This window comes from Euprymna scolopes, chromosome 22 (assembly GCF_053919585.1).
Source record: "Euprymna scolopes isolate OS-2025 chromosome 22, ASM5391958v1, whole genome shotgun sequence".
Taxonomy (NCBI): Eukaryota; Metazoa; Mollusca; class Cephalopoda; order Sepiida; family Sepiolidae; genus Euprymna; species Euprymna scolopes.
The window spans coordinates 38,904,317-38,963,770 of NC_136503.1; the positions used below are offsets into that span (position 1 = coordinate 38,904,317).

The 59,454-nt window shown below is 35.9% G+C and overlaps 2 protein-coding genes across 2 annotated transcripts in view; both read right to left on the reverse strand.

The window, feature by feature from the left end:
- The window catches only part of LOC145243994 (uncharacterized), an 11,443-nt gene extending 3,914 nt beyond the window's left edge, over nucleotides 1–7,529 (reverse strand). Inside the window, exon 1 of the mRNA XM_080107141.1 lies at nucleotides 7,445–7,529. The gene's annotated coding sequence lies outside the window, so the exon portion shown is untranslated. The remainder of the gene's footprint in view (nucleotides 1–7,444) is intronic.
- A 23,432-nt stretch (nucleotides 7,530–30,961) lies between these two features.
- Nucleotides 30,962–38,204, reverse strand: LOC145243995 (uncharacterized). The gene is made up of 2 exons (XM_080107142.1): nucleotides 38,067–38,204; nucleotides 30,962–31,850 (listed from the first exon to the last, which is right to left on the reverse strand). The coding sequence occupies exons 1-2, from the start codon at nucleotides 38,138–38,140 to the stop codon at nucleotides 31,442–31,444; spliced, it is 483 nt and encodes a 160-aa protein (XP_079963268.1). The 5' UTR covers nucleotides 38,141–38,204; the 3' UTR covers nucleotides 30,962–31,441.
- Between the last annotated feature and the right edge of the window lie 21,250 nt (nucleotides 38,205–59,454).

Consider the following 59,454-nt stretch of genomic DNA (forward strand, 5'->3'; position numbering starts at 1 on the left):
TTTTCCTAATATGTTAAGTATACCCCTGTTTTGTCTTACTATCTTGCAAGACAGCAACAATTATAAAAATCTCATCAGATTTTACAAAAAATTTTTATTCTAGACATATTTTATACAGAAAAAAAGTTTAGAAATTTTACTTTCTTACGCCGAGAGACATATTTTCAGACTTTATAAACTAGCGGGGAGTACCTGGCATTGCCTGGGTGGAGGATATTGGCACAAGGACGAAGAATGGCTTCCACATGGTTAAAATAAAATAGGTGGGTAATTATTTTTCCACGCTAACCATTAGGTCAAAGAGGATCTTGAATTCAACGAGTTGGTAATTAACTTTTGCCCAGGTGGAGGATATTGGCACAAGGACGAAATAAAGAGGTGGGATCAAACTCGAAAACAGGGTAATTAGTCTTCCTTGCTAACTATTATGCCAAAGAGAATAGTGAATTCAATGAGTTGGTAATTAACTTAAGAATCATAGGAGTCGCCACATGCACAAAAATGAACGTTGCTTTTAAACTTGGCCGGGGGCCAGGTAAGCTTCCTGCTTTGTCGTTTTATTTATTTGCTTCCCACAAAAGCAAATTAGATAAGGTCGTTTTTAATGTGGAGCCCCCCCCCTCTCCAAAAAAAAGGGGGCACTCTGACAATATAAAAAAAAAAAAAATTATCTCAGTATGAAGGATTTCTCCTACATTGATCGAGGACCAATTAACTTAAGTGAAGTGCAACATCAGCCTGGCCCGAAGTCGTTTGCATTCGAATAGTTTTGTTTTATACGAAAAAGACAAATACTGGAGACGACGGTACGGTGGGATTTTTTTTTTTTACTATCGAAAAGAAAGAAACAGTGTCCGTTTGCAAATCTGAGATATTATGATCTCGGAAGTATAGGAAAACTTCTTGCAGAAATTAACCGACAGCGAAACCTCTATCTGTCTTTCACGAAATACACAAATTCTTGCGCCCATTTTGCCTTAATATATATATATATATATATATATATATATATATATATATATATATATATATATATGGAAGAGTTCATGATTATCCATAAGGTGGACACACCATATCAATTACTATCAGTGTTGGTTCAGAAAACTACCGCCAATCCTTACATCCAGGCAGGTTTCCTCCAAGATTTAGGACAAAGGCTTTTCATCCAGTGTTCACTCTTCCATCTTGTATGTTATATTGACTAACATCAAGCATGCCACCTCTTGCATTGATTCCATAACACACCTGGATACCAAAGGCTCTAGGGAGCGTAGTAAAACAAGGATGATCTGGCTTTCATTGCATGTAGCATGACTGATATCAACCCTTTCTTATTGGACTGTGTGAAGAGCAGGTGTGAAGCGTTGCCTGGTGTTGCTCAGTTCAGAACCCGGGACACTTGCAGTACCTTAAATATCAAAATCTGATGACAGATTTTTAGTTTTTATAATATTGGAAAATTATATCTGAAATCGACCACAGATACGAGTCAGTTCAGTGCAAACCATTTATGACATAAAAACTTTTCTAAACAATGAGCCTAAAAACATTAAAAAACTATTTTGTCAACGAGTAAATAATTTTCTGATCTAGAATTTTTCCCAGTATAATTCTGTGCAGCGGTAACATGGTCTTGGGCGAATTTCTTTTTGTTTCTCTATAGTCCACTCGTTTTGAAAATATGGGTAGCAATTTTCTTTTAGGAGAGCAATTCTTTGATTTTATACAGAGAATGTGGTTGGAGAGAACTCTCTTCTCTTTAGGGAGAAGAAATTTTGTGACGTACACCCAATTTTTATGCTTTTAGAATTACTTTGTAGCGGTCTAGGGTATAGAAGGAAATGCGTGTTCCTCTCGCGTTCGGGTGTCACCATTTTGTGGTGGTGGTGCAAAATAGGGAAAATGAATTGTCTCGAGGAAGAAACGAACAACGTGTTAAATTGAATTAAACGAACTAGTATTTATTTTGTGAAGAAACAAGTGAAAGAAAAGGGTACTACACCTGTTTAGTTTGGCGTGCGTCTCTCGCTGTTTATTGGTGTGACCGAAAGTCTATTGTAGTATAGAAAGAGAGAGAGAAAATGAGAAAAAGTCAATCCAGTTTGGTGTGCGTCTCTCACTATTAGCTGGTGAGAAGAAAAGTCTATTGTTGTAGAGAGAGAAAGTCAATCCAGCTTGGTGTGCGTCTCTTGCTGTTAGCTGGTGAAAAGAAAAGTCTATTGTAGTATAGCGAGAGAGAGAGAGAAAATGAGAAAAAGTCAATCCAGGTCATGGAGATAGAAAACATGTAAGGTGTACGTACTGTCTGTTAGCTCATGCCCCATACATAGTAGCAGGGGATGTGATGCGCACGAGCGCGCGCCTGCCAAAAGGGAGGCAGCTGGTTAGCCGAACCTCTCAGCTCGAGAGCTGATCCGAAAAGGAAGATGCTGCTTATTGCTCTTGCTTTTATAATTGTTTCCGGTGGTCTTTTGCGCATGTGTGGGTTTCCTTTGAAAGGGGAAGTGAGGTTGTCCTTGTGTACGTATGTGTGCGCGTATGTGAGTACATGTGTGTACGTTAGCGTGTGTGTGTATACACGTGAATGTGAGCATATGTACGCGAACGTGAATATATGTAAATGTGTGGACATGCACGCGTATGTTTGTGTGCGTTTATGTATATGACAAGTAATATAGCTTGAGATGTGAATGCATATTTTTGTGTGAGACTATGAAAGGCTCCCAAAATACTCTCCTTCCTAGGAAAAAAAATATGCAGTGTATATATATATATATATATATATATATATATATATATATATATATATATATATATATATATATATTTTCTTTTTAAGTAATGTTTTTGGCAATTGACTTTTCGTCTGTTTTTTTGCTGTTGGTGTGGTTGTTTAACAAAAATGTCAAAAACGGAGTGTGTTCGTATAAAAAAGCATTTATTATGCGTGGAAAAGGTGCTTACTCTTTTTTTTAGGCTGACATTTGTTTTGTTTGTTATGTGCTGACATGTGCAATGAGTTGCTTGGATAGTGAAGTGAATTGTTCGTTTGGAGGGAAAATTTTTGTTTCGTGTTGACGTCATGTGTCAAGTTGACAGTGTCTTCGCAAATGACTCCATGGTAGTGTGTGTACATTGTCTGTACGGGTGTTTGTTGTGCATTCGTTCGTGTTGAATGGGTTTCCAGTTGCCGTTGTCTTCGCATGTGAGTCTGTTGTAGTGTGTGTACATTGTCTGTACGGGTGTTTGTTGTGCATTCGTTCGTGTTGAATGAGTTTCCAGTTGCCGGTGTCAACAAAACTTCCAGTTGTGAGTTTATCTGTGTGCGTGGTGCATCTCAACTCATTGTTAATTCAGCTTCTTCCTATGTGTTGATAGGGATGTTCTGTAATTGTTTCTTTGTTGTTGTGTCTGCTGTGCGGGACAGAATTGCATAGGCCTATGTGATTTAGCTCCTCGCGTTTGAACAGGGTAATGTCAGGAAACCGTGAAAAATGTTTGTCGAGCTCGAATTTTTTAAAAATTTGGTATTAAGTCGACAGCTCCGTGTTTATTTTTTTGCCGAGTCTGACGAGGGGTTTCGTCATTGTTATTTGTAGTAGTTATTTCTGTCGGTAGTGGTTCACTTGTTTTTCTTTATTGAAATGTTCGTTTTTTTCTTTATCAAATAAAATGCGCGACTTGCTCAAAACAATTAATTTCAAAAAGCTAGGGTCACCATGCTTGTTCGTTTCACGTCAGTCGGGTGCCAGTTTGTTGCGGGACTTGTGGTTTAGAAGGAAATGCGTGTTCGTCTCACGTTCGGGTGTCACCATTTTGTGGTGGTGGTGCAAAATAGGGAAAATGAATTGTCTCGAGGAAGAAACGAACAACGTGTTAAATTGAATTAAACGAACTAGTATTTATTTTGTGAAGAAACAAGTGAAAGAAAAGGGTACTACACCTGTTTAGTTTGGCGTGCGTCTCTCGCTGTTTACTGGTGAGACGGAAAGTCTATTGTAGTATAGAGAGAGAGAGAGAGAGAAAGAGAAAAAGTCAATCCAATTTGGTCTGCGTCTCTCGCTATTAGCTGGCGAGAAGAAAAGTCTATTGCAGTATAGCGAGAGAGAGAGAAAATGAGAAAAAGTCAATCCAGGTCATGGAGATAGAAAACGTATAAGGTGTACGTACTGTCTGTTAGCTTGTGCCCCATACATAGTAGCAGGGGACATGACGCGTGCGAGCGCACGCCTGCCGAAAGGGAGGCAGCTGGTTAGCCGAACCTCTCAGCTCGAGAGCTGGTCCGAAAAGGAAGATGCTGCTTATTGCTCTTGCTTTTATAATTGTTTCCGGTGGTCTTTTGCGCATGTGTGGGTTTCCTTTGAAAGGGGAATTGATGTTGCTCTTGTGTGCATACGTGTGCGCGTATGTGTGCGTACATGTGTGTACATTAGCGTGTGTGTGTATACACGTGAATGTGAGTGTAGGTACGCGAACGTGAATGTATGTACGTGTATGGACGTGTATGTTTGTGTGCGCGTATGTATATGACAAGTAATATAGCTTGAGATGTGAACGCGTGTTTTTGTGTGAGACTAGGAAAGGCTCCCACAACTTCTTATGCTCATAACCCTTCGGCAATCCCCTGCAAATTTTTGTAGAGTGAGATTGGGTTTGCTTTTGAGTTTCGCTGGTATTATTCGTCTAATCAATATTTTTTAACTATCCATTGGGTAAAAATGAAGCATTTAAAAAAAAAAAAAAGAAAATTGCCGATAATTTTGCTCGTGTAAAGTTATAGCGCTTGTTTACGACTAACACGAACGTTTAATAATCTTCGTTTCAATTCCCTTTAATTTTAAGTGAATTTCTCACTGTAACTGTAACCAAACGCAATAGCAATACTTTTCTATGTATTTGTTTTAGTTTTTAATGATTTCAGCTATTTCTAAGTCTTTTATATTGCAGGAAATTCCATAATTGGCAGTTTAAAGACGTTAAAATTACTTGCGGATGTTTAATACTTTGAAGATTATGCCTACAATAAAACTGTCAAAAAAGTAAATCTAAAGTGCTTAAATTATTAAATTTCCACCAGTAAAGGAAATTCTATAGTAATATAAATCTACTTTGGGTGGTAAATAATATGAATTATTTACCATAAATAAATCATCTTAAAAAAAAAAAAATCTGAAAATAAAAAGCAAAATCCATGGCAACAGGACTTTAGTACCTTATACAAAAATAGCACACAACTTAATACTGTAGATCTAATTTTTGCAGGCAATAGAAGGCAAATACTTAGCCTGGTTTTACTAAATATATACGACTACACTATACGCATTCCTATGGATTTAGATCCTGCATGTTTTGGGACAAATCTGTATTTACAGAGACTAGAATGTAAATATATATTTTAGAACCCCGGGATATGGTGGCCCTAAGATGTACCCCTGGTTACGATTTTTTTTTTCTTCCTGCTTACGGTATTTGCCTCCTCTTACGGTGACATTTATGTTATTTGATGATGTGCTCTACTGTATTTTGTTACTAATTTTTAATGCCGTAACTTGGGGTTCAATTGTATAATATAATTTATAATATATATATAGTTAGATGGGTATTTAGGCAGCATTTTTTTCTCTATTGCATATTTCATTAAATAAAATAGACGTTTTGTCTATTCTATTTTTGATTCTTTCCAACTACCGAATAAGTTTTCACTTCTGTGTTTATCATAAATCTAGGTACTTTCCAATCCTTCAGGATTCATCGTCAGGGATAAATTAACCTAACTGGTTTTGAACAATTTGACTAACCAACATTCCTGTCCCGTCCCAATTTAGGAAAAATTTTAGTTAACACATCTATACTTGAACAAATCAATAATTAACTTGAAATACTAGAAACATTATTACTAATAAAATTGAAAAAAAAAAAAAAAAAAAAACTATTAATAAAATAAACTTTAGTGTTAAGAGTTATTTATTTTAATAGATTTGCAAACAATTAATTTTAACCAATGGAAAAAAGCATAAATAATTAAATAAAAAAAAATTATAAATTGCTCAAAACCAGTTAGATTAATTCATCCCTGACGATGAATCCTGAAGGATTGGAAAGTACTCGGACTTATGATAAACATGGTGATTACATCAGCCAGTTCTCGCCAGAAGTGAAGTTGGAAAGGACCGAAAATAAAATTAATAGCCAAAAAACGTCTATTTTATTTAATGAAATGTATTTTTTAATAACTACAGGGACTAGTGTTTCATCCTTTCGAGAATCATCAGTCAGGGAATCACGATTACAGCCGGGCGGGAGATTCAAACCCGGTCACGAAGCCATTAGCTAGGAACAAACCGCAGTGTCACCGTTTGTTGAAATTAACATTAATATAAAGCGTACATTTCATATCATCATTAATTTGTATATATATATATATATATATATATATATATATATATATATATATATATTACATAATTATCATGGTTGACAGATTTATTGACGACCTTATGTATAAATAATGAGGAATTTGAAAGAAAAAATTCCTAAATAAAATAAACATTTGATGTATCCAAAGGAACCAGAATTAAGTTGGGAACAGAAACGTTAATGGTGCATAAAACGAGACTTTAAGTTTCAAAGATGGTGGCAGGTTTGTCAATGGTGGTATGGAAGCACAAAATTGATACACCACTTCCGCTATTCTCCGAAACTGCTTAATTATATATTTGGACAAAATATTAAGATTTTTTTGTTAATATTTTTAACATTTAGTTTTTTTTTTTAATGTTTTATGTTTAAATATACATTATTTAAACCTGCGCAGTCTATTACGATGGTCGTCGATTAAAAAATATTTTTTTAGTTTAACTAGATTTTACGTTTATTTTTTCACCCCGCCCTATAAAAATATAAAAATACGTAAACTTTATCAATCGATTGTGTTTTTCTAATCGCATAGAAATATCTAAACAATGACAGAACATAAACAGTTATTTGAAAAAGATATGCGATTAAAAAAAACCCAAAAACCCAATCCATTGATAAAAATTTACGTATTTATATATTTTTTATTTTAAAGGGAGTGAAAAAAATAAACCTAAATTATAGTTAGCTCTAAAAAAAATAAAGTATATTTAAATACAGTACATTAAAAAACGTAATTATGTTAGAAAAAATATATTAAAACAATCTTAATATTGTGTCCATTATTTGATGAGTGAGCATGTGAAAATTAAATTGACATAAATGTACGATGTATTTGAATACTTTAGTAATATATCTGGATAAATTTTATTTAATGAAATGTGTGCATGTTATTTTTAATAACTACAGGCACTAGCATTCATCTTTTCAGGAATCGTAAACACTGGAGAAGCATATTTTCCTCATTAATTTTGAGTGTGCACTATCATATATGAAATGCAAGTCTTTACAAAGAAAATGTGTTACTTACGTTTCAGAGTAGCGTACTAGAGATATGATGTTGCTTGCTGCCAACAGATGTTGTGTTTCACGTCGCAGATGTTTCACTATATATATCCTAGCAGGCCGCCCGGCATTGCCTAGTCATATAATACTCTTAAATATGATATTTTAATTTATGCAGATTACACCTTTATTTATTTATTTATTTATTTGTTTGTTTGTTTATTGCCAAGGGCCCCTCATTTTTTATACAATACTTTATTAAAATATCTTATAAAGAATGAGAGGGGGTCCTTTGAACAATGTGGCATGAGGCCAAAAGGGAATGGGAGGGGGAGAAATAAGAGTCGGGGATCATCCACTTTGTCTCTTCCCTAAGCTAGTTTATTACTCACCATAATACCTCATTCCACGCATGTATGAATGTTTTTCAAAATTTTATTTAAAATAACATAAACTTTTTTATTTACAAAAACCGGAAAAGATTTTCTGTTTAAAGCAAAGCAAAAGAAAACATAAGGCAAAAGCAAAAAGAAATCAAAGCATTTTATGCACAAACATAAAAGAAAAACAAAAAGTTGTACATGTAACTAAAAAAAAAAATGTCGAATGATGGGCGATGGGATATGTCTACGCCTTAAATACACCCCAAAGTAAAAAATAACAATAAGAAAAATAAATGAACTAAACAAAATGCTAGCTATGTTGTGTTAGTGAGGGCCCTCCCAACCTACTCTAGTTGCTGAAGCGCTCGCTGTTTTCGTCAATTGCCGGAAAACAAGAGAGACACTTCCTAAATGAGAGTGGGCAATCTACGGGCAAAAGAAAAGTGGGTGGGGGTCCTTGGGGTATGCAGTGACCTTCAGAAAATTACCATGGGAATGGGTCAAGGGATAAAATGCTGGGAAAGGGCATTCTGGAGATATTCTAACACCTAAAATAAATGGGGGATGTGACTCCTTCACACAACTAACTAAGGGATAGTTCTTTTGGTCTTTGCTATATCCGGACCTAAGGGCAGTGTGTGCCATGCTTAGGCAAGGAACACATACTCAAATTTGTTTTGAATAAATACAACTACGCTAGCGGTGTGAATCCACCTACATTTAAATACCACGAGAAGCAACCTCCTTCTATCACATCTGATTTTGATTTTAAGCTGATGCTTAAAATATGAAATCAGATCATAATGAGAAGGCGGCGACCAACCCCCACGCCCTATCTCTATGCATAAAACCCACACTATCAGTCTAGCTATGCCTAAGATCGTTAGGAACACCATTCGTTCCTCCCTGAGCCACAACAGATCATTGTTGTAGACCACTGACTCCAAATCCAGGCACGTCACCCGCTCGGGGACGATGCGAGCTGTTACCCCACTGACATACGTCCAGAATTCATGCAGACTAAAGAAGTTAAAGAATGCATGTTCTACTCTTTCCACCTCATCATCCAGGCAATGTGGGCAAAAGGAGTCGATAATCCGACCAATCCTGAAGTGCATGCCATTGAGGCATAGTGCATCATGAACCACACGCCAGGTCAGAGAATATTCCGAATTATTTAGGTAACTCCGGCCTGGCGCCCAATTCCACCGAGAGCAGATCCTCTTCTCTGACAACTGTAGCCCTCCCTTAGTGGGTCCGAAGCACTCCCCACCACTAAATCTCGATATAGTGCTTTCCTAGACCAGGCGAGGTCACTAAACCCCGGCAACACTCTAAGCACAGCCCGGCATTCGTTATAGGACTGTGGTTGACCCCATCAGCCTTTGAAGGCATTCGGCCAAGTGTTTGGGGGTGAGGTCAGGAAAAGTGTTACCAACCGCAGGGCCCCATGCAGAGTCCTCCGTCAGAGTTCTACTTAGGAATGCCAATCTCTCAGCATGTTTGTAGCTAGCCAAGTCCGGCATTCCTAAGCCCCCATCGAGCAGTCTTTCAGTGCAAACCTGTCTATGAACCATAGGCTTTCCTTTGTTCCAAAGAGTGAAAAGAGGGAACGCGTTAATGCCTTTAACCGATCCATAGGCAAGGATAATACAGACGGTTGGTAAAGGATTAGTGGAAAGACGTAAGTGGAGCATGCCTCCGCCCTACCTACGAAGCCAAATCCTTACAGACACTTTGACCTTTGACTGTACTTCTGACCAATTCTTGTCCAACTGGAGACCCAGTCCATACCAAACGCAAAGGATCCAAACCGGGCCATCGGTCCAATTGAATCGACCTGGAAGCAAAGGAGCACCTCTCCAGGCAGCCAACCTTAGGCCATTGGATTTGCTAAGGTTGACTACGGCCCTGTAACTTCTTCATACTGCCTAAGAGCCTTAATGACGGTGCAGATGTCTCTCACACTCAAGACACATGCCATCACATCATCAGCATATGCGGACACCCTGGCACACACACTACCAGGAAGAGCAATTCCACACAGGGCCAGTCTAGTTTCCCTCATCCTCAATTTGCGTAGGAGCGGTTCAAGGGTGAGGACATAAAGCAGGGGAGAAAACCTTGCCATATCAACTGAGAGATAATGAAAGTTTCTGACCCCATCCCATTCACCTCAACAACTACCATCGGCCAAGTATACAAAATGGAGATTCATCTGCAAAAGCCCAGATTAAAACCTGCAGCCTCTAGAACAGATCTCAGGAACCCATGGTCGACCCTATCGAACGCCTTAGACTGATTTACATTGATCAGCGTGGCTTTAGTGTCGTCTTCTAATTCATCTATAATTGTACGGACCAGATGCAAATTGTTTTAAATTGATCTCCCCTTCACAGCGTAGTTCTGATCAGGTTCGACCAAGGCAGTAATAACGACCTGCAACCGGTATGCAAGAACACATGCCAAAATCTTTAACTCTGTGTTTAACAGAGTTATGGGCCTAAAATCGTCTAGTCCCCCAACATATGCGCTCTTCTTCTTCAGAAGTGACCAATCCCTTGGTAACCTGACTCATGATGAATTCCGTGTGAAACCAGTGGTTAAACACACCCGTCAGAATCGAAACGAATATGTGCGACAGCCTCAAGTACAGTTCATAGAGTAAACCATCGAGTCTCGGAGATTTGTTGCAGCCAGCCTGCTTTAGCACAGCAACTACCTCACACACTCTAACCTGACCATCACAACTAACTGCTCAGGCCGCCTCCAGGCAGGGGCGAGCCAGCCAAATAGTCGCCAAACTCCTGGCCACGGAGTCTGGACAGCTGAGAGAAGCAATCAGCGAGATGCTTTTGGAACCCCTCTGGGCCCTGAATTTTCCGAATGTAATTACCCGATCTATGCCAGAGTGAAGATCTACGCTCTAATATGTCAACATTCATGGCTTCGTTGGGCACTCTTTCTACCCTAGCCCTAACTACCTGACCTTCATACCACTCGCTAGCCGAGTATTTCAGGTCCTCCTTAGCTAGTGCTATCACTAGGGAGTTCCCCCCCCCCAGACACCATCTGGGCCAACCTATATTCTAAATGCTTTTCTGCCTTAGCATTATTTAAGGCGAGGTGCTGGCTATATTGGACAGAAAAGTGCCTAATATTAGACTTAGTGTTTACCCATCACTTACTCCGTGTGACCGCCCCTACTAAGCCCTTTACTATGTGTCCTTCTAGCTTTTCACGGAAGTCAGATAACTCCAGTAAGGAGGTATTTAACTTCCAGTACCCAGCTAGGCTAGTGTTCCTATCTAACTCTAATCTGGCCATAAGTAGCTTATGGTCAGAGTGCCCTAACCAGTGGAACATTGGATAGGATACGTAATCTATGTTGCCTCTTCTAACTAACGATCGGTCCAAGTATAAACTTGCACCGATGGCTGACGAGGTCCACATCCACATCTCCTGCCTGGGGTGATCAACGTGAAATCTGTCGACCAGCTGGCACAAGGCCATCAGGTCAGACAGACTGCTATCACACCTTCCCGTCCCGCTAGCACCCCCTCTATCAATTCGGGGATCAAGGACGGCATTCCAGTCCCCGACTACAATTAAACTGCTCCGAACCACCGAGAAACACCTCCAACTGCCAAAAAAAGAGGACCCTCTCCTGAATTGATTTGGGCGCATAAACTGCGATGATCCGAAACTTACTATTGTTCATGGCAGCATTGGCCATGACCAATCTGCCATCGGCATCAGTGTGTACAACGTTCACTGTTGCAGGCAGGGTGCATCTAACTAACAGAGAAACCCTCCTAGCATGCTGATTACTGAATGCTGAAAAAACATCAAAATGTCCCGACAGCACTCGATGATCGCCAATTGAATCATAGTGGGTTTTCTGTAATGCAGCCACATCTATGTCTAAGGACATGAGGTCCCTCAGCATGCCAGAAGTCTTGCTTCGGCACCTCATGCCCGCCGTATTTAAACTGCACAAATAAGTAAGTGGCCATTACACCTAATTAGTGTCAATTACCAACCTGAAATCCCTAGGGGTCAGGATGTCGCAGGCTTGACCGAGGTTGCCCAAAAGCAGTTTGGATGAAACTCGTCTGTTCTAGGCAATTCCTCTGACATCCAGAAGAAAAGTTAATTTGAGGGGTATATAAAATGAAGGGCGGATGTAAATGGGAACCCTCCCTTCGCAATGGGACTCTAGCTGGGCCAGGGAGCCATGCCCCTCTTCCACCAGTCTTAGGCCCGGGATCGCCCCCCCCCTGGCTTCTTCAATCATTCTCCAGAGAGCCTTCGTGTGGCCCTCTTTTCTTTTCTGCACGAAGGTTGTTAATAGGGGGGGGGGGTCAGCAAAGTTTTTGAGATTGGTGATGTCTTGTCCCCGGACCTGAGTGAGGAGCTGCAATGGTTTTATAATTGCATGCTGTCAGGCTGTTATATTGGCAGTGGCGTGATGCAGGTCGACTTTGCAGATTTGGTCCCCTGGTAAGAAGGAGAGCTTACGGGTTTTCTCAGTCCTTAATGGAGATGGAGAAGTGGATTGTTGGGAGCTTTCCGGCTCCTAAGTGTTGCTGGGGGAAGTAAGTAGGGAGGGAGTATTCTGCTCAGAAATAGGGTTAAGGGGTTCAGGTGTGGGGGCCTGAGCAGGGACGATGGATGCATCTTTATTGGGGTGAGGAGGGGAATGGGGCCCAGCCTCCTTGATCTTTTTGTTAGCCTTTCCTGCTTCTTTCTCCATCTCCGTTTTCATTTGTTGCTCCCCTTCTGAATCTGTTTCTGAGGGGACCGACAGTTTTCTTTTTGGATTTTGCAGCTCCTCAGTGGGCACTTTGGTGGAATTGGAAGGCCGTGGGGGTTGCTCCTTTTTGGAGGAGGAATTCTTCAAAGGGGACTTGGCCGGAGCTGAAGGCAATGGTGCTGTTTTCTTTCCAGTCTTCACCACTTTGCTCCAGCCGTCCTTGTTGGTTGCTGCTGTTGATGTTGCTGGAGATGGTGTCCCCTCCGTTTTTTGAGGGGGAGCTGCAGATATGATTTTTCTGCTCGGGTTGGAGCAGCAGGGGCATTAGGGGGGGTTTCTTGGTCTTCTTAGACATATGCCCCTGCTGCTGGCAGTGCCAGCAATGGGGCTTTCTGCCCTCAACTATCATACTAATTGTCCAGGTGTCGCACCTGAGCAACGGCAGTATTTTGTTGAAACCAACTGGTCCAGTCTCATCTTTAGCTGGTAGTCCCCTACCATAAGGTTACGGGGACCACGGACCAGGGTGACTGCCTCAATGTCCCCATACTGACTGAAAACAGCCCCTATTTGCTTTGCATCTATATAATAGGGGACACTGACGACTGTAACTGTTGTGCATCGCTGGCTCAGGTACTCCAGCTTGAGATGGATATTTTTCCATTTTAAATCGGACTTGGACAATTTCTCTGTTAACTCTGGGTGGGGGAGAAGAACATCCCACATTGCGTAACTCCCGCGGCAAATGTATTGCGCTGGAATTTGAGATCAGTAGTTAGTGAGACGATTTGCTTGCCAGCTCTTCTACGGCTCTTGGAGGGGGTTTAATGATATTCCCCTCTGTCAGATCTTTGTAGGTGGAGTCGAAGAGCTGGCGATATTCTTCTGGCTGTAGTTGAGACTGGAGTCCCCACGCTGTTTTGGGGGATGTCTCTCTCCTAGGGCTTGTCTGTTCCTCAGTGGTTACTGGCACTGCGGGTGTCTTCTATCCAGGCAGAATGGTTCCAGAGTCTGGCGTTGATGAGGTGAGAGTTGACCACTCTCCTGGTGCATTCTCAGGTGTGTTGGGTGGTGCCGGAACTTTGGCAGCTCCCCTCCTGGCAAACCCCTTCCTTTTGGTTGGGGGACCTGGACTTGCGTGCTTGTGTCTTGATGGATTTCTGCTGTTGCTGCTGCTTCTGATACTGCCACTGCTGCTTACATTCGGAAAGAACTCGTCGTCCAGATCTATAATCCTCTCTATGGCAGTTAAAGGGGTCTTCGGTTGTAGTCTGATCAGGGTCAGTGGCTACCTTTTTGCTGCACAAGGTGACTAACTCTCGTCTATTAACGGTGTGGGGGACAGCACCAAGAGGCTTGACATCCGGCAAGCTTGACATCCGGCAAGCTTGACAAATCATATCTGCTATGCCTTTTGCCTTTCCTCCACCGCACTGGAACTGGGGGTGCCACCGGGTGTGACACCCTCCCACCGAACTTCCCTTCGCCGCCAGGGGAACTGAACGTTGGGGGGAGCCTCTCATGCCGCTCCTCCCCGAACTGACCAGACCGACCGAACCAGTGCAATATTTTTAATCGACTTTATCTAGCGATAAAATAGCTGGCAAGAGCCATATAAATATAAGACTTAATATTAAAAAATAAAATAAAATAAAAATAAACACAATTAAAAATCTATGTAACGGAACATTTTGAAACATTGAAATTTTAATCGTTTTAATCTAAAAGTTTTAGGAAGATTCTTTTTCTTAGCAAATCAACTGATAATAGCATATTTAGAAAACGCTATTAAAAAAAAACAATATTAAATTTATAAGTTTTAATTCAAGGTAAGTATTTAAACAATTTTCTTTTTTTACTTATTTGAACTCTTATGTTTCATAAATAGAAACTTCGATCGATGTAAATATATTTTCTCAAATTTCGAAAAAATCGGGGCGAGGGGCACGCACTAAAAAAATATTTCCCCTCATTTTATGGAAACTGCATTTTATATGTAATTTCATTCTAAAATCGATAAGTATCGAACATTTCACGAAAATCTGACCATTAGTTGATTTTTGCTAGATTTATTAAACACGGGTATTTTTTCACATTCGGAATACTTACTACATGGGAACGTTATCTTAAAGCGCTAATTACGTAAACCCGATGTTTGTCTTGCAATTTCATTTTCGTACAATGAAAAGTTTTTAAAATTATTACTAGATTATTTTGCCCTTTTAAATGGTACAAAAGTTATAATATTAACTTATAAAGTTACATCGTTTTACATATGGGGGAGGGGAGTAATCCTGTAGTGAATTTGAGATGCCTAGTTGTCGCTGTGAAAAGAACTTAAAATGCGATTCGGACGACTTGTATGTATTAAAAAGTGGCTGTTTTTAACCGAGGAATTTAAAATGTAATCCCGTTGTGCTAGCTGAGTATCGTGGGTTTGCTGTGTCTAACTGAGCGGGGATATCTGCATGGGCTAGGAAGCGAGACTAGGAGGGTTGTAAGTTTATGAGGTCATCTTTAAAGATCGGGGGAGGGGGGGGGTTGATATGATTTGCATATCAATGGGGCTAGACATTGGAACGAGGGAATATAAGTCTGGCAATCAAGATGGCGGCAGTTGAGTTCTGGAGAACCTGACTGAACGGGTTGGAGCTGAGAATGTTTAAATGCTGCCAAAAATCCAATCCACGTTTTTTTTTTATTAGACTAATATATAGTAGTACCCCACCCCACCTCTCGACATGGCCCAGTCGTAAAATATGCTTTAATATTTTAATTTGTGCAGATTTCCTATTATTCTAGATCCAATGTTGTTCTATTGCTTATATTGTTATCTATCTGTAGTAGTTATTTCAAAAGTTTAAAAAAAAACATGCCTCGAGTGCATCAAACATATAGCAATCTAGCCTTAATCATGACTGTTTGAGCTATCGTCAGTTGGCAAGAAAACGTTAAAATTTTACCGACTTTGACAGATAAGTGTATATTTCTGCATTTGTACAAAAACAAGTCGACTTAACATCTGCCAAATTCCTATATTTTTCAATTTTGACCCTTCAGCTATTATTGGTTAAAAACCAAATCGAATTTATTCCATGAGTCCAAATCCCCTATATATCAAGTTTCAAGTCTGTAGACCAAAAATTGACAGTGGAGTTTAGTAAAGACTGTTCCTTAAACAGATACAAGGTAATATATATATATATATATATATATATATATATATATATATATATATATGTATGTATGTGTGTGTGTGTGTGTGTGTGTGTGTGTGTGTGTGGCGAGTCACAGAAACGGATGTTTTTAATTCATCATTTCTCACGTAAATGTCATAAGCAAACACACAATGTTTATGATTCGACGGTAACATGAGGCCAGTAAGCCGAGAAAAAGCAATTCAAAATCAATAACCAAAAGATAAGCAAAAAACAAAGTAAACGGCATTTTAAGCAAGTTTAAAGACTCCCCTCCTCACTCCCTATCCCTTTTTTAAGGAGAGCAAGGAGCGTTCTAAAAACATCCGTTTCCCGTGACCCACCATATATATTTTTTTGGAAATAAGGATTCCAGCAGTGCTCTATTATAAGGAAAATTCAGAAAGTTTAGATGAAATAAGTCATCAGTACCGTCGGTTTCAAGCCTGATAATGGGGAACTGTTTTAGATCCCCCATATCAAGCTCTTTTCGACCGATACTCATCTGTTTTATAACCCGAATTGGAAACATACACGTACATTACAAGATCTTGTGCAAATATCCTTTTTATAAAACCTTAAATTCAAATGATAAAATTTTAAAAATTGTCTGTTTTTAATATGTTGGGCGCTAAATAAAACAAAAGAAAAAGGAGAAATTGTATGTACTAAAATGTTTATGTTATTCAAATATATGGTAGTTATTTATCATGTTATCTATGAAAAAAAATCTTTAATATGTCAAGAGCAAATACCGTAGCTGGAAATCTTGTGAAGTAGACCTTTATGCCATACCTTGTCGAAGGCCTTTGATATGTCAAGAGCAATTGCCCTGGAAAGGAAGCGTTTGTCAAGAGATTCACTAATCCTAGGAGATATAACCGTTAGCACATCTGCGGTAGATCTTGCAGAATGGAAACCATATTGTGTGTCACTAAGAAGGTTATTTCTGCTGGGGGGGTTGACTACTTCTTTATTCAATATGGATTCCAACAACTTACTCATGACACACAGGAGACTTATTGGTCTGTGCTGGGAGTGAGATGACTTATCACCTGAGTTCTTAAATACAGGGCATAATGATGAGGTTTTCCAGGGTGTTGGAAAGCACTTCTCCTTAAGGCAATGCTTAAACAGTTTGGTAACTATGGGGGCAAGTTCTGGTTGGAGCTTTTTCAGCACTATAACTGGAATGCCATCAAGGCCAGTTGCTTTACTGGAATCAAGGTTCTTGATTAGCTTGGCGACCTCATGCACAGATATATGTTGCATAGCGTTGTCTGTTATAGGAGGAAATATAGGGAGTTGATGGCCTTCGTCACATAGGGTAGAATTAGCTGCAAAGTCCTTGGCAAATAGTTTGACCTTGTCTGATGCTGATGAGATGACCTCAGGTCCACTGATGATAGTTGGGATAGAATGCACGCTTCTGTTCAGGATTCAGTTTGCTATTTGCCAAAACTGGTGAGACCCAAGCTGCTGCTCAGCTACTTTGGATTTAACGGACTGAGCATATAGCTCTCTTGCATTTTTTATTACTCTTTTACAGTGGTTGCTGGCAGTCCTGAAAGCAGCTTTAGTCTCAGTACATCTATTACGTTGGTAGCTATGGAAAAAGTGATTTCTGTGTGCGATGGCAGCCGCACATTCTGGGGAGAACCATGGCTGGCTGTTAGGTTTTTGTTGGAAGTTTTTGGATGGTATGAATCGGTCTATGCCTACAATTAACCATTCGGTCAGGTCTGATACTATAGAGGACACATCTTTTTTAAACATGGAATGCAGAGGTAGTGTTACATATAGGGGTTTCATTGAGAGAGTCTTCGAGAGAGATGCTTCGAAAGAGAGTTTTATTAAGAGGGATGTTGAAGGACTCAGAGAGAGATAGATGTCTGTTGTAGAAGTTATAAGTGAGACTTAGAGAGATTGTTCATGTTAGGAGAGATTCTTATATATTAAAATGTTCATTCCTTAGACTAATAGATGTGTTGCTATGTGAAGAGAAGGAGAAGCTCTTTGAGTGATGACATAGTGTTCAGACAGTTCGGACATTGTGTAGACATGATGATGTTGAGACGTGTATGTAAAGACATTTTATAACACAAATATATAATACAATTCCACTTTACCTTTTTGTAAGAATCATAAGACAAGAAGAGCTTTACAAAAAACACTTGATGGTTTATTTCGTCACACGGCCGTATTTCCATCACCAAGAATTCAAAGTCTCACATTTTAGTTTCAACGTGACGTCTCGCTCCCCAGACGACTGACTAGACGACTGACTCCCTCTGAGTTTCTTCACTGACTGACTAACTCTAAAGTTTTTTCTCTATTCCTAGAACTTTCTATTTTCCGTGACGTCATACACATGTTAAAACATGTGCCTTCTTTCACGTGTCCTGGACATACGTGTCCAAAACTTTTCCTATTTCTACAAAAGGAATTTTAACCTATATTCAATATGTTAAAACATTATCTTATAAGCTGCATTCTTTCAATTTAAAATTTCATAACAAACTTGAGAGTTCACATTCTTTCCTTGAAATATTTATCTATATTCTAAACAAATGTTTGTTTTACATTTTTAAATTCTCACACGTAATCTATTTCTAAACTAAATTACGAGGTTCGAATTTGTCTATTGCTATTTCATTTTCATTTTAAACTAAATTCTCCATTTTTATACTTACATGAAAAGGGGACAGCCCTTATCATGTAAAAGTAGATCAGATATTTCATTTTCTATTTAAAAAGCCATTCTTAACATGAGGAGAGTGTTTTTTTTTTAACTATTCTGTACTTTCAACTAACAATGTCATTATAAAAAAATATATCAAAATTTGAATTTAACTTTAAGTATTATGGTATCTGTTCAGGGCACATTTACCTCTAAGTATGGCAAAGCACTTATAATTCAATGGCTGTATTTTTTTTTTTTTTTTTTTCAAAAATAAACAATTATAAACAGAACGACTCATAGAAATCTATCTATATTCTTTTTTCATTTTAATATACTTTCATAGAAATGTGTCTGTTATGTAAAAAAAAAACTAGTTTTTTTTTTTTAACGTCATAAGTGTTACGCTCATACATTAATTCCATAGCTAATATGACATACTGACCCAACGGGTCACGGGTAGTCTAGTCTATATATAACCACTGGCTACACAACACATAAACAGACAGATCCATTCAGTTACAACAGTTAATAGATCAGCTGTTGAACGAAAATGAACCGCCCCCTTAAGTAAACACTTCCTAATGAACCGCCCCCTTAAGTAAACACTTCATCAAATCTCCACACTAACGTAATGTACTTGCAATAACTCTTATCCCTGAGTGGCTTCCGGGCCTTGATAAGTGGTGATCACTGTGTAAAAAAAAAAAAAAAAAAAAAAAAAAACACAGAAGCCACACTGAACATTACTAAAGAGGTCCAGACTTTCCAGAAAATTATCAAGCCTTCTGTTGACCAACCTCTCAAAAACTTTGTTAAAACAGAAAATAAACTAACAAGACGATATTTAGTTGGACCAGATCGATCATCAACATTTTAAAAAATAATGATATCAGGATTCCTCCCAACGAGAAAAACAGGACTGAAACAAGCAGAGATTGAATAATTTTGAGAGGAGAGAAGAAAGCGCAGACGCACATTGTTTGAGGATGGAAGCCTTCGATTGGTTAAGATCAGAAAAAATTCTAGCAGCCATCTTTGGAGTTGTTGCAATGAGGCGGTATGGCGGTGTGCTTATCAACCATACAATTATAAGGTAGACACAGAGGCAAAAAGATAACAATAGCAAAAGAATGACAGACACTGAAATTCGTTTAAAGATGACGAACCGTCTTTTATTTACCAAGAAAAATGCAAGTGGCAAATTTGAAAGTCCTGGAGATCATAGCCAGTCCAAGTGAGACAGGATCAGCCTCTGGAAAAGGGCAGCTTGTTATCAGTAGGCACTGAAGGAGGTAACCAGATAACAGTAGGTACTGTAACAGGACCGCTCGGTGTTGACAGGCTCTGGAGCAGGTAACTTGACATCAATCAGCACTGGAACGCTGCTGAGGGCTGCAGAAGGCTCTGAAGGCTGTAGGAGTGAATAAGAGTTCGCTGCTTGTAGAAGGGTAGTCTCAGGAAGCAGGCAGGCAGAAGTAGTTGTTTGCATACAAGTAGTTTGTTGATTGTATCCAAGTAATGTGGAAAAGGTAACGCTGATAAGGACTGTTTGAACTACTGTTATTGTTACTGAGACTGTTCGGTGGCTGGACTTATCGACTTGACTGGGTTAGTTAGTCGCATTCAGGAGGTCTCCTGCTCCCTAACCGAGTTTAGGCTTTTTTTGGGCGCAGAAGCATTGTCTTCATAAAAAAGGGGTTGGTACAACAGACGTCGTTCTTAGCCAACAATCCAATGATTAGAATTAATTCCTGACTGAGTCTCTCACAATCGAAAGAGTTTCAGATGCACATTGCGTTTATGTTTGATTCAGTTTGGAATAAAAAATCTGTTATTAATTATTTGAGAAAAATCAAATTTTATGTTTTTTTTTTTCATTTGCGGATAAAACAAAAACAATATAGACATTTTTTTTTTGTTTTATCCGCAAATACACCCATGCGTATTTGGCGCACAAATATCCACACAAATACACCTACGCACATTTGACACAAGTTGCACACGAATCACACATGCTAATTATGTGGCTGACTTTTTAGTGCAAAGCACTGCTATTGTGTGTGTTTCTTTATTTGAGTGTAAAGCAGTGTTTTGAATACACACCGTGACAGTGATAATTACAAAATCAAGAGTCTGATCGGTTTTCAAAAGAAAATTTGGAAGAACGGTACCAAAATCATCAATTGAAGAATTGTCAGCAAAAAGATAAGCAAAGAGATCAACCTTATCCTTAGAAGATTGAAATGAACTGGAGACCATTAAAAAGATGAGGAATAGCAGGCTTGCCTCTATTAATAACACTCCAAAATTTACGAGAGCCGACGTTTTGAGATATTGCAGGCATTGCTAGCTCTTCTGTAGGATTGTATAGAAGCCTCAGAACCATACTGACGATACTGATTGCAGTAATGATTATGATGGGCAATGGCAGAAGCACAGACAATTGAAAACCAGGGATGAGAATAAGGTTTGGTTTGAAACTGATGATGAGGAATAAAGGTGTCAATTCCAATAAGAAGCAGCAGCATTCAGAGACATACCAAAAATAGGACTCCATGGAACATCACATACAAAGCTGTGAAGCCCGTTCCAATCAGCCCTCCTGTAGTTAAACATCTTCCTGTGGAAGGGACGATCAATTGAAGTCTTAACAAAAAAATCAATCCCAACATCATTTTTAATTAACTGATAAACAGATTTATTTGAATAAGAGATGTATGCAGTTTGCTTGAAGCATTGTATAGTATGTAGTTAAATGAAATGTGTAGAAGGCAGTACAATGCAGAGGTAACTGAAAGACACAAGCTGAAGCAGGTGAGAAAGTTTTATTAATACAACTTACAAATACATGTGTACATATTCATGTATTTCATATACACATTATATCTATATTTGCACTATGATTACCTGGGAAAGTCGGTCTGGTGGTATATACATGTTATATATTTCGAGAAAGATCTCATCGTCAGATATTTATTTGACTTTGGTTCAAACGTGCTGTTGTAAACAGTAACAGTCTCGCAGCAAACAATATCCCGGAACTTGTTGATAGCATTTTAATTTAATATAATTAGATTTATTTGAATTTGATTTTGCACAACTCTAATTGTATGTAACTGTAATTTATTGTTATTGGGATATACCCAATTTTGTGACTATATGGACTTCTCAACACTTATTGTATAGTGGGTGGTGGTGTTTATATGCCCGTGTACATACTGGTACTAAATAACGATGTGTATATTGGAATCGTGGTGTGTTTGAATGTCTTTTTTACGGCCCGTGATTCTTCATGTCTAGTGGTGTTGGTGTGTGCATGTCGACATATAACATGACATAATGACATACCTGTTCTGCTATTTCTTCAGCCATCTTGGGGAGCTGGATTCTGTTTAATATTTGATCTACAGATTTGAAACTTGATATATAAGGTATTTGGTTATCGGAAACACTTTCAATTTGGTTTTTAGCCTGTAAAAATAGCTGCTAAGGGGTCAACATTGAAAACAAAACAGTTGACCTTGGCAGAAGTAAAGTGACTAATTTTTTAGCACATGTACATTTTTAGCTTAAAGATGCTTAATTTTTAGCATTTTGTATCCATCTGGCCATAGCTCAGACGATATCAACGAAGGCTGAAGTGCTAAGCGTTTCCTTCAGCAATTACAAAGAACCTTTCCAGCCACTGATTGTCATGAATATTGATACTTTAACTGAGAGTTCATCATTCAAACTCTTCGGCCTAACATTCATAGATAACATAAATTGGAATAAACACATATTACCAAGGCTGCTACAAAGAAGGCAGGCTCCCTCTAACAGGCTAGAAAATACTCACACCTGCCAGTATTCTGTATCGCCACAAAGTCACCATTCCCCCATGTATGAAATATTGTTGCCACATATGAGACGATGCATCGACCACTAGTCTCTATCTATTGGGCAGGGTCTAAAAAAGAGTCTTCAATCTAATAGACCCACACTATCAACCAAGCTCCAACTCCTGTCCCATCACTGCAATATTGCATCCCTGTGCTTGTTTTACAAGTACTTTAATTGAATGTTCCCCAACGAACTTATAGCACTGGTGCCTCTGTGAAAATAACCCTGACCAACCCAATAAGTAGCAAAATCCTGGTGCCGGAGAGCTTACTATTTTAAAAGTTTCTTGCCTCAAATTGCTAGACTTGGGAATTCTTACTATATACTCCTTTCCAATTGTACCAGCATGCAAAAATTTAAGTGTGATGTGAACAGATATCTCGCTGTTCAACTCCCTACTACTAGTGTTTCTGCAGACATTGGCTAGTGCATCTGTCCCTAGTCTCTCACTCCTAGATAGAGTTCAAAAAAGAGTCACCAACCTAATAGGTCCTGCACTGTCAGCCAAATTCCAACCTCTGTCTCATCGCCGAAATGTGGCATTCCTGGTTTACAAATATTTTAGTGGAAAGTACTCTGATCAACTCAAAGCATTAGTAACCCCTCCATTTAAATACCTCGAAAAACCTGACAAGCAGCAAAATTCCACCCCTACACTGTAGAAATCCTTAGATGCTGTAAAGCTTTCTACTCAAATAGCTTCTTCTCTCGAACTGTTAGACTTTGGAATTTCCTCTCAGGCCCCTACTTCCCAGACTGTACTGACATACAGAAGTCCATGTGTAATATGAACAGACATCTCACTGCCCAACTCCCTACAAATTTGGTACCACATAGTAGCCCTTACGACTTAGTGGCACTGTGCCTTGTTTAGAGTGAATTAACAGTAAAAAAAATCTCTATATATAAAGGGCAAAATGTATGTGTGTGTGTGTGTGTGTGTGTGTGTGTGTGTGTGTGTGTGTGTGTCTTGTAAAACCTTTCGACAGGCGATGGATCCTGACAAGATCGGTATCAGTTTGAAGCTTGACAGTTCAGACTAAGATATCGAAAAATTGGCCCAAAATATTAATTTCTTCACCCTAGACGAGACAGTTTTGTAAAAGGAGGGCTCGGTTTTTGCGTCGCCATTTTTGCAAGTCATCGTATCGGTTGTATTGACTATGCTTAATTACAACGTTCCGAACTTCCGGTCGGGCAATTGAGACATTGGCAAAGACGTCAGGTTTTTTTAACATTTCATTTTTCTCCTTTGCGTTACGGGTTCAAGCCTGCCTTCCTGCCTATTACCACTTTTTTTTAACACCTCTGCCTACTGTTGTTTTGATAACCCCTCCATGGGCCCTTACTACACCACCTAAACACCCGGGCAATGCTGGGCACCCCTCGCTAGTTATAATATATAACATACGAGGGGCGTGCGATAAGTAATGCTCCTGACCCACTTCCAGTTGTCTGATCTAGCTGAAATTGTGCATGTGCAATGATTTATATCTCTACGGGTTATGTGACAAATTATAGCTCTGAACTAATTGTGGTTTCTGTTTTACAGGTGTTTGAACTGAGTCAAGTGTGAAATGGAGCCTGTTGAATATCGAGCAGTGATCCGATTTTTGTATTTGGAAGGACGCACACCACAGGAGACTTTTGATGAAATGAAAAAAACTTATGGTGATAATGCCCCATCATATGACCTTGTAAAACGCTGGCATCGTGAATTCAAACATGGCTGGAAGTCTGTGGAAACAGCTCCCAGACCTGGTCGCCCCCTTCTGCCATTGATGAGGCATCTGTCTGTCAAATTGAGGCTGCCATTTTGGAAGATCGGCGCATTACTATTCGCCAAATACCCGAAGATGTCAAGATTAGTACAGGGTCTGTGGAAACTATCATTCATGACCATTTGCATATGCATAAGGTGTCTGACAGATGGATTCCCAGGTTGCTCACACCATTCCAGAAGCTAGAACGCGTTGAGTGCTCGAGGATGAATTAGGAGATGTGCCAAGAAGATGAGTCAAAGTTTTTCAAAAACTGATTACACAGGATGAAACCTGGGTCCATCACCATGATCCAGAGACCAAAGCCCAGTCAATACAGTGGAAGCACTTGGACTCACCACCTCCAAAAAAGGTAAAGGTGCAGTCATCCGCTGGCATGGTCATGCTCACAGTCTTCTGGGACCAGGACGGAGTAGTGATGACAGATTTCCTGGCAAAGCGTACCACAATTACAGGAGCCTATTATGCTTCACTTTTGAGGAAATTAAGGGAAGCTATCAAAATCAAGAGGCGGGGCTAGATCAGCAAAGGTATCCTCCTCCTGCAGGACAACGTTCCGGTCCATAACTCGCATATTGCCAGATCAGAATCACGGGCGTGTGGTTATGAAATCCTTCCCCATCCTCTCTACTCTCCTGACCTTGCTCCCTCTGACTTTCACCTCTTCCTAACCATGAAGTTGTTTTTGAAAGGAAAGCGTTTCCCAGATGATGCAGCCTTCATTTCTGAAGTCACATCGTGGTTGGAGGACCAACCTGGGGTGTTCTACAAAAACGGTCTCCAGAGCTGCATCAAACGATGGGAGAAATGCATAACTCTGGGTGGTTCCTATGTAGAGAAAGACTAATAACTGTGCCAAGTTTCATTGCTCTACTGCTATGGGAAGTGGATCAGGGGCATTTCTTATTGCACGCCCCCTCGTAAGCGAAAATTTCTACATTTATGAGAGAATATGGTCATAATGTCAGGAATATCAATCTCATATAACAGTTTATGTCCAATGTTTATTAATGTTAAACGATTTTGTCTCTCTTGTCTTATTGATGCTTTTCTATTCATACTTGGTTCGCTTCAACTTTGGAAATATTATAAATCTTTCTCTGCTACAATTGGTCATCAGGGCTCTATTTGCTCCACTAGTTTGGCGGCGGCTCCTGTTCCTATAAAAAGGAGCTGCACCCCTTCCCACTCTATTTGCACCTTAAAATAACATGTTGAAAATTTCAACACGTTTCCAACATCATTTTCAAATAAGTCCCTAATTACTTGTCACTGTGGGATAAAATATAAGCCCTTTTACTTGCAACAACAAAAAAAGTGTTCTTCTTTCTGTAAAACTGGATTCGCCACCATGATTGATATCGCACTATATATCGTAGAGTGATTTTTACATTTAGAAACAGGAACTTCCAAACTATGACTTTTGCCAAAATTGCAATTCCAAGAGATATTTTGTGGGATTTATTAAAGATGCAATATCAGTTTTGACTCATGCTCAAAAATGAACAAAATCGGCACAAAAACGTTTTAATCACCAGAATAAAATCAAACAAGATTTTTCTTTGTTACTCATGAAAATTTTTGATACAAGAAATAGAATTTAAGTTTAGTTTTATCTCTGTTACCATTCAATCTTTTATTTCTTTGTCTGTCTGTTATAAACTCTAACATTTAGTCTGTCATATTTGATTGATGCTTCTCTGCTCATTTTTGATTCTTTTCAACTTTGCAAAGAGATCTTTCCTCACTAAAATTGGTTGCCATACGGTGAGATTACACCAGTCACATATTCTGATGGCCTACTTTCTTTTGATGCAAATCGACAGATTTGCCACTTTCAATCAGATGTCTTGGTGTAAGAATACAATTTGTAATTTACTACTTGCAGTGCTGATGCAATCTGGTTTGTACAGTAATTATTGTCTAATTTTATTTGTTATAGTAAACAAGAAATTATTGACCGGTTTTTTTTTTTTTACATCATACTTTCATAGAATATTGTATTGTTTCTCGTCTTCTTCAAGTGACCTTGGAAAATGGAGCACCCTACGACCACCTGTCACCTTCGCTTTATGCTAACTCCTTTAACTTACAAGTTAATTAAAAAGTATGCAACATCCTAATTAGATAATTAAAACAATTTAATCAGGTATTTCAATAAAAGTATCAAAAAAGCATTAAAAAGTTAATTAAACAGGTATTTAAATAATTTATTAAACAAGTATTAAAAAGAGTTACTAAAAAGGTATTTTAAAAATTTCAAATAACTTTGCAGCTAAAATATTTTTTATTACATATTGGTCAGAAATCAAAGTGCATGAAAGAATGTGTTGTGCTAGGGAACGCTTCTAAATGAGTTTTGATACAATTAGACTTAATTTTAGCTTTATCTCTGTAATTATTGTTTATTTTTTTACTCTAAACAAATGATCATTGGCTAGTTTGCTTTTACATCATACTTCCCAGAGATCATTGTTTCTTGTCTTCTCTTGGCCTTGGCAAATGGAACACCATACAACCACTTGCCACATAGCTTCGTTTTCTGCTAACTCTTTTAACTTAATCATTTCATTTCAATAAATTAATATGCGATCTGTTTGATAAATCATGCTTCAGTATTTCTCAGTCACCTCTGACCTTCTAATAATATTAAATATCTTAATGCCAAACTATGACAAGGTCAGCAATGATGGATTCTTGTCTCCAATGGATACGAGCGCAGGTTTGGTTTTATGATTAATATTAATTTATTTCAATGCCTACTTCAATAATCCATTTCTCATAATAGTCATCATCCATCATATTCGGTGTAACGTACGTTTTACCTGATGACATGTGTTGGACGGCTTTTAAAAACTGACTTCCAAACTAACCTATCTCTAAGCGGCTTTTATTTATAACTCCCTACTATAGTCTTCTCTTGTCAACTGATACTCAATTGTTCTAATGAAATAATGCTCATCCATGTGTAGTAACACCACCCTGGATGGGCCCTCGTCATACACACGGGCAAGAAAATGTGCCCTAACTCTAAATCCCGGTGACTACACTTTTAACTCTGTCTAGTGGGTGACCCTTCAAGGGTGTCCAGACCCTCACTGATCGCTGGAAAATTACTGCTCAGATGCTCGGAATGCACAAAACGTGTGTGACCCTAAGTCTGTGTGGCAACACTGTTTACTTTATCTGACTGTACGTCATGCTGAGTTCTTTTCTCACAATGGCTTGGCCTGTGTCTTCATCGTCTGGCATCAGGGTAGATCTGAAATCAACTGCACCCTCAATTCGACAAGCAATTCACAAATAAAGAAAAGCTAATGGTCATTTTTCTTATAAACAAAAAAATATAATTATTCACTGAAAGTTCGAAGACTTTGATCGTTCATAAGTTGTGACTAAATACAAATTCTCTGCGGACTGGCGGCTTCCATTAGTAAAGTTATTGCGAATAACCCTAAGTTCGGGGGCTCATCTCTGCACAGTGTAAATTCAGGGGCTTAGAATAGGGTTAGACTTACATCATGGGTTTCTCTCTGACTGGTGTGAAAATCCTGGGCAGTTGGTAGAATATGTCCTTGAGGCTATTTTTGCCTTTTATTATATTGAGAATCAGGTGGGCTTAACCCCGCCTCCGATTCACAGAATTCCATTTCACAATTCTCAGTAAACCAATCTCATGCATGTCCTTTTCTTCTTCTCCCTTAATTTACCACTCCCAACAGGAGGGTTCATTGGGAAGATCTCTACCTTTCCCCATCACATACGTGAGAAGGTCTCTACCTTTCACCACCAATTACGTGGGAGGGTCCATCTTTTATTTGCATTACCAAGTGTCATTTCGTATGAGTAAAAAAATAAATAATTTGGTTATCTTTTTGGGTAATCAAATTCTCTGGACAAAATATCATAGACACTTGACTTTGTTTTTCTTAGTCAAAGAATCTTGTTTTTCCTTAGTCAAAGAAACTCATAACATCCGATTTCAGGTGACCCAATAATAATTTTTGACCACCCAGAATTTGGTTAACTGCTTTTCTTCACGGGGGAAGGCCTATTCAGATAAACTTGCCAAATCGCCAAAAAGGCGCCATGTATGATATTTTGAGATACCTTTATATTGCAATGTCCCGTTTTCAGTTAATGCTCTTTTTTAATGGCCGTTTATGTCAGCGGAAAATATCATGAAAGAAAACAGATTTCTTCTTTATCAATATCCACAAATAAGTGGGTGTGTGCATTAAATTGATATCATAACAACATTTCCTATCAATGCTCTTTCTTTCCATCATTATCATCATCAGAATCATCACCACCATCGCCATCATCATCAACATCATCAACATCATCATCATCATCATCATCATCATTGCCGTCATCAACATAATCACCACCACCATCATCTTCATTACACTCAACAACATTGTCACACATGACTATGACAATCTACTACATCTGGTACTGAAGCACCAATTTTTATATTTTGAGGGGATGTAGAATCGCTTTTTTGTTTCATTGCTCCCAGGTTCACTAGTCTAGAATCAGTACCGTGCTTAGCAACGTCGTAGCCCTCCTCCCTCCCCTCCGCAGAATGCGCCTTGTGACCCCTCTACCCACAAAATACAACTTGCACCTTTCTAACATACTGAACTCACAATAAGTGGTACTTCAAACAAAATAACATACTCTTGGAATGCAGAAAAAACTGAAGAAATTGCAGAAATAGTGTTTTGAAGCAATACAGTATAACTTTTAGCTACTTTTTGTATTTCCTAGCTATTTTTATAGTCATTTCAGTGCGTTTCGGCTCTCAATCTTCTAAAAGTTTTTTTTTTTTTCCAAAGTAATTTTCCAAAAAAATTAAACTCAAATTTCAAGTGTATTTTGCTACAGAAAATTTAATATACTGTAAAAGATTAGACTTCAGTTTATTTGAAAAATGGAGAGGGAGTGTCAGAAAATGTTGGTATAGCAAAGAGAAAGAAAAAAAAGAAACAAATTAAATTAAAACAGCATTAGTAGTGGTAACGAAATATTGCTAAAAATAACAAAGACATTTTATAATGTCACGATGTAAGAGAAAGTCATGAAGTGCTAAAATATATCCCTACACCAAGATGTGATACATACAAAAATTATAACTTTTAAAGTTTTTTTTCTTTTTTTTTTTTTTCTTTTTTTTCGATCGATGCAATTTTTGGTGCTTTTTTCCTTCTGTACGACATGAAGCAGCATCCAGTAGTGCACACCCAATTTGCTTCTATCTCTTCCATGTATATCTATAGAAAAGAAAGGAGGCGTCAAACAAACGGCGGTTAGACACTTATTTGAAAGGAGAATCGCATATTTACCATCGAAACCTTAGCTCATGAGGGAATAAAAACAATGAATTGAATGTTTAGTTCGCTAGAGTAAACACCACTTGTTTTCTCTTAATTTTTTCTTCTCTTAAATTATATGTCATAATTGCCTTTTTATAAAATTTGAGTACCAATAAGCCTCTGCAGGACAAATGATAATTCCTTCGAAATTTCACAATATTACACTTATAGCCCCAAAGTAATGTTACACCAGGTTAATGGTATGTTAGATAGCGGAGTCTATATATATATGTAAAGAGTGTATATAATAAACGAGTGTATATAATAAGTTTCTTGTGTCGTCTTGAGTTCATAAAGCCTTGTGGATGTGTGGATGTGGCATTGATTACAGGACATGTATAATACGGATAACATAAAGGGGACGGGACACAGTTCTGAGTTGCAATGCATCTTGCCAATAAAGAAAACATACCTTCGTTCATCTGTGGGATTTGATTAACGAATCTGCAAAAAAAAAAAAAAAAAAAAAAAAATGATTCCTTCCAAGAACAACGACCAGGAGTCTCCAGATATATTTTACAACTCATATTTCACTATGTTTTCTCATTGGAAGATTGCACGCTTGTCTTGGACCTCTTCCCCGACGTACAGGCCCATATGCCCTGTCATTAGTGGATTTCCACGTCTGTTCAACTCTACTAGTATCACTCCCGGTCCAACTGACCAACTCTCTGGTTTCCTCCTTCTAATTAACTCCAGATATATTAACTACTCGATTGCTATTACGTCGTTCAACTCGTATCTTTTAACATGTGACTTTTAATCACGTTTGCTCTATGCCGAATTATTATTTAAAATCTATTTGTTTGAGTATTTTAACATTCCATCAAAGTCACATTCCTGGTTCTTTTGTTTATTGTTCTCCAGCACCCATTCTAAATTCCAAAAACTTATAAACATATTTGTGTTTGTACACAAACTAATTCTGTAGACCGACAAATAATAATGTTCTTCATCTAACATTTAACTTTTAATAATAATAGTCGATTTTCTTAAATCGACTATCAGCATGATAATCCAGTGTCGCCCTGGCATAATCTAACAGTAATTCAGTGACATACTAAAGTAGATGAGGCAAGTTTTCGTGCATTGAAATTGCAGTTCATCAAATTGTTGTTTAAAGTTCATTAAATATCGATTAAAAATGTAATTGAAAAAGTAAATAAACAAGCAGTTAAAAATGTTCATTAAACATGTCCTAAAAATGTTATTAAAATAAGCATTAAAATAATTTAACATGTATTTAAAATAATTAAACAGGTATTGAAAAATGGAATTAAGCAGGTATTTAAAAAGTTGATTCAGTTTAAAAAAAAATTAATTAAACAGGTATTCCAAAAAGGCAATATAAACAGATATTTAAAAAATATAATTAAACAGGTTTTTAACCAATTAATTAGACAGATATTTAAATAAAGTTTATTAAAGAAATATTACAAAGAGCTATTAAATAGGAATTGAAAAAAAAAACATTAAAATAACTTTGCAATTAAGATACTTTTTTATTACAAATTGTTCAGAAATTTTTTATTACAAATTGTTCAGAAAGAATGTGTTGCGTCAGGGAACACTTCTAAATGATTTTATTTAAACATCTTAATGAGTATTCTTCAGTTTATTATATTCTGTATTCCAAAGGCTCTTCATGCCAATTTTGGTACAAATATAACCAATACTTTTGGATCCTTTAAGTATTTATTATTAGTATTAACATTGGTTTTGAATCCCTATGATCCATTCTGCATCCTTATGGTACTTCATGCTAAATTTAGTATAATTCTGTTCAATTCTTTGAGAGATTCTAAGTGTCTATTATCACACGTAGTATTACAGGTAATAATAGTAACAATAGTAAAACAATGTTTCATATTCCAAGTGTCCTTCAATATGTTCAATAGTTTTGGAGCCTGTGAGTATTGTTTACAGAATTAAAACATAAAAATGTAACGTCTTTGTATTTGACTAATGACAGTTTTCATTGATAAATGTCTTATATGAATTGGGACGTTTTATTCTATAATACTCATATAAGCACTTGTAGATAGTTTTTGGGGTTGCCAGACTCCGAGCACGGCAATGTCCAATACCGTACACAACCAGCCACCAATTTTTCTCTGGCAATTCTTCCATAGGGATTTTACATCGATCGCTGCAATCTTCTATTCCAGTCGGGAGGGTAGCTCCAACTAGACACCTCTCTTCTCCAATCATACTGCAGGAGAGGCAGTCGATCACACAGTTAACACGTTGATCACGGAAGCATTTCGCCGTTGTTGTATAAAGGTGAACCGAGAGAAGAAAGAACAGCAATAGTAACGGGCTCCGATAAGGTGTCATGGCCGACAAAGTGAATGGAAACAGACGATTTCGGCTGCAATAGAAAAAAAAAAACAAAACATTTATATTTCAGAAGTTCTGCATCAAAGAAATATTTTTTTTTTTCATTGTTTTCATTAATGGATTACCATTTATGAAGTCCAGAATTGCACTCAAGAATTGTTGTGGTTTAAATGTTGAAAAAAGAACGAAAAGCTTTGGAAACAGTGTAATGAAATATATATATTAACAGAAAATATAGAAACGAATATTGGTTGAGTGGGACTCCGCTCAACTGGAAGGACAAAGTAAGGTTACCACCCCTAAGTCCCAGGTCTCAGGTCCAAACTGTTCAATAAGCAGAAACTGATTACCAGAATTGAGATCAGAAATAGTCAATCGTCAGAATCTGTAGGGGTGCCACCCCCAACAAGAATTAAAGAGATTCTGTTGGATGATGAACGCTGCATAAGAGGATTTGAAAAATGGGTGAAATGGACATAAGATTGCTTAAGAGGAGATTATTATCCAAGAAGATAGCGCAACGGATACTTGTTTACATTAAACTTGAACCGAGTATATTCTCAAGTTTTCAAGTCCAAATAAAATATTAATTTGTTTATTAATACTATTTCAAGCTCGTATTTTAAGTAGTGATGATAATTAAATTGTGAAAAATAGCAAGCCTACAATCAGCAGCAGACGACCCTAACAATTTAAACACTGAATTCTGAATTCTTGACCGGTATCAAGCTTTGAAAGAAGCAGTAGCAGTCACCACTACTCTGCCTCCTACCTTTTTTTCACCTTATTCGTTCTTTTTCACACCCTCCTCTTCTTCATGCTGCAAATTGGGTTGAACACATATATATTCACTTTTATTAAATAGATTTAAAAAAAAAAAAAAAGTTTACATGAACATGTGCTGTTTCCTATAAAGGTACTCCTCCACCCAGACCCATAATATTCAATACTAAATGACCTCCACGCCATTCATATACCGACTACAATTTATTTATCTAATATATAAAATTAAGTCAGTCAGATTTTCAACATTAAACCTAAATACTATAGCATTTGTCAGATTGATATTTGATTCTGATTAGCATGTTCTTTTTGTTTTTATCCCTGAATCATGTTCTTTGCTTAAATATTATGTATTAAATACTTATTCTGGCGTAAAATATTAGTAAAATAGAAATATTTTTTTAATGCCCTAACAAGAAAAATTAGCTTTACGTCATTGATAAACCTTTGTCCAGCATTACTCTATCTGTTTTCGCTATCAGATAAACAATTACATTTAGTTTAAATAAACAATAATAAATTATCCTGTGTATGTTTTAGAATTAGAAATTGGAACATACTACTGTGGGGTTGCTTCCCAGCTGACTACAACATCGTCATTTTTCAGTCTAGTGTTAACTAATACTTGTTGAATTATCTTAAGTAATCAAATTCTATCCATTTCACCGATCGTTTCGAATCCTCTCATAGTGTTGTTCATCGTTCAACTGACAATCTTATTAATATTTATCCTTTGGTGTCTCCCAGACCTTCACAAATTGTGATTTATTAGTATATAAAAATGTTGTTAAAAAAAAAAAATGTTTTTTATAACTAAGTTTAACAGTTAAATGAGCAAATTGTACCAGCTTAACCGGCGTTACAGTTGTGACGTCACCCACGTGACCTAGAGCGTTCTTCACATCGCTCACGAGATTTTGAAGGTTACAAATGGCAATACAAAAAAAAAAAAAAATTACGCAATTTCATGAGCAGGAGAGAACACGGATCGTTTTGATTTCTGGGGAAAATTAGCTTGTAAGATCTGGCAGAAATTAGTTTCCACCTACAAGCTGTGATTTCATTTTTTCTAATAACTTTGTAAAAGGTATGAATCCATATCTCGACTCCTGGCTACGGGCGAAATAGAGTAGACTAGACTCACAAACCTTGGTAGGGTAATTAATCTAGGAGGAAGAAAACCTCAGTCCTATGTTTGCTTATCCTAATATTTATATATGGACGTCCTGAATTTCACACTGTCGCAGGATTTAACCGATACAGATTCAAAAGAGATGCGGTTGAATATTGCAAAACCTTTGCTTCACAATGAGATCCATATTATAGTCACTGTTTCAGAGGATATCCCTGGTGCTACTAGATCAGGCTGTCTGGATATGGGCTTTCTGAGATAAAATGACTTAACATTGATGCTTTTTTTTTGGTTTTGTTTTTGTATTCCATTTTGCAAAACATAATTATGTTGTGAAAACCAAAACCAAAAACATTTCACCTTCCCCCTTTTCTTTTTCCCCCTTTTCTCTTTACAAAGCAACCAAACGAAACACCGTGAATAAATATTTGAAAATATAAACAACTGGAAGCATAAAACCCTTTTTCCAAAATTACTGGAATCGGCATTAACCCCAAAAGGGTTGATATGCCGTAAAACGAAGCAACCAAACCAAACCAATCAAAGTACCCATTGTCTTTCAAGACGGGGCCAATTACTATTTACTTACATCCGTACAAAGACAGTTAGAGAAAAGATCAGTTTTGAATGTAAAGGAAATCAGCCACCCCCCCAAAAAAAACAGATACTCTGAATTACAATAAAAATAAAATTTGCCTCAGTCTAGAATGATTTTTGAAAAATCTAACTGCGACATCAGAACAGATACTACACTTTATTCATAAAAAAGAACTATTAAATATGCAGAAAAATCTATCAGTCTCATTCAAGAAAATGATACGAATGTGAAAAGCTTTTTGGTTTGATTACATGATTCAAGAATTATTCAGATCGTTCATGTTTTCTGTTCGAATTAAACCTACTGCAGTGTTTCTCAACGTTTCTCAAACTTGCGTAACTCGTAAAATAAATCAAGGAATTCCTGGCAAAATCAACATTATATACCATATCTTTTTCATTTTATTTTTATTGTAAATCACATGGTAAATGTCATCTTTGTTTTATTTTTCTTAGTATGCTGGTCTGTCCGTCTGTTTGTCTGTCTGTTACACTTTTTCTCGGGAACTACTGAGTCGATCTGGCTGAAATTTTGTATGAACCTTTGTTATGATATGTCGCAACAAACTAAGTATTAAGGTATCTGTTCAGGACACGGTTAAGTTTCCACAATACCATATTGACTCTAGAAGCTTTCTTGAAAACTACTTATGGTTGAATTTTTGCAGGAACTTTTGTTATAATAAGGTGCAATGAACTGGGTATTATGGTATTCGTTCGAGGCACAGTTAAGAGATTAGTCACCACAAAGCATATTTACTCTAGAAGTAACTACTGGACCGATTTGGCTAAAATTTTGTATGCATCTTTGTAATAATACGGTGTAGCGAACTAAATATTATAGTATTCATTCTATGAAAAGTTAGGGATTAATATGGATTAGTCGCCGCAATAGAACATTTGTTCTAGAAGTTGGGCATAAAGCGCTCACTCTAAGACAATGGGTTATGATTTTTGCTCGTTTTTAACAAGATAAAAAAGACTCGTAATAGATATGTTTGAATAACTTGTTTAAGCAAAAACAAATGCTTTTTTTTGCCAAATTCTTCGGTAAATCTAAATAAAATTTTATACCGATTATACTTCATTTGAGAGTTTTTATTCACACACAAAAAATGTCCAAACTCAAACATAAAACGTATTTAATTATTAAAATTACAAACAAAACTAAAATCAGACAAATTGTTGCATTATTTTATTATTTACTAGTAATGGGGTGGAGGGGGCTGATTTGCCCGGTCGTAAAATACGCTTAAATATAAAATATCATATTTAAGCGTATTTTACGACCGGGCAAATCAGCCCCCTTATTTCTTATATATTATTATTAAGTCTTCATTACCAAAATAAAAAAAAGTATGTGGGTGCCATCAGCTAGAATCGAAAGCGAAAGCAAAACTGTAACATTCAAAGCTGGTGACGTTACCACTGTACCAACATGACATGCATATGAACTGATTAAAACTTATAAATCTAAGATATAAAAGCCTATGCCTCTGTCTGTCTGTCTGCATATTTTTAAACTCTATCTCCTCTGAAACTAAAAGTCGCGGAGCGGTGCTAGGGACCTCAAATGATTGGATTTTTTTTACTGACCATTCTTTTATGGCTCTTTAACCGGTTAAAATAGTTTTTAAGGGGTCAAAAATCGGTCAGAATCGAAAAAATCGTTATACATTTTGTACATTCATCTTAGTTTATTTTAAATTTTTAATGTTTCATCAGTTTATATGCGTGTCACGTTGGTACAGTGGTAACGTCAACAGCTTTAAATGCTACAATTTTAGTTTCGATTCTAACTGATGGGACCAAAAAATACTTTATTTTTACTTTTGAAATCACGACTCTCTAATAATATATACTAAATCTGGACAAATTAAAATATCGTATTTAAGCGTATTTTACGCCCGGGCAAAGCTGGGCGGCCCCCTACCCCTCGCTAGTTAAAAATAAATTAAGATGAATGTATAAAATGTATAACCATTTTTTTTCAATTTTCATCAATCTTGGCCCCTTAAAAACTATTTTAACCGGCTAAAGACCGATAAAAGAACGGCCCATAAAAATTCCAGTCATTTGAGACCCTTAGCGCCGCTCTGTGACTTTTAGTTTCGGAGGAGATAGAGTTTGAAAATATGGAGACAGACGGACGGACACACACACACATATATATATATATATATATATATATATATATATATATATATATATATGTGTGTGTGTATATATATAAAATTTATCTTTTACTAGCATCCAAATAACCAATATCATTTTTGTTTTACTAGGGTGTCATCACTTAATAAGGCCTAAAGCCACTCGAGGATAAAGGTTAATGAGTCAGTTAAGTTGGCGGTGAGAAACTACTGGGCCCAATCTGGTTGAAAGTTTTACAGACCTTTCTCTTAATGACAATAAATCTGTTTCTTTTTAAGAAGAAATAATTTGCTAGGATTTTATTATTTTCCTTGGTCAGTGTATCGGAATTTCTGTACAAAACATATCTAAGAACACTGCCAGTCATATAAATTACCTTTGTGTGAAATTTGCAAAAGATAGGCTCAGCCGTTTCATAACCTATGAGGAAGGAACACACGCACACACACAAACACGCACACACACACAAACACACACACACACACACACACACACACACACACACAAAATGACTTTGAAATAATAGTGTATATATATGTGTGTGTAATGGAATTACTGATATAAGTGTATGATTTTATATGAATGTTTTAGTAATACATCTATACTCCTATAAATCTGGGTAATTGTGTATTGATATTCATATTTAAACCCTTTTATTTTCTATTAGTATTTATTTGCTTTCCCACAAAAGCAAAATGTGACACAAGGTCGTTTTTAATGTGGGGCCTTTTTTTTTTTATTTCAAACCAAAATACAACTTTGTTATATATGGGTCGTGGAATTGTATTAATCGGCAAAAGATCTAGCTAATTTGCATATTCTTTTAAACATTCATTTTAATTAATTCCCTATTAGTTGCTTCTGTTTTCTTATGGGATGATCATCTTTAATTAACTATTACGTGTAATTATATTCATGCAGATATTCTATATGATTCATTCTTGCGTAATATTTGCATAAAAAGGTTATAGTAAACACAAACCTATTTCTATATATATTTATGTACGCGTATACCAAACTCCTGTCAGTTTTGGGTCTATAATGAAACTTAATATATAGGGTATTCGAACACATGCAAAACTTTATATTTGGGTTTTAACCGGGGAAAATCTGTGCAAAAGTGTGAAAATCAAAAAAAATAGAATTTGTTAGGTGAAAGTTGAACGCCGGCTTTACGAATATGCATGCATAACGTAATAGTTATTGGTTCATGTTTTAATTTTTCGCATTGCAGCAAACATGTCTTCACAGCTTAGGCATTAACATCAAAGGAAAAAGTAAATCGAAAGCTAAACGTTTTGGTTTCGATTCTTGGTAATGGTGCACTGCACGAGTCATTCTTTTTTTTTTTAACTTTTGAAATTACTATATATTGGGTCCAATATAATATAATAATAAATACGAAATCTGCATTAATCTAAATATCATATTTAAGCGTATTTTACGACCGGGCAATGTTGGGAAGCTTGCTAGTCTATAGATAAATAGTAAACACTGGTGGGGAATATTTTTCCCATTGATTTTGACAGTGTGTGTACTATCAAATACATATATACATTTTATATAAAAAGGATTACTTACATTTCAGAGGAGCGTTTTGAAGATCTGGTACCGCTTCTTGGTAACAAATGATGTGTACCACGTCGCGCACGCATATATATATATATATATATATATATATATATATATATATATATATATATATATATATATATATATATATATATATGCATAAATATCTATAAACTTCCTGTTTATGTCATACACTCTTTGTTTTGGTAATAGTCAAAGTAGCAGTAGTTCTAAGAATAAAAACAAAATTACCATTTGCTCCGACCACTCCATTTTAGGTACTTAATGATGTCAAAGGAAATATTAAAAAAAGAAAGAAAGAATTGATTAGGGATAGGTGCTAGCATCCCAGCTTCATTTTCTTTCTATGTGGATTATTAGAATTCACTCCTTTTTTTAAATTCAGTTTTAACACCCCCTCCCCTCGCCCCGGGGATAGTCTTATATCTGACCTAGTCATAGTATGCAGGATTTAGTAATAAAAAAATATAAGCACGTTTATTTTAAGACACTTCCGCCCCCTCTAGTGTAGATATGAATGATGACGTTAATCTGTGAAAGAATAATTTTTTTTTTTTTTGAAGGAAAATAGGATAAAGTCAAAAAGTTTAAGAATAATATATGAAAATAAAAAAAAAAATACAGAAAAGAAAGAAGCCAATAAAAAAGAAAGAAAGAAAAAGAAGCAAATAAAAGAAACAGAAAAGAAAGAGACAATACAAAAGAAAGGTGCAACGAATGAAGGTAGAAGGAAAGAATGAAAGATGAGATAAGCAAATATGTAAGAAAGAAAAGGACAAAGTATAAAATAGAAAGAGGAAAAGAAAGAACTACATAAGTAAAAAAATAAAGAAAGAAAGTAAATAAAATTAAAAAAGGAAGAGAAATATATATATATATATATATATATATATATATATATATATATATATATATATATAAAATATATGGAAAATACATAATGTAATTAAATAAGCCTTAAGAGTCCTAGAGTGGATGAAATGCAGAATATTCAGTGTAGCTTAATTGCCATATATATTTTATAACTTACTATAACTTACAATATATATATATATATATATATATATATATATATATATATATATATATATATATATATATATATAGGGTGTTTTTTTTAGCGGCGACAAACTTTAAATTAAAATAAATCACAGAAAAATATATATACAATATATTTTTATTATACAAAATATTTTTATCATAGAAATATGTGGGTTATTCCAAAGATTATTATTTTTTTTTTTTTTTTGCATTTACAACTGATAGTTGGGAAATCTGCAATTAAAGAAATTAGAGTTGTCTTTTGAAAGTTTGAGTGATATATGTGTGCTTGTCAGATGCCGCCATTTCTTTTCATTGTCACTGTTTCGTCTTCTGGTTACTATAAAACTAAGCTTTTTTTTTTTTCGTAAAGAAAACAAAGGATAGGATTCGACTAGAGTTTTCTACAAGGTTTTATTTGGGGATAATTGACTCAGGAGAGAGATTTATCTTCCCTTAGCTAATTATTTACGTAACTTACTTCCTAACTTACTGGAATGAATGACACACACGGACAGAGACACTGGGGTATCATTCTGCTTAGATTATTTCTACATTATTGGTAGTGTCTCATTTGCACGACTTCCACTGATTTAAAAAGAAAACTGTTTCTCTCAGCTTGAAAAACGTGACGTCGTTCGTCACATCCCCAATCTGTTTTGTCTATCATTTAATCAAACTACCTAATTAATCTAATTATTGTTTTTGAAGCAAGTAAAGAAAGGAAGTTAAGAATAAAAGCAACCCCCAAAAAAGTGAAATGAAAGAAAAGAAACTCCATCCAAGGCATGCTAATTATGGAAGCAGACAACAGGATCTCAGCATCAACGAACGACTCAACCCAACTTAATAAAGCAAAACTTGTGAAGATGATATACTAATTACACAATTGCTTCCCTGCAAACCGCAATATGGTCGTCTTCAAATTCAATGTCAATAAACATGTGTCATAAACCATCCTCATCTTCTCTCCTCTTCTATATAAATAAAACAGTAGACGTATGTGTGTGCGTGTAAATATCTAACAGGTAAACTCTTAAACTTGTGGTCACATAACATTGAAATTTTCAGAAAATAATATTCATTAACCAAGGATGGTTTATAACAAATAATATTTTTGTTTACATGCATTAATAACGCGTACAAATATCGGCAAGTTTACATGTAAAATGTACATTAACACCGAGCAGACATTTTTTGTGGTCATACGCATGCGCACACATAACAGAGAACACAACATTAGGCTGGAACGCTAGATGTCTGGATTTAAATTCTAGCTGATAACACCAACTCTCTTTTTTTTCTTTTTTTTTTTGCATTTGTGCTGAAATAATAACATTTAGAAAGACATTTTTAATATGGGGAGGGAAAGGTATTTTTAAAACTATTCTGTACTTTCACCTAACAATTTATTAAATAAGAAACTGAAATACAAACCGGGCTGAAATAATAGCGTTATTATTTAGAAAGCCATTCTTAATATGGGTAGGGTAAGGTATGATTTTTACTATTCTTTACTTTCTCCTAAGAAGTTAAAAATTGTCTCAGTCATGAAGACCAAGCAACCAAGTTGTTTTCACCAGGCATTATCTCCTCCTTAGAAACAAATAAGGTGGGGGGGGGGAGATAGGAGGTCGCTGAAATGCTGCACCATAACAAATACTACACTTTGACCTTAGCAAAAAAGCCAAGTAAGCATAATATAATTTCCTACCTGGCATTATCTTCTCCTTAAAAAAACAAAAAGCAAAAATACAACATAATCGACACAGAATATATTTTAAGAATGGGGGGGGGGTATGGAGGTAATCCCGGAAATGGCTGAAGCTGTTTATGATCTCAAAAATACTTTATTTTATATATATTTTAAGGAAGGGGGAGTGGGGATATGGAGTCAAGTCCGGAAGCGGCTGAAGCATTTTATGATCTCAAAATTACTTTATCTATATATATAAAAATGTAATTCTTGGTTCGTTCAAAGTCGATAGAACCCTATTTCTACATTACCAATTTAATTGAAATTGTCACAAAATCTATTTTTAAAGTCAAGGAATGTTTGCATGTTATTAAAATAATTTAACATTGCGAATTATAAAAATATTAAATTAAATAAAAATATTTTTCGTAACTGCGAGATTGTCCTCCATTTCATTTCCGGTAGAAATGAGCCTTTCACTTATTGAGATAAATATTATTTGTATTAATTTTTATGATACTCATGCAGAGAGTGATCCATGCTGAAATAATAACGTTATTATTTAAAAAGCCATTCTTAACATGGGGAGGGGAGGGTGTTTTGTACCTATTCTGTACTTTAGTCTTACAATTGAATAAAAAAAAACACATCGTAAAACTTTATTTAAACGTGGAAATACGATTTAAAAAATAGTGCGGATCACTCTCTGCATTAGCACCATTTTTATTTATTGCGGACTATTATTCTCATCTTTATTAGTTGTTGTTTCACGACTTTTCGGCCAACTATTCCTCTGGCCTTCATGAAAAAAAGTATGTGAGAAATGTTTTTTCCTTTTATAAATGTTTAGTAACTTTTTCCTTTTATTATTCTTATAGAGTAAAACTTTTCTTATTCATGAAAATAGTTAAGCCTACATAAATAAATAAATAAATGTTTGTACACGTGACAAATTATCAATAAATGGTTTAGTTACTTTTTTTTTTAACTATTTACGAAAAAAGTTAACGCAAATAATGTTTGTAAAAGTGCGAAAGGCAACGTAAGTGGCGTAGTTGTACAACCATCACCCCCATGCATAATTTCTATACTTATAGGTTTTTGGAATTTTTTTTTCGCTGGATTATTATTGATTGGACACTAATTAAACAGATTATTAAAAAAAAAAAAATTAAAAAAAGAAATCATTTCGACATTTGAAAGTGGTGCTCACTTTTCAGTTACAACATTCTGATAAATCAGTCACCCATTTTGTAACCAATAAAAACGCGGTATATCAAAACTGTAGAAAGTAAAAATAATATGAACCTCCTCTACCGCATTTGTAAGTCAGAAATATATTTGTTTCTCAAAGAAAAAAAAATAGATTGAACATGACTTTTTTATTGTTTTTAAAAAAATAAAGTTTCGAGTTTTTTTAATTTTTTTTTTTTTTACTTATTTAGTTAAAAGTCAGTTTGTGGGTGTTTTTTTTTTTGTTTTTATGAAAGGTGAGTTTGTTGGTGTTTCTTTACAATAATTTATCTGCTTTTATGAAAGGTGAGTCTTTTTTGTTTTTTTTTCAAAACTTTTGCTTGTTTTTTTTTAAATTTTTTAAAGTATTATAAATTTCACTAACATGCTGGAGAAATGTTTAATAATTTGGTATTTTTTTTAGATTAGGTCCACCTCCACAATTTTCCTTTAAGTGGCGACATTTATAGGTTTTCGAGTATGCTGCATACGGAAATCGCATTGAAATTTTGCGGAAATAAGTAGTTATCAAGATATAAAAAGTTGTATTATGCATTGTATTCTTTGGCGGCCATCTTTTTACGCGTGTACGCGCCATAAACAAATGCACGTGCGTAAAAAAAGATGGCCGCCAAAGATTACAAGGCATAATACAACATTTTATATCTTGATAACTACTTATTTCTGCAAAATTTCAATGCAATTTTCGTATTCAGCATAGTTGAAAACCATTACAAGTCGTCATTTAAAAAAAAATTGAGGAGGTGGACCTAATCTAAAAATTTACCAATAATTTTCCATCCCGTACGCCTCCCGATACATTGCTTCGTCAACATGCAACCATTTTATATCTCCCGAAGACACTTCCGTATTTAGAAAAAAAAAAAAAATGGGTGATTAATTTACCAGAATGTGGCAACTAAAAAGTGAGTACCTCTTTCAAATGTTGAAATGATTTTTTTTTCAATTTTTTTTCATAATCTGGTTAGTGTTTAATCAATAATAATCCAGTGAAAAAATTTAAAAAAACCTATCAGTATAGAAGTTTGCATGGGGGTGATGGGTGTATAACACGCAAGTAAATAAATAGAAAATGCTACGTGTGCATGCGTTAGCCTTGACTAGGGGGGTGGCTAAGAGAACGATCATTAAATAATTCTGCGGGTCGCCATGGAACTCAACGCCTAAGGAGTACCAAAATAGTTTTCATGATATGAAGAAATTTTTTTCGAAAAGTAGGTGATCATTTTTCCATGTAAATTTAACTTAAAATGAACACCCACTTTCTGGCCACCTGAGGAAGGGGCATTTATTTCCGTGTTTATTGGCTTAAAGGTTTTTTTGACAAGGCAGTTTGGTACGCGAGTGCAGGAAGGGGCATTTATTTTCGTGTTTATTGGCTTAAAGGTTTTTTGACAAGGCAGTTTGGTACGCGAGTGCATATTTAACAGTTTTCGTTTATGTTCACGCGTAGCATAAACAAAGGCTACGTCTGTGAAATGGAAAATAGTCCCAGAGTTCAGGGGTTATTACCATGCAAAAGAAATCAGACAAAAAACTTTTTAGCCAAGAAACACACAGAAAAATAAAAAAAAAATAGCATCCATTTTTTTCTATCGAATTCATTTGCTGTTTCTATTGAAAACTATTTTCCCCCTGATTTTTATATAATTTTCCATTAAGGGCCGTGCGTCTCACGTTCGTATATAACAAAATTTTTTGTAGATTTCGGTGTGCTAAAAACGAATCTGCAAACAGTTTCCGTCGCAAAAAAATAGTTTTTATGATATGAAAAAATTACTTTTTCGAAAAGTGGGCGATCACTTTTCCATGTAAATTTAACTTAAAATGAGCACCTACTTCTAGCCACCTGAGAGAGGGGGGATTTTTTCCCCATGTTTATTGGCTAAACAGCTTTCGTTTATGCTTATGCAGAGCGTAAATGAAGGCTATGGCTGTGAAATGGAAAATAGTCCCAGAGTTCAGGAGTTATTACCATGCAAAAGAAATCAAACCAAAAACTTTTTAGCCAAGAAACACACAGAAAAATGCCCCTCTCTCAGGTGGCTAGAAAGTGGGTGCTCATTCTAAGTTAAATTTACATTGAAAAGTGATCACCTACTTTTCGAAAAAGTAATTTCATGAATATCATGAAAACTTTATTTTTGCAGATTCGTTTTTAGCACACCGAAATCTACAATAAAATATTTCGTTATATACGAACGTGAAACGGGCCTTAAAGTAAAATAATACCGGATTTTTTGGAGCAGATTTGCCGTTTAGTTGTACAAATATCCTCATACCAGGTAATCACTAAAAGGGACTCTTAAGTTGTCACCTGTATCAAGCAAAAGTTTAAAACCACCGATTATATGCCAGCCTACGTCATGGTAACATATATTGAGTGAGTTCCTAACAGTATTTTGTATAGTTTTTTAGTTTAAACTCATTTTCCCAAAATTTCCCCAAACTTAACGTGTTCGATTCAGTCTGTCGCCATTTGTATTTTTCAGATATACCGATAAACATTGAATGTTTTGGAACCGATTATACATTACATAAAAACACTAAAATCTTATCCAGTTAGGTAGAACATTTAGTTTTCTTGCCTTTGATAACATTTATTTGTTATATATTTATTTTTTGACAACTTCTTTATATCAGTGTTTAGTAATATAAACCCTTTTCATTTAATGTAACGTTTAGTCGGCTTGAAAAACAGTGTTTATCGGTGTATTTGAAAGCTACAAAAGGTGGTGGACACTGTTGATTACTTTAAGTTAGAGAAAGTGAGTTAAAACTAAAAAAACTATACAAAATACTGTCAGAAACCCACCGATTATGCCAGCCTATGTTATGGTAACGTATATTCGGTGGGTTTTAAACACTGTTTTGTATAGTTTTTAGTTTTCAACTTACTTTCCAAAACTTAACGTATTCAACAGAGTCCACAACCATTTCTGTTTTTTGAGCCGATTAAAAATTTTACATTACATAAAAACACTAAACAATTATCCAGTGAGGTAGAAACGTAACTTACCTTACCTTTGCTTTCATTTATTTGTTTTTGGACAACTTTTTCGAATCTGTGTATAGTAACCCCCCCATCACCCAAATATTAATTACTAACTCACATTTTTGTATACAGAAAACAACAACAATAAAAAAACATTTAGCATTTCAACATTTTTGCTACGTTCGGCTTCATCCACTGATTGTTGGTCGAGTCCAAACCATGAATGATTCACAGAAACTCCCGAGGATCCAGATCAAATTCTGCAAGAGTACCATTTTTTTTCATTTTCGCCTTCTTTTTCACTTTTTGGAGTGGATTGCTGTACTAAGAATATAAGAAACATGCATTTTCTCTTTTTATTACATTTTTCCATTACACCAAATTGAGCCACTGCAACGCGTGGCAGGGTACAGCTAGTTTTACTTATATTTATAAGAGACAGGGAGAGTATGGAATCAGCCCCTTAAATGGCTGAGGCTGTTTGGGATCTCAATATTCCTTTATTCCATATTTATTTTTAAGAGAGGGGGGTGGGTGATATAGAGTCAGTCCCGGAAATGGCTGAAGCAGTTTACGATCTCAAATTTTCTTTATTTCATATCTATTTTTAAGCGATGGGGTAATATGGAATCAGTCCTGGAAATGGTTGAAGCAATTCACGATTTCATACTTACTTCATCTCATATATATTTCTAAAAGAGGGGGTACCTGACATTCGGAATACAGACCATGCTGAAATAATAGCGTTATTATTCAGAAAGCCATTCTTAATATGGGGAGCGTATGTTTTTAACTATTCTGTACTTTCATCTAACAATTTAAAAATTGAAAAATGGCACACAGGATACGGACCGTGCTGTTATTTTTAGAAAGCCATTCTTAATACTAATAAATTTATAAATAAAAAAACTGATATACAAAATAAGGACCGTACTGAAATATTAACATTATTTAGACAGCAAATCTTAATATTGGGGAAGAGAGGTTTTTAAAACTATTTTGTATTTTCACCTAACAATTTATTAAATAAGAAACTGACATACAGAATACGGGCTGTGCTGAAATAATAAAGTTATTATTTAGAAAACCATTTTAATATTGCGATAATGTGGGCTAAAATTATGAAAAATGATTGTCGAAATTAGTAACATATCTAGGAATTATGAAAAACTATTAAATGTGAGTGAATTGATTGGTGTTTTTTTTTTTTTAATGAAATAATCAAACCAGACAATAAATCAAAGTTATTATTTTCGTACGTATTTATGGCTTATAACAGTCAATCATATTCCCGGGCGTATTCCTATTCATTACAACGATTAGTAAAAAAGCAAACAAATAAAAGTCATAGAGTACGTAAGCAAAACAAGTTACAAAATAATAACTGCCTCTGTTCAAATCTAATGTCTATATCAGAAACCATCATCATAAGTCATTAACCTCGTGTGGCACTCTAGTCTTAATAATTAATGACATCATAAAAAAGAAAAAAATAAATAAATAAAAAATTTAAAGGTTAAGTTTTCAGAGCTGGCCACATGGATACAAAGAGAGGAAACAATCTGAATTCGTCTTCTTTTTTCTTTCTTTTTTTTTTTTTTAAATCTTACAGACATATATATCCGGGATGTTACTAAACATATGAGAAACCTTGACGGCAGCAAGACAACTAGTCTTGACAACATTCCGGTCATTGTCCTTAAGAATCTACTGCTGGAACTTGCTCCTATCCTTACAATGCTATTTAACCATTACTTACAGGAGAAATGCTTTCCATCTTTCTTTGAAATTTCGTCCGTCTGCCCAGTATTTATATATACTGGTGATCAGCTTTGCTGATCTCAGTACAGACTAGTAAGTTGCATGTGTGATGCAAGATTCAAAATCGAGGCCTGGTCACTTTCTAGTTTGAGTTTAGAGCTGGGTTGACACGTTCCACCTCAGCTCTAGGTTTTAACATGGTTTTCAAAACTCTGACGCGTTCACAGATGTCATATTTATGAGTCACCCTTATTGTTCACGTATTTGAAAGCAAGTGGTAGCCATAGTCTAGCTGAGAACACAAAGAATATCAACCTCTTTCAATAACCTTTGCAGATGAATTTGCATTATTGCAACAGCCGCTAACCATTGATTTCTAGTTAGCAACAACCATTGGTCTTCACTGAAATTCGAATGGCAACAAGCCTCCTCAAGTTTTTTGGGTTTATTTTTACAAATGAGTCACCACTTATCAAGGCCTGGAGGCCCCTCGAGGATAAGGGTTAATGAGTGTTCAATAGTCAATAAAACAATATCATAGTAATCGTTAGCAATAGAAATTTGGAAAATTGGATTACTAAAGGGAACGGCTCATCAAGAACTTGTTTACGTTGGACTTGAAGACAACCATATTGTAGTCAGCTGGAAAGCAGTTAAGCGGAAAGAGTTCCAATCTTATTTTCACTTATTCAGTGAAGGTCTGGCTAGTGTTTTCTCTCTTTGGTCGTTCCATCCTTCTTGACCCTCACTTATTTGGCATGCCACTAGTTTACGGTGACACGAAGAAAAAATGGGGGGGGGGGATAGCTTACACTTCTGCAGTTTGAGTTTTAATGATTCCATGTGATGTTCTTTTGTGTTTTATCTCTCTGGGAGTTTCTATATGTTCAGCTAGCGCCTGTGGATCATGCGTCTTAGTCTCCGCATTCAAAGGGTTTCCTTAATATTTCAGCCGTTTTCATTATTGTTATCCATTTTATCTTCTTAGCCATCCCTCTGATTCTAATCTCCCCCATTCTTTTTAAAAGTTTTTCGGCATTGTTCCTAGTGCTCCTACTATTAGTGGTGTTATCTTTACTTTCTTCATCTTCCATATCCCTTTGAGCTCTCTGGCCAGTTTTGTGTATTTGCTCTGTTTCTCCGTCTCCTTGATCTTTACTCTGTGGTCTGCTAGAATAGCAAGATCTACAATCAGCCAGGACTTTTCCTTCTTGTTAACTATTATGATATCTGGTCTTCTTGCTTGAATGGGTTTATCTGTTTGTATATGCATGTCCCATGGGATCTTGTGACTTTTATTTTCCAGTACTGCTACTGGTTTGTTTGTTTGTCGGGTATTCAAGATGCAATCGTCTGCATAATCGCCAGTGTACTGCATTCCCCGCTTGATCATGTCTATTTTTATATTCTTTATTATTAGATTATTGGATTAGCATGTTCTCACAGATATATTTGTTTTTAATTCTATAAAATTTAGGGTTTATCTTACAAAAGTTGTTAAGAAATAATTGATTTTAAGCTATTACGTAATAAAAAAGACTATAACATACATCTCTCAGCCGGTGGGGACAAAAAATTGAGCAGTTATTTGTTTTTTTTATTGTTTATTTTTCTTTACATTTGTTTATTGAGAGAGAGAGAGAGAGAGAGAGAGAGAGAGAGAGAGAGAGAGAGAGAGAGATGCTGATGTCTTCGTTCATTAAAATATTATTGCTATTACTAATTGCTATAACTTGTAAACAAAAGGCCAGATGCATATGTTATAAAACTTCGAAGTTAGCAACACATTATTAGCGAAACGAAAATGAGTTCCTTTCTGTAAATAAATTATTTTTATTACAACATTGTTTTAACTAAAATAGTTTCATGAAAAAACTGTTTTTGGTACATAAAATATTTTAGGTATTCATGCAGAGAGTGATCCAGACATAACTCAGAGTCCGTCCGGCTTTTTCCGAAACATGACGTCAACTGCCGAAGTAAGCCGAGCGTCGCCGAGGAAATTAAGCCGAGCGTCGCTGATGAAAGCATGACAAGAAAAGAAAACTTACCTTAAATTTTAAGTTTTATTAACTGTAAAGAAAAATGTTATAACAATTTTTTTAATTTTTTTTTTTTGCTATATATATACATATATTTTGAAATAAATAATGTTAAAAAAATTTTGTTTGAGAAAAGTTTTAGAGGTAAGTCAAATAAATATATTCAAGGAATTTTTTTTGTAATTTTTTTTTTTCAAGAAAAATTTAAAACAATTTTTTTATTTTTGTTTTTTTGGGTGTTATTTTTAATTTTTTTTCAAGGAAAACCTGAGAACTAGAAAAGTTGAAACAAAACTGGGTGGGATAGTTTTTTGGTTTTTTTTTTCATATTAAAACAGATATTGTTGTTGTTTCCTCAGACCGTTGTTTTATTAATCGTGTGTGTGTGTAGATCGTATTCCGCATTCGTGCTGGAGGTCTTTCTGTGTTGCTCGCTCGAACGCCCACAAGTGGATGATTTTAATTATGATGGCAATTGTCAGCCTAGACTTGCAAAAAAAGTTACCAGTTCGGATGATGTAAAGGTTCGGCATTTGGTAGCCTAACACCTTCAGGCATAGCCATCGCTTACCTTTCCTCTTATAAGAAGATTGCACCTGTGTCCACTTGGTGCACAAGTTTTCGTCCGTGCCAGTAAATTTTTTCTTGACAAAATCGAGGACTCTGGGTGGTGTTTTCAGCTGCTCACTTAAGGTTGTAAAATTCATGTTTTTTTTTGTTTTTTTTCTGACCTGAAAGTACGAAATGGTTAGCTTTTTTTTTTTACTAATTTGTTTTCTTTTCTTCCTCTTCCAAATTGTCGTCTGCTGCTTTGAATTTTCAACTTGCGCGAACGCACGTCGCGTTGAAAACCATCGGGCTACATTGTCGTTGGCTCAGCTTTATGTTACGTCAGACAGCTTAATTTCCTTGGCAACGCTCGGCTTACCCCAACTGTTGACGTCATGTTCCGAGGGAAGCCGGGCGTGCGCGTGCGCTGAGTTACGTCTGGATCACTCTCTGCATGAGTACCATATTTTAATCTATATATTAATATGATAGCGTGTGTGTTATTTTCTGTATCACATTTTTTTTCTTTTTCCAAGTGTCTGTTGTTTAATTGTTATGCCTGTCCATTTCTTGTAATAAATAATTTTACCAAGAATTCTTCACAAGTTTTGGTTTCGGTTTCGATTATAGCTGAAAGAACTCAAGTTATATATACCTACATTCTTTTTTCTTCATAAGTTTTGGTTTCGGTTTCGATTCAAGCTGATGCACCCAAGCCATATGGATATATACTTTTTTATTTTTGAAATCATAGGTTTATAATATATAAGAATGGATTGAAAATTGACTCTTATAATAATATATACGAAATCTGCATAAATTAAAATTTTACAGCCAGGCTATGCCGGGCGTCCCTGCTAGCTAAGATATATACTTTTGCAGTTTTAACAAAAGAACTACAATAATCAGGGTGTCTCCATTTACGCTGAACATCCACAAAAATGCCAACATCAATATATTACATATGAAAGAGTCCACTGTGGAATTTCCACAGGTCCTGCTAGTTATTATTATTATTATTGGCTCACATTGAGCTTTTACACAGGTCATCAAAGATCTGATTGGAAACCTGTGGTGTTCCCTGTAAGCTGAGTGACAACAAGTCTCCCCAGACGTCCAGCACTCCCCACCTCCTTCGATAACATTTGCAAATAAATTTGCCTTATTGCAACAGCCTCTCACCATTGATTTCTCGCTGGCAGCGAGCATTGGTTTATACTGAAATTTGAGTGGCACTAAGCCTCCCCAAGGTCCCAGTTCTCTTCGTGCTTGTCAAGCAGAGGTCTGGTCAGTGCTCTTTCCTCGGTCTTTCCATCCTCCTTGATCCTTCTCGGCTATTTGGTTTCACACTTTTTTTTGAGGGAGAAACGGTGATGGGACAATCGAAGGGGATGCGTGATGGGGATGTAGAACTTGTTGATATGCGGCTTCAGTGTTCTTCATTCCCTGTAATGCTTTTTTATGTTTTACCTCTGCAGCAGTTTGTCTGGCACACACATTATTATTATTATTATTATTATTATTATTTATTTATTTTATTGTTGTTGTTGTTGTTGTTTTTGTTGTTGTTATGTCGAAGTAGCAGCAGCAGCAGCAGTATTCGTTCCAATTCAATTAAGTGGTAGCATGAGCTCTCAAACAAGAAGAGTGGCAACCAAAACAAAAATGCTGAAACTTTGAAACTACAAAATAATTCTTAAATAATATTACCAACATTCCAGACGCATAACATTAGCTATGTGGCGTCCAAGAATGTTTCTTTCAAGAAAAAGAAATGCACTCTCCTTATAACTATTTTGCACTGCTAAAGCATATACCTTGCATATTCACGCATGTTTCAGGTTAGCCTTTGTACGCAGTCACTATTTCTTTTCTGTAGGCCACTTAGTCCTTAGTCACCACAATATTCAATGATGTTTCTTTCAGCCATCTCAGCTCTTTTTCCTGCTTGTTGCAGTATTCACATAAGAAATATTTTCCATACAATACTTTACATATTCCATGTATTTATTAAAAATGTGTTTACCCTGGCAATATATGTTTATTTTGATTGTTCATAGGGACGTTTGCCTTGTACTCTTTCATTGTTAATTATACCTGCAATTTTCACTCTCTTTTTATGTATCATGTATGGTTTTCTTTGACAAACTATTTTTGTGAGAAATAAATGTATGCATATATATAATTAATATTTGTAGTTTCTCCTAATGCATTAACCTGCAAAATTTTTTGTATAATTTGCAAACCTCTTTCCTCTGATGAGAAGAATTACATTTTTCGAAACTGCAGATTAACATCTTTCAAGTTTATTTGATCTCCTTGTCGGGTAATTAAAAATACTGTATACCTTGTTTACAGGTTTATAATGTTTTTTTTTTTTTGAAAATTTAAATTAATTTTCAATAATAAGATGTTTATATATATGTTACAATATTTATTACTGTAATGGGGTATGATCCCGCACAGTCGGGAGATTCTATTTATAAACGATGCTTCTAGGAACTGACGAATCAAATTAATTCGCGTTCTGCTACCAACCAATCAGAAACCAGAATTGCTCCATAATTAACCCTTTCTGTAGCAATTTCGCATATGTTTTATTCATGAAAACACGGGAAGAATCTTTTGCTCTATGGATTCCAACTCGAGAACTGTCTACTGCAAACCAATCACCTCCCAGGACTTGTGCAGAACAATGAACCATTGGAAACTGTTCTTAAACTAAACATGGTTTACACTTCCAGAGGTTATGGACTCAGCATGAAAACTCAAAATTATTTCTTTATATACTGAACTGACTTCTCTAAAACGAATGGAAGCCGAAACCATTACAGATTATATTATAAGAGCTGAAACGACTGCAACTTCTTTAAAAATGTCTGGTGAAGTTATTAGCGACAGTCTGTTAATTTCCATGGTCCTCAAGGGATTACCGAGTGATTTCAAGCCATTTACCACCGTGATAACCCAGAAAGAAAAACCCATGATTTTTAGTCAATTCAAGTTAGCACTCAGAAGTTACGAGGAAACTGAAAAAATGATCACAGAAAAAAACGAATCTACAAATATCATGAAATTTAAAAATGTACACATAAAAACACTAAAATTAAATTATACCCATGCCGGAAATAAAAACCGAAACTTTGCCAAAAACAATTTTTCTCCTAAGAAAAGTATAAAAATTATTTGCTATAATTGTGGACGACCTAATCATAAAAGTTTCCACTGTAAATACAGGACTTTAAAGGGCGACTCTATTAAAAATGTGGAGAGCTCCGTTAGCGAACATACATTCTTATTTTTATGTACGTTTAACGCTTCAACAAACAATAATAATTTTAATCTGTTATGGACAGTATCATAAACAGAAAAGAGTGAGTTGTAATCATGATCAGTAGTGACTAAATTATCAACATAAAAATTGTTAGAAATTACAGAGAAAATTACATCCGAGTTATATCTCTCTGCATGTAACTTAGGTATACAATTTCTCATACACTTTAAGAAAAAAATAGAATCTGTCCTTGCCCTGCTCAGTTTGCAGGCAGTTCTACAGTTTTGGCAAATAGCAAAAGAATCCTGAACAGAAGCGTGTGCTCTATCCCAACTATCATCAATGGACCTGAGTTAATCTCGTCAGCATCAGACAAAGCCAAACTCTTTGCCAAGAACTTTGCAGCTAATTCTACCCTTTGCAACCAAGGCTGCCAACCCCCAATATTTCCTCCTGTATCAGAAAACACACTATGTGATATACAAATATCTGTATGTGATGTTGCCAAGCTAATCAAAAACCTTGACTCCAGTAAAGCAACCGCCCCTAACAGTATTCCAATTATAGTACTCAAAAAACTCCAACCAGAACTAGCGCCCATACTTACAAAACTGTTTAAACGTTGTCTTAAGGAAAATTGCTTCCCATCATCCTGGAAAATCTCATCAGTATGCCCTGTATTTAAGAATTCAGGTGATCGTTCATCCCCATCTCAGTACAGGCCAATAAGTCTCTTGTGCGTCATGAGTAAGTTGCTGGAATCTGTGTTAAATAAAGAAGTAATCAACCATCTCAGCAAAAATAACCTTCTTAGTGAGACACAATATGGTTTCTGTTCTGCTAGATCTACAGCAGATGTGCTTACAGTTATATCTCATAGTGTTACATATAGGGGTTTCATTAAAAGAGAGTCTTAGAGATAAAGAGATGTTGTTGTAAGAGACTTAGAGAGACTTAGAGAGATTGTTCATGTTATGAGAGATTGTTCATGTTATTACGATTCTTATATATTAAATGTCCATTCCTTAGACGTGTAGAAGAAGAAAGCTCTTAGAGTGAAGGAGATAGTGTTCAGACAGTCTTAGTGTAGATATGATGTAGATTCACATTGTGGATATGAGATGTCGAGACGTGTATGTAATGACATTTTATAACACAGATATATAGACATATAATACAATTTTCACTTTACCTTTTTGTAAGAATCACAAACACAAGACGACGTTTTTATCAAAACACATAATGGGTTTATTTCTTCATGACCGGCCGTGGTTTCCATCATCAAGAATTCAAAGCTTCACATTTTAGTTTCAAAGTGATCGTCTCGCTTCCTAGACGTTCGAATTCCCAGACCCTCTCTGCGTTTCTCACTGACTGTTCCCCTAACTAACTAACTCTCACTTCCTATATTGAGACATCCATGCATGTCTGGCCACGTGAGCAAAATTCACGTGTCACCAACATGCGCGACTTTGCACGTTTCCGAGATTATGATTTCCCAATAACCTATTTTTTCTTTGATGTTTTTACAAAGGAATTCAACCTACATATCTAATTTATTTAACCCATATTTTATTATCCACATTCTTTCTAACAATTGAATAGTTTATTTATTATTTATTTCATCAGAATTAACAATTTACTGGACATTCCATTTAAACCTATTGTTCTTTAAAACTTATATCCAAGGTTCGATTTCTGCTTTCTCTCATTTTATTTTCATTTTAACTAATCTCTCTATTTCTATACTTACATGAAAAAGGGACAGCCCTTATCATGTAACAATAGGATTAGCGAATCTCTCGACAGAGGCAACCTCTATAGGGCAATTACTATTGACATATCAAAGGCCTTTGATAGGGTATGGCATAAAGGTTTACTTCACAAGATCTCGAACTATGGTATATCTGGAAATGTCTTCTCAATTATTAAATCATTTCTCTCTGATAGGTTCATAAGAGTAATAGTTGATAGGCAAAAATCAGAAGCTCACAGGATTAATGCTGGAGTCCCTCAGGGGTCCATCCTGGGCCCAACTCTTTTCCTGATCTATATTAATGATCTTCCAAATCACATTCTTACATCATTTGTAGACATTTTTGCTGATGACACTGCCATCTATGGTAGCACATCTAAGACAGTAAACGACCAAGTTCTCTCCAATTCTCTCTCCTCTGATCTTGATCACGTTGTACAATGGGGAAACGAATGGCTGGTTACTTTTAATGCATCTAAAACTAAGCTTCTATCTTTACATCATCAACGTTCTGATCCCCATCTGGCATCAATTAAAATGAATGGCTCTCGTCTTGGGGAGGCCTCAAGTTTTGACAAGCTTCTGGGTTTGACCTTTACTCCTGATCTTAAATGGAATACGTACATCAAATCTGTTGCCAAGGCCGCTGGAAAAATGCCTGGATCCTTCTATCGATCCAGTAGATATCTCACTGCTGATGCAATTCTCTATCTATATAAGAGCCAGGTACGTCCAATGATGGAATACTGTTGCCACATTTGGGCAGAAGCTGCTAGAAAGGACTTGTCCTGCCTTGATAGGGTTCAAAATAGACTTCGTGGCCTCATGGGAGATATCCTTTTCTCTTTGCTGCAACCTCTTTCTCACAGAAGAGATGTTGCGAGTTTGTCTCTGTTTTATCGTTATTTTCATGGAAAGTGTTCGACTGAGCTTCAATCTATGGTCCCCCCCTCGCCAAACTTTCACAAGAAACACTCGTCTAGCTGAAAACACTATCAATAATTCCCCCCCCCACTCTTTATCTGTGCCTAAACTTAAACGTAGATTCCATGATCAAAGCTTCTTTCTTAGAACTGCACACCTGTGGAATTGTCTTCCATTTTCCTGCTTTCCAGCTATCTATAATATGGTTGTCTTCAAGTCCAACGTGAACAAGTTTCTGATGAGCAGTTACACTTAAGTTAACAAATTTACCGAACTTCCATTACTATCGATTACTATATTGTCCTTTTGACTACTGTACACTCTTTAACCTTTATCCTTGAGTGACCTCTCGGCCTTGATAAGTTGTGACGCCTATGTAAAAAAAAAGAAGAAAAAAGCCTGATGAAGATCTCCCAAAAGGACACAGTTATTTTTTCTAAAGGCTAATAGAATGTCAAGCAGTTGTGCTGTCAAGTACACTCCAGCATACGCTGCATCATTAATGGACCCCCCACCACCACTTTTTCAAGGAACAATTAAAAATGGGACAGATTTTTGTGGTGACACCAAAGCCCTCCTTAATAACGGGCTTATGAGGGGTCCAACAATATTTTTTATACTCTCCAGGAGTAACAGAGAAAGGTTCAACGATATCAATTTGTTCATACTCGTCTAGCTGTAAACACTATCAATAATTTCCCCCACTCTTTATCTGTGCCTAAACCTAAACATAGATTCCATGAACAAAGCTTCTTTCTTAGAACTGCACGCCTGTGGAATTGTCTTCCGTTTTCCTGCTTTCCGGCTGACTACAATATGGTTGTGTTCAAGTCTAAAGTAAATAAGTTCTTGATGAGCCGTTCCATATAAGTTATTAAATTTACCAAATTTTCATTACTAATGATTACTATATTGACCAATTTCTACTGTACACTCTTTAACCCTTATCCTTGAGTGGCCTCTGGGCCTTGATAATGTGGTGATGCCTTTTGTAAAAAAAAAAAAAAAAAAAAAAAAAAAATATTCTTTGAACACTCATAAATATTGATTATATAAACTTTGTTTCTCTAAAGAATCTGCCACACTTTGCATAATTTTTAGGGAAGGCACATAATTAGAATTAACCCGAGATAACTTCTCAAAGTCCCAGTGTAGATCCACATAATATTTCCCATCTTTTAGCACAATGGTTGTTTTAATTTAGCTATCTTCACTTCATCATATGAAGACAGTTTAGCACTCTCATCGATTTTGATGGAATCGAGAGAAAGAATATTTTCAATTTCGCACTCGACGGAAGATTCTGCAAAAACGGTCCAAGTTTGCCTGAATAAGAGGGCACAGGATTCAACACACTTTCAACCAAATAGGAGACACATTGAGGCAATAATCAGCAAACTCAATCAAAGAGAGGTAACTCAGTCAGAGTTTCTTTATTTGATTTGGGCTTCAAAAAATTACTCTCGTCTCACTAACTGGGATAATTCTATTCAAAATTTTTCAAGCTGTCCCATTGAGAATTTAACTATATGGAATTCTTTTATTTGCTGGATTAAGTCCAAGCCGATGAAACCACGAAGCACATTGCCATTTAAATCCTTATAGCTGTGACAGAGACGAAAACCTGCCTCCATTATTTTAGATGTAATCTTGTCAAATTTGTTAACTTGAAATTTAAAGTTAAGACTGTTTGTGAATAAGGCAATGAAAGGAAAGGGTTTCTGTGAAAACAATTTTATGGAGACATTGAGCTCCAGGAGGTCCATGGACCTCGTTCCAGTAAAGGTGTTCACAGGCATTACTACTGATCTAGGTACTAATTTTCCCCTAGATTTCAATTCCTGTAAAATAGCCTGGGAGAAAAAAAAGATTTTTTACTTCCAGTGTCCAAAATGCAATAGAATAACACTGAAGGTCCTTTTCCTTTCAAGCACACTCTGGTCACAAGAAATATACAATTATCCTGATCAGATAAGGTAGTCCTTCTTACAAAGAACTTTGGTGTCTTTGGGCACATTACAGAGAAGTGAGTCCTAAACCCACAAGTAATGCATGAGTTAGGAAATCCCTTCTTACACTTACATTTTTGATCCAAGTGATTACCAAAATATTTGAAGCTCTTTAGTTCGTAGAACCTTCAAGTCATAAAAATAATATTATTATATAAAATAATAACTGCATGGTCTGCCAATTTACAATTTTTATATTGCTCACCAGTATTATTAAGAAGTTTTGAGGGATCCATACCTTTTTCATGCTTAATGGTCTCATAACTGGAGCTGGCCGCCATATTGGGTTGAACTTCTGATGAAGAAGAAAAGGAAAATGTCGGTTTTGGCGGGCAACTTTCCTGCTTCTTTATATTCAAAGGCGCTACCTGTAGAAATTCTATCATATCTAAAAAGGTTGGATGTAATAGATGAGACCAAAGGATAACGTTCTTTCATTCTCGACATTGATTCCCTTCTGACATTAACAGGGAATTAGTGGAACAGGATGTGAGCAACCATTATTCCAGAAGTAGAGCCTTCTGTGAAAAAAATCCATTCAGAAAAATTTGTCCAATTCAGACAAGTCCAGTTTAACTTGTTCCACAAAGGTTTTAAGTTCTTTCAGTTCTGTTATCTGCACTGCTTGAGGAATAATTTCCTTCAAAATTCGATCCTTGATAAGGGAAAGATTCAGAAATTTTTCATTTAAACAATAGAAAGCAACAATGCAATTGTCAGAGGAAACATCCATATTTGAAATCAAGTTATAGGCTTTCCCCTTCAACTTAGATTTAAGGAGAAGCAATTTATCCTCTTCCCCTAAATTGGTAGTACAGAATTCAAATCTTCTGATGAAGGTTCTAATTTCAAATTTGTCGGCCGATGGAGACCCACAAAGTTATAGACATTCCAAGTCCAACCTTAAAGGCTGAAAAGATACTGGGTTTTTAACCTCATGATCAGACTTCAATTTATGCAATTCTTCTCTGATATTGGAAGAAAATTGTACTGACTCCTGACAAAGCAACAGTTTTTTCTTCCGGGAGAACTTTATAATGATCTGATCCAAAAGGTCATCCAATTCACCCAACCATTTTCCAATATCCACTGCATTCAATTCGGTAGAGGTCAGGGATGGATTGTTGTCTTTTAGCCATGTCACTATGTTCGTAATATGTCACTTTTTAGTTTCAATCTTAGCAAATAAATCCTTAGAAGATGCCATTATGATAATTAGAAAGGTCACATAAGCTAGGAACTAATGTAAAATAGCAACAACGAAATTAACGTGAAAGGGAGAGATGGAATTATAAAAACGTCTGCTAAACAATATCCTCAAGATGGAACAAACGAGAATAATTAAAAGGAGAGTATGAATTTTAATCCCCCTCAAATAGAACAATTTTTAAAAATTTCAAATAAGCAAGGCAATTAAATTAATAATTGAAGGAAAAAAAAATCATTTTTGAAAAGAAATAATCTCCATACTCTAATGAATATTCAAATACAGGCTTGCAGTAAATGATTGTGAAGAAGAGAAAAACCCTTATTTCAAAATGGCGCAAGAAAATAAATGCGAGGTTGACAATAACCCAAGTTTAGCAACAATGCTTTGCTGAAAATTTATAATTAAAATTAAATTAAATACAGCAGGAATTTATATCTTTAGTCTGCAATGAGAATTACGATTTTAAATCTGTAAAATTGCCCTTTTTTTTTTTAGCAGCAGCAATTCTAAAAGAAATAATTATCGTATTTTGCAACTTTAGGCAAAAATAAAATTAAACAAAGCATGATCTTACAATTTTAAGTAAAATCAAAATTAATCAAATCATAAGTTTGCAATTTAAAGGCATTTTTAACGTAAATAATTAACCCAATCTTACTAGTCAGAGTCAAACTCGAAATAAGTAAAGGTCATGACATCTTGTAATTTAAGAAAAACTAAAACTAAAATTAAAACGAGACATGGAAAATTAAGTTTTAAACAAATGAAAACAATACACAGAATCCTTTTGGGACATCGAAAAAAAATGCACAAATTTTTTCGATTCCGACTCAAAGTTTTGATTTTTTTCGATTTCAATTTCGAT

Excerpts from the sequence above, each read along its gene's own strand:
- LOC145243995 (XM_080107142.1), bottom strand. The coding sequence starts at position 38,140 with ATGCGTGCGCGACGTGGTACACATCATTTGTTACCAAGAAGCGGTACC. Across the intron at positions 31,851-38,066 it reads TCAAAACGCTCCTCTGAAAT|CCGAAATCGTCTGTTTCCAT; the intron begins GTAAGTAATCCT and ends TTTCTATTGCAG.